We start from the raw sequence: 70723 nt of genomic DNA, 5'->3' as shown, positions 1-70723 counted from the left end.
GTTGTTGTTGAGGCCATACACTTTGATTAATGGGTTCCTTTCATTTTGACTGGACAGAAATTTCACTTTTGGTCTGCAAAACATTTAAGAAACCATTTGAGAAACCCTACACTACATGCAAATGCATAAAATATGCATAAAAACCGACATGTAGATTGTAAATAAATTAGATAAATAGAAACAAATGATTGTGAAACAAGATATTGATAGTAGTTCAATTATTATGCAGCATGCTTATGTGATATAACATTTACATTTACGCCATTCAGCAGACGCCCTGATCCAGAGCAACGTACAAAAGTGCTTTGAAGTCTCTATCAATGAATACAATAGTGGTTCATTAGGTCAGAGACTAAGGATAGCATCAGTAACAATATTAACAACACCAACAATAATAACAATGTTACTGTCCCTACACAATATTACACAGTTTCATTGTTTACTTGCATTACTGCAGAATCACTGTTCATCAACCAGTTTCACTAACTGCTATAAGGTCCCTCACTGGACAGGTCATCATATTTTTGTGAACTCTTGTACTATCGTCAGACCAGATTGATGGAAATGCTTTTATTTGGGTTATCACTTATAGATGATTACGTTGTTTATTTGAAAATAAAAAATATGCCCATTTTATGACCTCTACCATAGGCATCCTGTATACATTTAATGAAAAATGGAGTAACGTGATTGAACTCTTTTACTATGAAGGAAACAAATGGAAAACGCAGCTCAGGTGGTAATGGAGTGTTTTTCAAGTTATACAATCACTTCATTCAACACATCCAATCACTGTACATAATCTCATGGCACTGCTGAGGTAAGGGGACACTGTAGGAAAGTTGGGCATGACCAAACTTGCAGCGCTAGACAGAGAGAGAGAGAGATGACCCTATCAGGTTCCTTCAAAAGATGTTGCCAAAACAAATCCCCACATTTCCCAGTAACTATCACTGTGTTAGTGCTAAAAAGACCAAGATGGCAAGCCATTTAGAAGGAGACCAGAGACTCAAGCTAAAGAAAAGTGCACATTCAACATGAAACTGATGATCTTCAGATATGTCAGCATTGCTACCTCACAGAGACGGAGAATAAACACAACCGTGAGAAAGAGCTGATTTTTAAAGATTTAAGTGTGCTCCAATGGTGAGTGCATTATTAGAGACAGCATGAAGTATGAAGCATGAAGTATACTGGTTGTCAAAAATCCGCCAGGGTATTTTAAAAATCTAAAGAAATTAACCATTTTGTTTCATGCGAACACTGAACCTCACAGATCTATAGCAAAGTCAAAGCACATGCACCAGAAATGATGCACTCTTTTAAACATACTCTTGAACTGGGTAAAAATGTCAGCTCATAGCCTCCTGTTAACTGTAAAGTCCCCAGAGCACAGAATTTCAGACTGAGTTTAAGAGTAACTGAATTTCTAGCATTTTATGCCAACAATGTACCATATGGTTATCATGAGTTATAATTTCTTATTAAGAATATCACAACTTCATTTGCTTCACGTCTGAACAAAACAAGGAAAGCTAAAATCTGAAGGAAAAAAAAATTTTTTCAAGCTCTGAAAAAACAAACGCTTCAAATGTTTAAGGTCTGAAAAATAAAAAGTTAAAGTCTGGAAAATCTGCTGAAAATCTCCTGTGTAGAGCTGAACAAACTGAACATAATTCATCCTGCACAGAGTAGCAAACCCCTGGCATTTCAACTCCGAGTGAATCTTCTGAATCAATAACCAGGCCAACCTGTAACTCTTACCCAAAACATCACATAGAGCATTAAATAAGCACAAAACTCCAGGGATGAATCGGATCCCTCCAGAACTACTTCTACATTCCTGGGATATTCTCCAATCAGTCTAACAACAGCTGTAGTAGTAAAGGATTGTTTCTGAAAAACACATGAGTGCCTTTCTTTCTCTCTAATACCAAAGAAGGATAAAGACAATGCCCAATGTTCAAATTCAATTGATTTCCCTCATTAAGTCAATACTCAAAGTGTCTCAGAGGTAAAGCATTGACCACATAATAAATAAATAAACATCTTGTCAACATGAAACTTTTCAACATTTTTGGGATAGTCTTTATTATAACTATGAATTTCTTCCCAATTTAGACAGTGGTGTCAAATCAACATGGCTGCTCACAACATCAGAAATAAACAAAGGAGTAGTTCTTACAAATATTTACGTAGTCAGTCAACATACAGACAGTTCAACCAGTGGAACACTCTCAATCATTTGACATGCTCAGAGGAACCAGACTTAGGGTCAGACTAGGGTACCCTCTCTAACCTGTGTCGTATGCTTTGTTCCTTGAAGCTGCAACATATTAATTATTTAAAGCACACAACATCTCTCTATGCTCAGGACTTACAATAATAAGTCTCAGACTTATTGAAAATCTCGAGGTTCACAGGCTGTATGATATTTGGTGTAAGTCGTCCCTCCTGCCTCTCAGCATGAAAGCTGTGTAGATGCTGTCCTCAAATCAAGACTTAAGTTGGAATTCAAAATACAAGCCTTGTTGCAAGATATCATTGTGAACTATGCAACAAAAAAAGGACATTTTGGCAACTTCACTACAATCCAGAATTTCAACAGCAAAAATGAATATAATCTCTTTCTAAATTTTCTGTAATGGTGGAAAACATTGGATAATGTGAGCCATAGATTTGAGTAAGATGAAGTATCTCATCACACTACAGTGGACTAAAATGTGTGTGGTGTCAGCATTATGGAGGGTCAGAGAAATGTCGTTAATCGTTTTGTTCTGTAAGCAAACTAAGATAAGTTTCTCAGTGCACTGAGTAATCATGGATGGCGTTCCCAGTCACCGGCTCTGAATCCAGTAGAACACCACAGGGATGTATAGAACAGGAGATTTGGGAAATGAACAAGAATCTCAAAGGAATATTTCCAACATCACATGGAGTCCATTCCATGATTAGGCCTGTAATTTAATTGGCAAATGATATTTTGTCATGGCTAGAGCCAAAAGTTCCAAGTGAAATCAGATTTGTTTCTTGTTTTGTTTTTCATTGATGGCTATAGCAAATGTGTGTGTTACCTGTCAAGAGACTGTTCTAATTCAGGAAATTATTATGAAGAAGCCTTATAAAAGAATGTATGGGCATTAAATCCATAGTCATGGGTTGAGAGGACTTTTTGACCCTGAGCAAGAGCCGGACTTTTTATCAGTTCAAGAGTTACCAAGAGTAGTTGTGGTAATTATAAAGTGGTGATATTAATTGCTGGTGGTCAGTGTAATTTGTCCTGAAAAAGCACAAATCAGTCTTGCCTATAGGAAGCGTAGAGAATCAGCAGAGTATCATCAGACCTCAAGAGACAACTAGACAAGAGTATGCATGATTTGGGCTTTTTTTTTTTGTCTTTTGGAGACTATATGGAAAATATAGACAGCAGCCCAACACAAATCAATAAATTAAGACAAATAACATCAATCAACTACAGTGGTACCTCAGTCCTCGACCACCCCTGTGTTTGAATTTTTTACGTATACAGTGGTACCTCAGTCCTCGACCACCCCTGTGTTTGAATTTTTTACGTATACAGTGGTACTTCTGTCCTTGACCACCCCTGTGTTTGAATTTTTTACGTATACAGTGGTACTTCTGTCCTCGACCACCCCTGTGTTTGAATTTTTTACGTATACAGTGGTACTTCTGTCCTCGACCACCCCTGTGTTTGAATTTTTTACGTATACAGTGGTACCTCTGTCCTCGACCACCCCTGTGTTTGAATTTTTTACGTATACAGTGGTACTTCTGTCCTCGACCACCGCTGTGTTCGAATTTTTCGGTATTTGTTTTGAATTTTCAAGTCAATTTGACCTCGGTGTACGAAAATATTTTCGGTGTACAACTCAACAGTCAGGAACGCCGGTTCTTGTTTCATACAGGATTGCAACGAATATCAACATTTTGAACAATTGTTAATGTGAACTGTATTTTCGACACAAATTTTTCAGTTTTAGAAAATATTTTTCTGTGTTCGACTCGACCAGAAAAGAACTATTGTGACCGCACACTAGAATTTTGGAACAAATTAAGATTGAACACCGAGGTACCACTGTATAACAAAAAAATTGACTGTGCATAAGCTATAAACAATGCCTCAGATTTATACGATTTATAGATGCTGTTAAGTATTTTTTTTTTTTGGCAGAAAAGTGAGTCAAAATAACTTTGACTTCTGCCTTTCTGCTATCGTATATGTGAGTACGAAGAAACCTTCTGCCACATATATGACAGAAAAAAATGAAGTTCAGTGTTGCTGTCAAATATTGATTGGTTGATTAAAAGAGTCCCAGTGTATGACTTTATATCATCTGATACATTTACACTTTCAGCAACCTGATTTGTGTTCTCCGTGCATTTTCTTATGGAATATGAGTATTTTGTTCTCTATTCTGTCCAAAACATCCACACAGCTGAGACTCGCAGTAATACATATACACCGAACATGTTAAACTACTTATTCACACAATTCTCTGTTGCAAATAACACGCACTTCCTGTTAGTCATTAGCTGGTTATCACAGGTTTGCTGGTTACAATGACTGGGTAATGATGCACATTCCACAGTGAGGAGAAATCATGCAATAATTTCAATAATCTATACAAATCATCCTTGTACCACATCTATAATAAGAAAAACAAATGAAACTTGAGTGTCATAAGGACTAATAAGGGAACAGTGTTGATCATTTGAATTGTTTTACCTTTTTCATATTAATCTGAATATTTAGACACATGACAGTAAAAACACACTGATTCTCAAACACACCACCATCAGTAATCAGTGTATTTATATATATATATATATATATATATATAATGGTTATACTTTAGAACTGTCATATACACTATATGGTGTATTTATCTTTAGCTTAAGCATTTTAGCCTAAATATTAAAATATACAGTGAGTACAGACATTCTTTATTTAACTCTTTTATTTTAATCTAATATCATGTTATCACTCACACACTTTTTTTTCTATTTCAGGAACAATTTCATCTATGGGTCACATTTAAGCAAAGATGAGATTGCTTTCTCAGACCCGACGCCCGACGGCAAGCTTTTTGCTACACATTACTGCGGAACCTCACAGTTTCTGGTGTACAACTTCATCAGTGGGACACGTTTAAAGTGACAACGCTGAGAAACGGACCCTTTTACAAAGTCCATGTGTCTCAAATATTACCACAGTATAAGAACAGTTACAAGTGTTGCATACGGACCCCAAAAAACATGGAGCTACACCTGGGAAGATTTCAACGACTTTTACTATTAAGAGACTTCTTGTTAGCACGGTTCTTTAAAAAAAAAAAAAAGAAAACAAGAAAAAAAAAGAATGTTGATTATGTTGGATAATTTTTTTTTTAAAAATTTACATATTCTAATACAATTTCATTTCAGATCCCAAAGTGGTATGGACAGGGAAAACTAATCCCAGATCAATTAAAGGACATGTTATTATATAAGTAAGGTTTTTTAACCAGTGGAGATTTCTGACCTGCCTTATGCAATTACGATGTCTGCTCCATCAAGGTCATCTCATACGGAAATCTGCATCGGGTAACACTCCACAGTAGCATATAGCTATTGTTAAGTTTGGTGAAAAGCGTGTGCAGTTCTTCTCAGGTTTAGTTTAAAGACTTCCCATATCTTGTAGAAGCCATTTTGTCTAGAGCACAGTTGCAAAAGCAGTGTTTCCTCTCAACACAGAGCAAAATATCTGAAATATACTACTGCAAACAATGTGTCTCTCCTGAGGCTACCTTACAATAACAAAACACTTCTTTTTCATCTCAGGTAGTATCATCCAGCTAGTCTTTTGCGGCTAGATTCAACCAAGCATTTAGGTATACACTGTATGGCCAAAAGTATGTGCCCCCCTGACCATCACACACCAATGTGTGCTCATTCCAAACCCGTTAATTATTAGGAATGACACAGAGGTGGAGGCCCCCATTGCTTTAGACTAGATTTTGGAACGCAGCCAAAGGGATTTGTGTAGATTCAGCCACAAAAGCATGTCAGGTGAGAAGGCCTCCTGTGCAGCAGACTTTCCAATTCAATCCACTGGTGTTTAATGGGATTGAGGTTAGAACTTGGGAACACTCGAGTTACTCCAGTTTTCACCAATCTACGCCTTTATGGTCTTTTGCTTTGTGAACAGTGGCACTGACATGCTGAAACAGGTCCAGGCCCTAGAGGTCTAGTGGAAAGACTTTAAATAAGAGTAAAGGCTATTATAATAGCAATGTGGGGCTGACTCTGTGTTAATTCTAATAATGTAATGAGGTGTGATGGTCAGGGGAGACCATACAGTGTATACCTAAAGGCTTGGTTGAATCTAGTCCCTTTAGTTACAGAATACAAAGACATTCTAGACAAGCGTGTGCTTTCAACTTTTGGTGTGATGGCCAAGGTGTCCAAAAACCTTTGGCCATGATGTGCAAGCAATATGTCTGTTTGCACCTGCAGTTTTCAGTGTTCACATTACACAAGGGTAAAGTGGAAAAAGACAAATGTCTGAAAATAATAAATGACTTGTTTTTTTTGCACCAGCAAAACTATTTCCACATTCTAAACATTTTAATTCATCTGGTTCTCTAAATTCAGGTTTTCCTTCTCACAAATTTTCACTATTTCCAAAGCCATATTTATGGTATGTGTTGTGCTCTGTTTAGACTATACTGAGATTTACACTGATCAGCCATAACATTATGACCACTGACGTGAAGTGAATAACACTGATTATCTCCCCATCATGGCACCTGTTGGTGGGATATATTAGGTAGCAAGTGAACATTTTGTCCTCAAAGTTCATGTGATGGAAAAATGGGCAAGAGTAAGGATTTGAGCGTCGAGTTTGACGAAGGGCCAAATTGTGATGGCTAGACGACTGAATCAGAGCATCTCCAAAACTACAGCTCTTGTGGGGTGTTCCCGGTCTGCAGTGGTCAGTATCTATCAAAACTGTTCTTTAAGTCCTGTAAGTTGTGAAGTGGGGCCTCCCTGGGGCCTGAAACTTAGAGGACTTAAAGGATCTGCTGCTAACAACTTGGTGCCAGATACCACAGCACACCTTCAGGGATCTAGTGGAGTCCATGCCTCGATGGATCAGGGCAGCAAATGGGGAACCAGCACAATGTTAGGCAGGAGGTCATAATGTTATTCCTGATAAGTGTATATCCATGGCAGTGACAGCAATAGAGATCATTTTCATCAGTTCAACATTCAGAATATCACAGAGTTTTAAGTTCATTTCAGAAATGTGGTTTTGTCAGTATATTTTAATCTAATTTTCGTTTCTAATATTAGTTGTGTAGAAATAACTGATCATATTTATTTTTGTTAACTAAAAAGCTTTCTCCAGGCTATAACCAGAAAGAACTGAACATTTGAAATGAGCCTCAGGCCCTCAGTGCCACATTTTCAGCAGCACTGGAGCTGAACTGCTTTGTGTAAGGCCAGGACTTGTCACAGTGACTGGTCACCCTGTATTCTCACTGCCCTACACTCAACAGTATGCTTGAAACAATCTGTTCTTTATACACTACCAAACACATCACTTGATAAGCTAACTGCCTGAATATCCGTCCTGTGAATCAGAGTGAATGTCCTGACTGGGATCTCAGCTACAGATAATAATATCACTGAAAATAACTTCATCACTGGCAGAAATTGTGCCTTAGCAGGTTAAGTTCCTCAGGAGCCCGGGTTTCCTTTCCACTGAGGATCAGCATCCGCTAAAATATGCCACAAGTCAAGGTTCGTGTGATTAAAGAGAAATTAGAGTCCAATTTTTTCATCTAATAGGAAAATATTACTATTATACTCCTTTATTATTGGACTTTTTTGATGCACAGCAAAATGATACGTGCCCTCGAGAATGATTGAAATAAACAAATAAAATTTAAAAAAGTATTGGCACCCTTATATATTATTATTTTGTATAAACTCTTAATAAAATTAACTGAACTGTTTTTGAAAGATGGCCAACCATTAGTAGACCACAAAGGGGGGAAAAAACATTCATCAAGCCATAGCTATGGTTCTGGGATCAGTTAAATGTCTTCTTGTAGAACTTTTTCATATTATGACATCAGACCAAACTAGTGTTTTATAGCTGTGTGTGTTTTATAATGACCCACGTTGTTGGGATTGTTCGCATTACAGATTAGTTCTGTGGCATTAATAACTGTTATACTCCTAATCAGAGAAAACTGGATTCTGTTTCAGCGCTCTTATGCAGCAAGGGTAATGTATAATACCTGAATAATCCCTTGTGCATCTGTGCCCCTTGAATTATTCACAAAAAATCTAGCATGTAGTGACACGATGCAGTATTTATTTCTTTTTTTCTTCTTGCGAGTGCAGAGGAACACAATATGGAGCTGATTAATGGAGATTTTTAATGGAGCTGTAGGAGGAAATCATTCTTCTTATTATTTCTATTCCATTGATAGGCATTGTCTCCTTCTCCATGATATTGTGATCTATGTGGATATTATTTACTTGATGCTTTCACACAGTGGGTTCTCTCTATATACACTAACACGTTTTTCAAAGTGGTCCTCGGCTTAGCACATTACCACCTCTACCACACACCTTTTTTCCTGTGATTTATTTCTTTTGTTACGGCAGTGGATTTACAGAAATCAATTCAGAAATGAATCCAAACCTCAGTAGCTCAAAAACAAATAAATTGGTCTATAAATAATAACCTATCATGTAGCGAGACACTTATTAAACCCTGATTAAAATGTATGACATTGCATCACGTGATACACTTTTCTGTTGCTAGCTTTAGAGCAAATCTACAGATGCTGACTCATCTTAAAGGGAGCTTATTTCTGAAGATGAGGTGTGTGTGACAGGATATATCAACTTCCTGTACTTGACTTTAGGTCCTGTTGCAATTAACCCTGCTTCAGTACGCATTTCAGACAGATCCGTTACCCTAACACTATCTTAAGCCAGGAAGTTGATGTTATATCGATGGGCACTGTCAATAAATTTTTATAAACAAAAAATAAAACTCCATTACTGCTATTTCAAGATTGACATGCTTACAAAGCAGCAATATAAAACATATATAGTTTTAAAAGGCAGTTTGCCACAACACATCGCAAAGTTAACGTCAGAAACTCTAGAGTAATTAAAGCCACAAAAGAGTGTGATTATAAATCATTTCCTGAGGCTGGACAGTCCCTTAACAACATGTTCTAGTCTATCAAATAGCATACAATAGTCAGTGGTGTCAAAAGCTGCTCTAAGATCGAGTAACACCAGACACAATCCTGACCAGAGGTCAGTAACAGGTCATTCACCACTTTAACCAGTGCTGTCTCTGTGACGAGGCCTAAATCCTGTCTGATACATTTCATGAATGTTATTCCTATGTAGGTCTGAAGATAACTGCTGTGCTACAGCCTTTTCTAGGATCTTGGAGATAAACGAGAGGTTTGATATTGGCCTCAGAAGCTGAGGTCGGGTTTTTTAATCAGGGGTTTGATAACCGCTAGTTTAAAGGATTTAGCCACATAGCCAGTGCTAAGGGAAAAAGTGGTTATTTTTTGAAGAGATCCAGAAACATGTAGGATCTAGTACACAAGATGATTTTGAAGAAGAAATTAGTGAAATTAAATCAGTCTCTTCAAGTGGAGCCAAACGTTCTCTACACTCACCTGATACAGTGATATGATTATCTACAGGATTCTCTAATTGTCTGGTTTTAAATTTATAGTCTGATTTTGTTTGCCTAATATTCTCAAATTTGCCACTGAAATAATTCATAATCATTGCTGCTGCTTATTGAAGGTGTATGTTTTTCTACAGTTGTTTATTCTTAGTTAATTTTGCTACAGTATTAAATAAAAAAGGATTATTTTTGTTATCTTCACTTAGGGTGGAAAGATACACTGATCTAGCAGCACTGAGAGATTTCCTGTAGCTCAGGAGGCTTTCCTTTTACTTTCTAATTTGCTTGCCATCTGCTTTAAGGTGTGTGTGTGTGTGTGTGTGTGTGATCATTATACCCAGGAGCTAGATTTTTCTCTCTAATTATTTTTCTGAAGTGGAGCTACATTGTCTAGGGTGTAGTAAAACATTAGCTCTAAGTAATATATCATTATATTTCTATAATCTAATAATTCTAAGGTTTCATCTGATTCTTTCTCATGGGTACTATATAAGCTTTACAAAGAAAAATAAGGCCTGAGAAGAACTACCAATAACTGTAATACCGTTAGTGTTAAAAGCTCTATAGCGTTAGCATTGCTAAGATTGAACACATGGTTACATAACTGACTCAAATAAATCAGGTATTTAACTCGAAATAAATATTTGTTTATTTTAATTACCCATCTTTCCACCATTTGGATTTCATCGTCTTTTGCTTATAGTCAGTATTTACCTGGCCTAACCTTAATTATTTTCCAATGCTACACAACTTGTTCTTTTGTGATTGCACTGAACTCTTAAGCAGTTCATTAGTACAGTGTAGGGACACTTTTTGCAGCATCAGTTCATCTCAGGAGTGACAGACACAAGTCCAGTCCTGTGGCCAGAAGGATTTTCAGGCATTTCTCATGCAGAACTGGTCTGGTCATTACTTGATGCTGGTGGAGGAAAAGGTTTCCAAATGACCGTAAGTGATTTGAGTGTAAAAGTGAAAAATAATTAACATTACAACTCACCACACCTAAACTGTGAGTTTTTTTTAAAAATCAAATACCTTTTAGACAAAAGCATTGTTTAGAAAAGTTTCTTTATTTAAATCAAGCAGGAACAAGTTAATAAAAACAGGTTTTTCTGTGCTGTGTTGTTTCAGGGAACTTTTCAATATGAAAAGGCCACAGGAAGCAACACAAGGACTGTTACAGCGCACTCTATAGTTACGGCTCCTTAAAGACCCACAGACGTTCACTTCAGCATTTTTTTTCATTTGCCCTTCTTGAATTTGCCTGGTGTTGCCCCCATCTTCTGTTTCTTCTTGGCTGAGCCCTTCGTCTCAGGCTCCTGTAGGTACATTAAATAGAAATCAAAATTAATTGGAACGAAACAAATCAGTTAGATCAGCTGTGGCTGTAAACTATAAATATTCCTCATCCAGCTGCAGTCTTCAAAAATTCTAGTGAAACTGAAGGTCATAGTCAGCAGTACACACCTTGCGTTTAGAAGAGATGGACCCTGTGATGGTAAAGAACGTGTCCAGTCTCCCCTGAGTGCTCCCCTGTCTGCTCTTCATTATTTTCTTAGAGCCGTTACGGATGCGCTCCTCACTGGACGTGAAAATAAAACAAACAAAAATAAAAAAAAAAGTGGACGTGAACACTACACCTGAAAGCCGCTACTTTTCATTATCCTGCCATATTGGTATATCTCTGTAAGAGGGTTGTTATGGCTAATACACACAGTCTTTTGTCTGAAATGTTCACTAGGAAGAACTGCATTTAGACTAGACGGTTTTGTTCTAGCTTCAACTGTAAAATCAGAAGCATGTAGCTGAAGTGTCTGTGCTTACCTGAACTGTTTCTCATTGCACATAAACTGGACCAGTGCCTCCTCATCAGGCTCATTCCACTTGAGCTCCACGGTGGAACAGTCCACCACCTCAGGCTCCAGGAACAGGGCTCGAGCCTCCTTATAAAGCCAGTCTTCTGGGGAAGGGTGTTTCTGTAGGGACCACCACACATAAAGCAGGATACTCAAATACTCTGCATGTATAAAAGTAATTTATTATTAATATTAATTATATATTAGCAAAAGTCAGTGTAACTAGGTGTTTTCATAGAGACATTTAACCATTTTTTAATAAATGAAAACCATATGATTTAAAATTTAAATAGGTTATATATGGCTTGACTTGACCCGTCGTCTCTCAGGATACAAACATGCTCTCCTCTTCACTGCCACTCAGATGGTGGAATGAATTTCCCCTGGCCATCATCAAACAGATTAACAAAAAAGATCTAAACAAATTAATTTTAAAAACTCCATCAGCTTGTATTGTTTTTCTTGCTGTTTTCTCCCACAGGCTTTAGACTTGTTAGTAGTCTTAGACCCTGACCTATTTGCCTATACAGGAAGCATGAAGTCTACAAAGCACTTCTGTAAGTAGCTCTGGATAAGGACCTCTGCTAAATCCTGTAAATGTAACGGAAACAATATCTAAAACGTCTAAAACAGTCACTTTTATCTATGCTCTTTTGCACACACAGGATTCATCGTCAACATGTTTCCATATGGCATGACTTGTATGCTACAGTCTTTTTGATTCAAACTCATAAAAACTAAATTACAGTAATCCCCCTCTGTATCACGGTTCTAGTATATCGTGGATTTTTATATGGAACATAACTAATTTTTTTTTGTGGATTTTCCTGGTATATTGTGGTATCCGCAAACCTTACAGTGAATTGTTTTTATGTTGAAATAAGGTAATTTATTAATAAAAATATAATTATTAATTACAAAATATAAACATTAATTTAAATAAAGTAAAATGTTAAATGATATATAAAATACTATTCAGTGTATTTACTCAAGTGATAAAGAACACGTAGCATTGTTTAGGAAAGCATGGTGTGGGGATGCTGAAAATCAAAATACAGTACGGCTGGAGGAACGAGTCCGGCCAATCGGAATGCCCCATTCATTTAAACACGGTTGTGATTGGCTGCTGGCTATGCGTGCAGTTGGGGAAAGGGAAGCATTTTCTCCAATAATGTACAAACTACTGTACCATTATCACCTAATTACAATCCTTGTGTGCAATATTACAGTTCTACACTAGTATTTGTACAGTATTTGTGTAGTATTTGTATTTATTTATTCTTTTTTACAGTTTATAAAACAGTGTATATATTTTTCTTTTTCTCATATTTTATTTTCATATTTTTATATTTCTTTCTTTTTCTCTTATATTTTTATTTTCATTAGAGCAACTGTAACATGGCAAAGGAATTTCCCCCTGGGATTAATAAAGTTCTTTGAATCTTGAATTCTCCAGCAGCCCAGTTCTTGTCGCGTCACTGTCCCGAGTGTTTGGTTTTGTTCTGTGTATGCTGTATTTGTACGTTTTTTTTCTGCGAGCTCTATTATGTCGCCCAAACGCTCTGCACCTTCTAAGACTTCTGGCAAGAAACATACATACATACAGTACTCACTATAAATGTGATATTTCTACAAATTTACCCAGAATTCGCTCGCTATATGCTTGCAAATGTTTTCTGTGTGTGTTTAAAGAGTGTAGGAGGGTCATTTATGGCTTAAACGATTAAAAAAAAACAAAAAAACATTTGGGGGTGGAGTCCGTGTATCGCAGATTTTCGTTTATCGTGGGTGGTTTTAGAACGGGGGAGTACTGTAATTGACTTCTTGCAATGGGATCCATGCAACCTCAAATGTGGTCGTGTTTGTGATTGTACGTGAAGTGGGTAGCGTTTGTGATTGTACGTGAAGTGGGTAGCGTTTGTGATTGTACGTGAAGTGGGTAGCGTTTGTGATTGTACGTGAAGTGGGTAGCGTTTGTGATTGTACGTGAAGTGGGTAGCGTTTGTGATTGTACGTGAAGTGGGTAGCGTTTGTGAATGTACGTGAAGTGGGTAGCGTTTGTGAATGTACGTGAAGTGGGTAGCGTTTGTGAATGTACGTGAAGTGGGTAGCGTTTGTGAATGTACGTGAAGTGGGTAGCGTTTGTGAATGTACGTGAAGTGGGTAGCGTTTGTGATTGTACGTGAAGTGGGTAGCGTTTGTGATTGTACGTGAAGTGGGTAGCGTTTGTGATTGTACGTGAAGTGGGTAGCGTTTGTGATTGTACGTGAAGTGGGTAGCGTTTGTGATTGTACGTGAAGTGGGTAGCGTTTGTGATTGTACGTGAAGTGGGTAGCGTTTGTGATTGTACGTGAAGTGGGTAGCGTTTGTGATTGTACGTGAAGTGGGTAGCGTTTGTGATTGTACGTGAAGTGGGTAGCGTTTGTGATTGTACGTGAAGTGGGTAGCGTTTGTGATTGTACGTGAAGTGGGTAGCGTTTGTGATTGTACGTGCACTGGGTAGTGTTTGTGATTGTACGTGAAGTGGGTAGTGTTTGTGATTGTACGTGAACTGGGTAGTGTTTGTGATTGTACGTGCACTGGGTAGTGTTTGTGAATGTACGTGAACTGGGTAGTGTTTGTGAATGTACGTGAACTGGGTAGTGTTTGTGACTGTACGTGAACTGGGCAGTGTTTGTGAATGTACGTGAACTGGGCAGTGTTTGTGAATGTACGTGAATTGGGTAGTGTTTGTGATTGTACGTGAACTGGGTAGTGTTTGTGAATGTACGTGAAGTGGGTAGTGTTTGTGATTGTACGTGAACTGGGTAGTGTTTGTGATTGTACGTGAACTGGGTAGTGTTTGTGATTGTACGTGAACTGGGTAGTGTTTGTGATTGTACGTGAACTGGGTAGTGTTTGTGATTGTACGTGAACTGGGTAGTGTTTGTGATTGTACGTGAACTGGGTAGTGTTTGTGATTGTACGTGCACTGGGTAGTGTTTGTGATTGTACGTGAACTCACAGACTGGTCAATGTTGTCAAGGATTTCTTCAATTGAACCATGTTGTTTGATGAGGTCAATTGCTCTCTTGGGTCCAATTCCTTTGATTGTGCCGCAGTAGTCGCAGCCCAGTAGAATACATAAATCGATGAACTGTTGATGTGACAAGTTCATTTCCTGCAGAATGCGGCTGAAATGAAACTCCTGGATGGGAAGCTTCCTACAAGAGAGGGGAAGAAAAGATTTTGGGTCACTAGGTCAAAAATATAACTATCAAAATGTCTGTTGTAAAATATGACTACTCTTTCTGTACAATGCTGTAATGCTGAATCTTGGCACACATGGCTGTTGACTGTAGCTGATTGTGTAGTAATAACAGCTACTGCCAGGAAACCAAGTGTGTAATGATGCACTTTATTCTATTCTACTGTGCTGTGCCATTTGTACAAGGCTCTTGATATGTCTATGGTGTATTTTTTTTGTAACTCCTGAATTTTAAAAGTCTGGTTGTAAAAAATGAGGTTATTTAAGGTGCAAATGCTTAGAATAAAAGAAAGAAGTCTATCCTTTTTCCAATAGCAAAAATAAAGATGATTTTTTTGCCCTGCACACCAATAAAAGTGTCTGAAAGCTACGAATCTGAATGAATCACACAAACACTGACGTTTCAGTGATTGTGCTTTTATAATGAATGCTATAACAAGAAGTAAATGGAAACTTAAAGTGCACATGCAGGCAATGCTTACTTTTGCTGCATCAAGAAAGGTATCGTATCAAGACCCCACAATATCACCTCATTCAATGTACACTATATTGCCAAAGGTTTTGGGACACCCCTCCAAATTATTGAATTCAGGTGTTGTTTTTCAGAGGTTGGGTGTGGCCCCTTAGTTCCAGTTACAATGAACTCTTAATGCTTCAGCTTCATACCAAGACATTTTGGACAATTTCACGCTCCCAACTTTGGGGATGACCCCTTCCTGTTCCAACATGACTGCAAACCAGTGGACAAAGCAAGGTCCATAAAGACATGGATGAGCGAGTTTGGTGTGGAGGAGCTTGACTGGCCTGCACAGAGTCCTGACCTCAACCCCACAGAACACCTTTGGGATGAATTAGAGCGGAGACTGCGAGCCAGGCCAAAACTGAGACGTCTGCCTTTACATACACATGAATGTAATATGGAGTTGTCCCGCCCTTTGCAGCTATAACAGCTTCAACTCTTCTGGGAAGGCTTTCCACAAGGTTTAGGAGTGTGTTTATGGAGATTTTTGACGATTCATCTAGAAGAGCATTTGTGAGGTCGACTGAAACTGATGAACCTATACACACAGTGTTACTTGCTGGATTGGAAGCTTGCTGGATTTTAGCTTTTTGAGAGATCTTAGTTTACAACATAAATAATGATATCTGTAGAAGTGAAGAAAACAGGTAAATATTGGTAAAGGTAAATAGTTTAAAATAAAAATGTGCAGTAAAGCCTTATACAGTGCATGTTAGACAGTCACTTATGCACATATGTGTTTGAGTATGAATATATGATGTTGCATGAAATAACAGATTTATAAACATACTTAGCCTCACTAGCGGTTAAGTGTCTCAGCAGGACGTTTGTGCCAAACGTTAATCCATCCATATCTTCAGTTGCTGTGGCGAACACTTTCCCCGCCTTCACCAGAGCTGCACAGCTGGCTTCGGCCTCACACGGAGCCTGGACGGGAGTTTTTCATGAGGGTTTCAGTGTGTAGTGAAACCTAAGACCTCTCTATAATACATCACAATCAAATGTAACTGGGCTTTAAGATGAACTAAGGAAAAAACAATACCTCTATATAAGGCACCCCCATTAAGGTGAGGAGTTTTTTACACTCCTCATTATGCTGCTTGGTGACTTTCACAAGACGTTTGCTGAACTTGTCGATGTTCTCCTGTTCACCTATGGACCAAAAATAATGAAAGGTTATGGCCATTAAACCAAGCTCTGTACAGAACAATGCTAAAGCAGAGGCGTCTAAGCTCATTACTGGAGATTTTAACTTTAGATCATTTCTGTCATACCCATTTCCTGTGCTTGTGCTAGCAGCTTTTCAGCTTCGGCTCTTCTCTCTCCTCTCTTCTCTAACTGCAAAGAGAAAGTGAAGATCAGAGAAAAGCACATCCTGAAAAAGTTACAGGTTCCAGTGGCATTAAGGATGCTTTAAAAAACGTTTTAAATTAACTACTACTATTTAGACATATGTTGCAGTGTTACTTTCTGCTTGCCAATATTTCTCACAATTAAAATACAGCTGTGTTTTAACATGCCATCTTTGCCATACACCAATCAGCCATAACAATAAAACCATTTGCCTAATATTGTCTAGGTCACCAAAACAGCCCTTACATACTGAGGGAGGGACATGATGCTGCTTTGTTGTTGTTGATCTTTCGGCTGCTCCCTATGTGTTTTTGGGGGGGGTCGCCACAGCAGACCAACTGGTCCACACAACAACTTGGCACAGGTTTTATGCCGGATGCCCTTCTTTACGCAACCCTCCCATTTTTATCCGGGCTTGGGACTGGCACTGCATCCAGTGGAATCGAACCCGGGCCTTCCACATGGTAGGTGAGAAACCTACCACTGAGCCACCAGGGCCCTTAGCGGTAGATGCTTTATATTCTAATAAAAAATATTGAGATGGGGCCTCCGTTGATAAGACTAGTTTGTCCAACACATCCTCAAACTATTCCTGAACAAATGTTTGCAGTGTATCAGGGCTCACTATCCTGCTGAAAGAGGCCACTTCAAATAGAGAATACTGTTGTCATGAAGAGGTGTAACTTAGTCTGAAACAATGTTTCAATGTAGGTAGGTAGTGTGTGTCAAAGTAACAACCACATCCAACACCACCCAACGTTTCCCAGCAATACATTGCTCAGAGCATCTGTAATGGCATCAGTCAAAGGTATCAGAACTATGAGTAAAAATGTAGAGTATTTACTAAATTAAGCCTTATGTAAATGATTCACAAAAGTGGTATATACACATAGGATATAACACTCCGCAAATGAGGCATAAATTGTATTTGTGTCACAATCTGGCTTTGAATCTACTTTATTAACAATCTACAATCTACTTTATTAACAATCTACAATCTACTTTATTAACAATCTACAATCTACTTTATTAACAATCTACTTCATTAACATTTATTAATTGTTGAAAGTAATGAGAGATGCACTGTAAACCTGGAACACTTCTTATTTACTGACTAAGAGGACTCTCCGGCTGTTGGTTGTTTATTACCTCTCCAGACTTGAGCTGCGGAGGTTTCCCATCAAACACATACACAGGCTTGATGCCGTTGTCCAGCATTCGGATAGTCCTGTAGAACATGCCCATGAGGTGGCTGGCAGGCAGAAGGACAATTCAGTTAATGTAATAATGTCAACAAGATAGACTTCATTTTAAAGCTAAAATAAATTTCATGGACAAACAATTGCACTAGTTTACCATATAGTACAGTTCCAAAAGCAACATTATTTCTAATCACACACTCCAGTGTCACCCAGATGAGGATGAGGTTCCCTTTTTGAGACTCAAGTCTCTCAAGGTTTCTTCCTCTTATCACAGTTTTGCAGCACAGTTTTCAACTCCATCACCTCTGGCTTGCTCATTATGAATAATTTTAATATTTAAAATTTATGTTCTTAATTTGGCCCTGTGATGGACTGGTGACCTGTCCAGGGTGTACCCCTGCCTTTCGCCCAATGTGTGCTGGGATAGGCTCCAGCAGATCCCTGTGACCCTAATTAGGAATAAAGTGGGTATAGAAGATGGATGGATGGATGGATGGATGGATGAATGGATGGATGGATGTTCTTAATTTGCAGCATACATTTCTGTAAAACTGCTTTGTGAAAATGTCTGTTGTTAAAAGCGGCGTACAAATAAATCTGAACTGAATTGAATAGTGTAAAATGTATGGAGTTTTATAGTAATCACCAGACACATCCAGCTCACTCCAGTGTAACTCATAGGAATTGACCGCACTGTTTAAAGTGTTTGCGCTGACCGGTGCAACAAAGCACTCAACACGTTTAACCACTTTCTAATCGCCGTTACCAATTTAATACAGTTAAGTTTTATTAAGCTTTAACATCGTTGTGTAATGTTCTGCATATTTCTGAGTTTTGTAGGTATGATAAGGTACGATACCTTGTCGTCTCGCCATCTTCGTTCTGTAAAACGTTTCCATCTTGTCTCACTGCGATCAGAAACTGGTAAATGCACATGGAGGCATCTATAGCGATCTTGCGGCCTAAATGTTTATCACAGTAGAGCAGAGACAAGCATAAAACACAGAGCTGTGCAGTTCACACAAATAATACATAAAACAGTGAAATAGAACAGTGCACTACCTTCATTAATGGAGATGTTTATTTACTGTGATCGATATCTTCCTGGAATAAATCTAATTTCTAGGGAAATACTGATGTTTTTAAGGAGTTATAGTAATAAATAAGTAGAAACAGCAGGCATCAGACTACAAGGAAAGGAATGATTGGAGTGATGAATGTGATACATGAAGATCTAAATAAACAATGTTCTCTGGGTTCCACTCTAATGTATGATTCAGCAAATTTGGCCAGTTAAGGCCATTGCTGTCCACTGATGTCATGGATATAGATGATGTTTGTTGTGGTTATGTACTACGGCAAAAATGATTATTAAAAAAGACAGAGACCAATAACCATATTAATAAATATATAAATAGTTATTATTTATTAATAGTTATGTTAACCTTTATCAGAAACAACACAAATATATGTCTTTTTTTTTTTTTTTTTACATATTTATATTGAAAGCATTCTTAGTTTGAACTCTTTAAAATGGACAGACGTTTTCAAACTGTATGAGTGCTCTTTAGCTTTATTCCATTTGTTTACATTTTCTTCATAATTTCTTTTTGCAACGTACACCGATCAGCCATAACATTATGAGCAGTGAGAGGTGAAGTAAATAAGACTGATGATCTCCTCATCATGGCACCTGTTAGTGGGCGGGATATATTAGGCAGCAAGTCAACATTTTGTCCTCAAAGTTGATGTGTTAGAAGCAGGAAAAATGGACAAGAATAAGGATTTGAGCTTTGAGTTTGACGAAGGGCCAGATTGTGATGGCTAGACCACTGGATCAGAGCATCTCCAAAACTGCAGCTCTTGTGGGGTGTTCCCGGTCTGCAGTGGTCAGTATCTATCAAAAGTATCCTTAAAGTCCTGTAAGCTGTGAGGTGGGGCCTCCATGGGGCCTGCAACTTACAGGACTTAAAGGATCTGCTGCTAACATCGTGGTGCCAGATACCACAGCACACCTTCAGGGATCTAGTGGAGTCCATGTCTCAATGGGTCAGGGCTGTTTTGGCAGTAAAAGGTGGACCAACACAACATTAGGCAGGTGGTCATAATGTTATGCCTGATCAGTGTATATCCTGACAATGTTTTCGCTCTCAGTCTTTAGATGTAATCCTGTTTATTGAATACTTTGTTGTTAATATAAAAAGGGGGTTAAAAAATAATAATAATACACACAATGTATTTTAAGTGTAGCAATAATGCTTTCAGCATGAAAAACAGCCCATGTGATGTTTATTGGACACATAACCCCTCACGATACGGCTGAAGCTGATGATGATGGTAGGAAAACTTACCAAAATAATTTTTAATGTCCTGCTCCTTGATGGCTGCCGGCGCCTGATCAGCTATTAACTTTGCAAGGCCGTGAATTCCCATGTTGATCAACTGGAGGACTGCGAATTAATCAGGAGCAAAGATATTAGGTTTTTTAAAGATATTAACAAATGGCTGTCACAGATATTCTAATATTATAGAGCTTTTAAATAAAAAATGTGGATATATACTGAGAATTGAAAGATAATTATAGAATAACAATTAAGAAGGAAATGGAAAATGTAGCTAAGGTTATACCAGCAGGGCTTGTAAGGCTTTTACGTGGCTAAATTCCTCTTGATACTTATGTCAGTGTTTAATGAAACTCTTACAGCTGACTAAATATTCAGAAAAACACTAACACATGTCACACATGGCTCGGTCATCTTCCACTGGACAAACACTGAATGTGGATATAGTGACTGGAAAAGTGTTTGCAATTACAGCAAGGTCTGTGTAAAACAATAACATTAACGATGCTGGGTTTTAAAGATTATTCACTATAAGAGTCAGTAATAAGCAGGATGTTAGAGTACTGGTTGCGTTATGTTCCTCTATTGTGGAAATGATGATACAGTTTGTTTTGAACACAATCTCTATAAATGTAAATGCGATAAAGATGCAAGAATGATAAATATTAGAAATGTTGTTTTATATTAAACTCTGTATGCACGGAGACAGAAACCTAAGACTTCTGTTGTAATTTATACAAATCCTCCCTGACTGCACGCGCACACGTTCTCGCTTCTCTTATTTATTATGCTGTAATGTTCCCTCTATTAAAGTGCATTCGCCCTTATTATAAGCCTTAAAGATTTTTAAAACAAAGGTCTCTGTTATCTTAAAACACAGAGTTGTGTGTAATTTAAAACATATTACTGTGTATAAATAACCTCACGCGCTGCATCGCGAGACAACAGACGGCTCGCGCGCAACTGCTATAAGGATATTATAGATTGTGTATAAACGCTTTTGAGGTGTTTACTCATTCATACCGCATATGTCCTCTAGAAAATGTGACAGGGTGTAAAAAATGCAATCAACGGAAATATAAACAAATCATAACTCACCCAAAAGTGATATATTCCACACTAGTCTGCGCTCTCAAACGCGGGATTAGCACAGCTTTTTCGCGCGCTGAGAAGACTTACGTAAACAGACATTACGAGTCGATCATACAGGCAACTTTGCCTAGAAGCAGTACATCGATTGCTCAAGATTGATTCACTCGGGCTTGTGCGCGGCAATGCCTTAGGCTTTGGTTGCAGGTTGTGTCGCCGTGTTCGTGACCAGGTGGGAACTGGGAACTGGGAAGGTTCCGCCTGGTTTGATCAGCTCTCCAAGTCGTAATTCCTACTCAGAAAGTCAGAGAGTCCGACTCGCGATTCAGTGACGTCACTTCAACATGGTGACGCGCATAGAAAAAAGTAAGAACATGAAATAAGAGTGTGATTAAAGAGTTTTATTCTTTTGAGTTTATTTTCTATTTGAAATCGTGATACTTGGATAATTAAAATAGTCTTTTTTTCTTCTTATGCAATCAAACTGCTCTTTCGTGTAATTCCTTGTTGCTATTAACAGAGTGATCACATCCACGTCAATAATAAATTAGGCACTAACCAAAAGAACTCTTTAATTTCATTTTATCGCCAGTTTACTGGGAGTATTCGGCTTTATTTCCGATTGAGATCCCGTGGACTCTCTAATGTCGGAAGTAGGAGGTTCCGTGCTGGAAAATTCCGAGTTCCCGGTTATCGCAGATACAGCATATGATCTACATATAATGCTCGGGAAGAATTCCGGGTGAGTGATTATTTCGAGATCAGCGGATGTAACGCGCCTGCGTCAAATCAGAGTTACCGAAATACTCGCCGATCAGTGAGACTTGTCGGAAGTGGACACAAATGAATACAGCACACAGACAGGATAATTGCTGCCTTCTTATGTTTTTGTGGCGATTTTTAGGAGAACATTTTACTGGTGGAAAGTAAAAGTCTCCAAACAGGTGAGGCGTTTCTCTTGGCCACGCCCATCCCGGAAAATTGTCTATATTTTTATTTTAAGGTGACGTGGATACGGCAGCAGCTAGTCGCCTCCTCTCGAGTCATCTGGAGGTGTTAAAGAAGTAAACCGACCTGTTTTTTCTTTATATTTGGGGCCGTTTCTGTCCCTGTGTTCAGAGATACTCACAGATATGAGGCTGTATGTGTTCCTTCAGCACTGACCATAAAGAAATAAAGAGAGGAGAGCGCGGCTTGATCCCGAGCCTGGGCTCGGAGCAGGAGGATTTCTGGACTTCAGGCAGAGGAAACAGGTTTTTGTTGCATTTCGCTTTTGTACGGAAGCGTTTAATACAGGCCAGCTATCAGCTCTTAACCAAAAACAGTGCGGAATTTAGTACGGATATACATCCAGTTTGGGGGAAATAGCATCTTTTTCAGCTTGGCTACCTGAAGATATATGGTATTAAGAGGTTTTCAGGGATACTATAAACTAAGAAAGTAGAAATGTTGAACTCTGTGGTCAGTCTTCCTCTCCGAGATGCTGCTGTTCTAATAAATCGTATTTCTTTACCTTTAAACTGTTTGTTTATGTCTCCTAGTAAAAAACAACACCGCGAGTATTGTGTGCTGTTTTTTGTCTACTTTAGTGCAGAAACCTGTGTTCTGCCCCAAGCAGAAAACTACAGGTAGTATATTTTGACAGGTTATCCATCTTCCCTTGTGTGTTCAGGGGAAAGTAACTGCTGCACGCTTGAAGTCGCCAGATGACGTCATTTGGAGCGTCACGATGATTTGAATATCTGTTTCCCAAATGAACATTATGGATTTTATACAGCCCGAAGCCTTAACCTTTTCTAAATTCCCAGATTATAGCACTGCTGTACTATTCCAACATGTATTATGTCAGAAGCAAAGTGTATATATGTATATAAATGAATATTCTGCTCAGTGACAGGTGTAGTTGTTAGTGTCTTGTCCATCTATAATCTATGTGTACAGTGTAAATGTTGCGTAACAGACCGCAGATGCTGGGTTTTGCATATGCGACATGTAAAGTCTTCAGAAGAGCTGTGGCATGTTCCCCAAAATGCTCAGTCAACCGTAGCAGTGGATGTCCTTATAAAACTGGTTGCCGAAAGGGATGCCATGTCAAATATTGACCTTGTTTGGTGCATTACTATTTAGTGCTCTTTATAGCAGATTGTTTTAATGTAGAAACAGTTCATTTCATTATATTTGTAGAGCATTTCTTTGCCTGCACTTTCAAGATCTTTACACAGTACTGAAGTTGGAGCGGGTCTTGCTCTTCAGTAGTAGCTTGCTGGCAGCAGACATAGTTTGTGTGTGGGTTTTTTGGGTGTGTGTCTTCCTGCAATCCATTCACTTTTCTAACCATCGCTTGGTTGTGGAGGGGAAAATAATTTTGAAGTGGTTTGTGGATTATTTCTCAAGACCTTTAATGTTTAAATGGATACACTTTATTTCTAACACAATTTCATTAAGTAATTCAATGTTGGCAAAGTCTAAGCATTAGTCATGAATGTGTTATTAAAAGAATTTCTCTCACATAGGGACTAAGATGGCGACTCTTGGCTGGATCGCAGGCTCTCGGCTGTTTCTCCTGTGCCTGTTTCCACAAGTTGCCTGGACAGCCACTTACAAGGAAGGCGATCCGGTCATGCTTTATGTGAATAAAGTCGGGCCTTATCATAACCCCCAGGAAACCTATCATTATTATACTCTCCCTGTCTGCAGACCCAAAGAGGTGATTGTGGCTTTTGATTTCAGCTACATTTGACATCATTGCACTGTTGTCTTTACAGTTGATTTATTCACTGCACAGGTGCGCCATAAAGCCTTAAGCCTGGGAGAGGTTTTGGATGGTGACAGGATGGCAGAGTCTTTATACAACATTCACTTCAGGGAGAACACCGAAAGACAGACACTATGTCAGCTCACACTGTCGGAGAAAGAGGTATTGTTTACATAAGACTGTTTACTTTCATGCCAAGAATTATTCCTCATGACGTATCCTTGTTTATATTAAGGTTTGCTCTTTGTTTAGACATTTCTGAGGCTGATGCTACAATATAATCCTCTTCCCTACAAATTATTTGTACTATATATTTGATCTTAGAAAGAAATGTCTATCAAAATGTGACTGTATTGTTTTAATAGGTGGATCAGTTGAGAGAAGCAATCGAAGAGCTGTATTACTTTGAATTTGTCCTGGATGATATTCCAATCTGGGGCTTTGTGGGATATATGGAGGAAAGTGGATTCCTGCCTCACAGTCACAAGGTCAGCCTGTGTGAATGTCTTTTGAATCTGCTTCCCTCTCTTATTCTATATCACATGCAGAGGGATATTCTGGCTTGGCTCATTGCTGCCTAGTAACACTTTATTCCATGCACTTACTGTACGCAGAGCCAGAACAAAGCCAGGAGAAAGACTCTCTATTGTAATGACCTTTCATTTGATATGTTTGTTTATGCCACAGTGCAACGGAATCCTGAAGTAGTTTTGACTGTAAGATTAACAATATTTCATTTTAATGTGTTGTTTGTATATGGAAAGCTTATACACAGAAACTTGTATGGCAGAAGCTCCACATAATCTAAGACTAATACTAGATGGGTTTTTATAAGACATGTTTAACAAAATAAAAATTCTAATGGTTGATGTTTTGCTAGGTGACATTTATTTATTAATTGCCAGCAACTTGTAGGTATTCAGGGAATAAGGCACTCCAGACCATACTGTTTCATGGAATTTTTTTCAGTCTGTATTATTTCATATAATAAGCTCCTCACACCTGGGATATCCACTGAGTTTATGATTTTGTACAACCCTGGTGTAATGAATGTTCCTGGCTTTTGTTTTTCCTCAGGTCGGGTTGTGGACCCACTTGGACTTTAATATCGAATATAATGGCAACTCTGTGATCTTTGCCAATGTGTCTGTGAAAGATGTGAAGCCGGTGCCTTTGGACGAGGGAGGAGGTGACGGGGCAAACGTCAATAATGGAGGTCTCTCAGTGACCCACACCTACAGCGTACACTGGTTTGAGAGCCACTTGCCTTACACACGCAGGGCTGAGCGTCTCCGAGACTACTCCTTCTTCCCAAAGACTCTGGAGATCCACTGGCTGTCAATCATCAACTCGCTGGTGCTGGTGGTGCTGCTGCTAGGCTTCGTTATCATCATCCTTATGAGGGTGTTAAAGAATGACTTTGCCAGGTGAGGAAAGATGAATATATCAAAGACACAAGAAGATAATCTGGACAAGAGAAACATTCAACTGTCTGTAATGTTTATATAACATCAAGGAGGAGTTAATTGTATGTTTTATAACACTAATTACTAATAATTGTGGATAATTTAGAGCTCAGTCATTGCAAGGTATGGTTGACTGGTGATTTAGGGAGCCTTGTATTGAAGAATATACAGCATTCTAGTCATGTCTGCAGCTCTGACACTGATTCAGTACTATTACAATGTGTAACTGTTTCAGATATAATGTAGAAGAAGATGGGACCTGTGATGATCTGGATCAGGGTGATAACGGCTGGAAGATCATTCACACGGATGTCTTTCGTTTTCCACCATATAAGAGCTTGATGTGTGCTGTGCTTGGAGTAGGAGCTCAGTTTCTCACTTTGGCCACCGGTAAGAATCTGTGCATGACAGAATGCAGCATGGACACACACTGGCTTTTGTGAATGTAAGAGCACTGTATCTTTATTGGAACAATAAAGATTTTATGTTTATCGTTGACTCAAATGCTCCCTCGGTAAGATCTGATGAAATCCACTGGCCTGCTCTTTCTACTGTTAGGAATTATCATCATGGCATTGCTAGGGATGTTTAACGTGCATCGCCACGGAGCTATAAATTCTGCAGCGATCGTACTGTATGCGCTGACCAGCTGTGTGTCGGGATACTGCTCGTGTAGCTTCTACACCCAGATCCATGGTCACCGCTGGGTTTGGAACATCATCCTCACCTCTACCCTCTTCTCTGGTGAGATATTGTCTTTTAGCATTGTTAGAATAGTTCTGTTTTTTTCTCTATTGACTGATGCCTTAATGTTCACAGTATAATTAATGCAAACCATTAGCATAGCAATTTTGTTGTACTTAATCTCTCTCTCTCTGTCTCTCAATCTCTCTCTCTAAGCCCCTCTCTTTCTGACCTGGAGTGTAGTAAACTCCATACACTGGTGGAGTGGCTCCACACAGGCACTTCCTGCGTCTACGGTGCTCCTGTTGCTAGGTGCTTGGGTACTAGTGGGTTTTCCCCTTACAGTCATTGGGGGAATTGTGGGTAAGAACCGGGCCGGCAGTTTTCAGGCTCCATGTCGTACACGCAACATTCCACGCCAGATCCCAGAGCAACCCTGGTACAAACACACAGCTGTGCACATGGCCATTGGAGGATTCCTGCCTTTCAGGTGAGTGGATGAGTATAAAATCATGTCTTAATCTTTACTTTCATCGTGTGACTTTAAACAACAATGTGTGCTGTACACCAAAATGACAAATTTCTGTTTAATTTCCATTTGTCTGTGTGTCTCCACCTTGTTATTTCACAGTGCCATCTCAGTGGAGCTCTACTACATATTTGCCACCGTTTGGGGTCGGGAGCAGTACACGCTTTACGGTATCCTGCTCTGTGTCTTTGCAATCCTGCTGTCTGTGGGAGCCTGCATCTCTGTGGCTCTCACCTACTTCCTGCTTTCAGGTGAAGATTATCGCTGGTGGTGGCGAAGCATCCTGAGCACGGGCTCCACCGGCATATTCATATTCGTCTATTCACTTTTCTACTATTGGAATCGGTCAAGCATGAGTGGTCTGGTGCAGAGCATGGAGTTCTTTGGCTATTCCTTACTCACTGCATTCGTGTTCTCACTCATGCTCGGGACCGTTTCATTCTGGGCCTCTCTGGCATTTATCCGTTACATCTACCGTAGCCTGAAGATGGATTGAAGAACACTTGTGCACTAGCCTGTTTTCTTTTTTTTTCTGGACACTTCATTGTGAAACTGTTTCTGACATCAAACTGGAGGATAGTTGTTTTTTCGGAAAATGGACTATAAACTCTTTCAAACATTTGAGATGTTCTCAAAGAGAGACTGATGTTTAAAATTCCTAAGATGCATAGTTAATTTAAATTATATGGTCAGCAAATTATTTGCTTCACAATATTTGTATCTGAATGACATTGAAAGCAGAGTGGAAAACTACTGCATGTTCATTTATTGCAACAAAAGTTGAATCTGACTTGTTTAGTCACGGTATTTGGTTCGTCCAGTGCATAGTGCATTCAGTGATCCAGATAAACAGTTTAAAGTTAAATCACAGAACTAGTACTTCATATGGGCTCTGAAATCCGAAAATGTTTTAATGTATAGCTTTTGGGATATGTGTCATAGATAAGGTGTGTGTGTGTGTGTGTGTGTGTATGTATGTATGTACACATACACATATAAATGTGTGAATATATACATTTATAAAGGGACAGGTTTTTTAAACATGGCATCGACAATAAGGTTAATTATAACATTAAAGGCGCAGGGAAACTGGGTGACAGTGACCTCTCACTGAGCATTGAATATTCATGAAGGGAAAAGTTTATGATTATAAAGTGGAAACAATCAGACCAAACTAGCAAAAGTAAAAAACTATTTATGCTATATTCCATCTGTAGCAGTATTAAGAAGCCAAACTAAATATACAGAACAGGAAGTGTCTAGTTTAAGGTCTGTTAGTTTTGTGTGTGTCTTTGGTGTGAAGCAGGACAGATTTTTGTGAGATTCAGGTTTTATCAGATATGAGTAAGGTGGGACATTGGAGCAATATGTTCTACTAATAGTCACCATTTACTGTGATCTCATTTCTGATGTACATATACACAATCTTTTCAATAAAAGCTACCTTTTTCCTACAAAAAAAAGAATCTCTAATGTTTGTGTAGAAAGAAGGCTGTTTTTTTCTAATGTTAATAAATACAGTGTTACCTCGGTCCTTGACCACCCCTGTGTTCGAATAATTTGGTATTCGGTCAGAAATTTCGAGTCAATTTGACCTCGGTGTACAAAAATATTTTTGGTGTACGACTCGACTCGGGAACGCCAGTTCTTGTTTCATACTGGATTGCAACAAATATCACTGTTTCGACCCGACCTGAAAAGAACCCTGGCAATGTTGCCAATGAGGGAAGTTATGAGATCAACCATCGAGTTGAAACAGATTAATTTGTTTTACATTATTTCCTATGGGGAAAAATAATTCAGTTTTCGACCAAATCGGGATTCAACCAGACTTTTGGAACAAATTAGGGTTGAAGACCGAGGTACCACTGTAAAAAAAAAAAACAGCATTCCTCAGAAAATACATTGCTGGGTGTTTTCTTTTGATTAATATACAAACTATACATTGTACTTTTTTAATGAATAACTCTGTACAGAGTAAACCATCAGCCCAACCCACAAGGCACATCAAGAAGAAACCCAGTTCAGAGATTCAAATAACCTGAATGTACAGTGGAGTGATTAGTGAGGTATGGTTTTATTGGGTGTGATAGTTTCTAGTAATTATGTTAATTACACATGGGGGTGTTTAGAATTCCATTAACTGAATGAATCTCAGGGCTTGTTGCCACAGTAAAGCAACGCCTTTGAAGATCAACCTAATTATAAATGAATCCTCTGGCATAGTGTAAACAACTGCAAAATAATACAGTATTATACAGTAATTCTATAACAACAGATTTTTTTTCATTATTTACTTTTTAAAAAAATGTATAAACATTATTATAATCACATTATATTAGCATAATCATTGTAATCATTAGCCTGTTTCTACAGCTATTCTCATCAGTCTGAGTGACCAGAGGCTCTGGTGGTCTTCCACTATTCAAAGAACCATGTTTACACCATTAACCAGTGTTCTAGTTCTTAGTTCCAGAGACAGTTAAATGTTGTGGAAGGTATACCACGAGGGAAAAGTCATGATGACTGAAGACTAAATATTGTCCATAAATACAGCAGAGCTAACTTAGGCAATAGGGAGGCTGCAGAATCTCGTAAATGTGGAAGGTGATGACCATGTGGTTACTGCACATATGTACGTCTGTGTTGATAGCACCTTGGGATGAAAAGCTGGGTTTGTCCAAGGCATAAGGTGATTATCCTCCCATCATAAGGTATTGTGGGCTCATTAAGAGGGCCTGCAACTCACTTGGTTGACAGTATGGCCAAGACGAAGGCAGTCTTCATAGAAAGATACTTAATATGAGCTTGTTTGAGGGGCTCATAAGGCACTAGACACAAGCTATTACCTGCAATTCCCACTAGTAACAGGTTAAGACCTTTAGTGTGACTGGGGTATGGCCTGTATCTAACAAGTGTTGTAAATATTCCAATATTGATTTTATAAGGAAATCAAATGGATTAAGAGCTTGATCTTTACACCAGGAAGTAAATTGCTTCTATTTATTAGCATATGCAATACATGTTGAAGGGGTCCTGTCTTCTTGACACCAGCTGAACATATTGAAAGCATGTACTCTGCCCTTAGTGGCCAAACACACTAACTTCAACCTCACTGGGAACGAGCGCCATAGCTTCCCATCCAACTAAGACAGTAGGTCTCTCTGTCACATTAATGGTTGTGGTGGGGCACAGGAGGAGTCTGTCTGCCCATAGCATTAACACACGTGTCAGTTGGAGACATGAACAAGACCGTGTTCCACTTTGGTGATTGATGAGAAACACTACGGGTATACATATTGGTGTGAACTGTCTGTTCACACCAATATGTGTCTGTCTAACCGTTACTACCTGAAATGTTTCAAGGTAAGAAATACTGCCCAAAGTTCCAACAGGTTGATATAGCATCCCCTTAGCTGTGGGCTCCACCTCCCCTGAATGCAACAACGCTGCCACAGGCCTCCTCACCCTCATAGAGAAGCATCTGTGCATGCAGGAGGGGGCCCTAACCATACCCCTCTCTGGAGAAACCGCTCCTACTGCCAGAGTGGCAGTGAGGCAAAACAGCTGGCTGTGACACAAACCATCTGGCTATTAGCCAGTGTTCAAATGGGCAAAGATCTAACAGCTGTAGATAAAGTTGAGGCTGTGGCGAGTATCCCATCCAGAAGTAGACAGCTTATGTAGGGTAGTTTGCGTTGAAATTTGAACCTTGCTAGTATCCTGTGCACAGCCTGCCTTCTGCACACTGTGATGGTAGCCCTCACTAATCCAGGTGCATGCATAGAAAACAGACTGGCTGAGTAAGCAGACAGCTCTTCTGCAGATTCCTAAGGCTGCAACATGCTCCAGTATGTGTTGTGTGTCTCTAGCTACCTGCATAGTTGTCATGGCACACAGCAGAGTCATCTATTTATGGTAGAATCAACGGCCATCCCACTGCAAGGGTTCCACTGCCATCCCTTTTCCAAACAAGGAAGTGTTTTGAATAGCCATTGGGGTGGATCTGTGTATCCACTGGTTCTATTGCCCTCTTCTTCAGCTTCTTTGAGACATCTACAGCAAGGGAAAAATTCTGGCAAGTGTCCTGAGCTACTTTCGGTACATGATGAGAGTCTGTGATGTGATTTAAGATGATAGCTGTTCTCCACTTGTTTGTATAGCCCTCCACAGTTCTAACTGAGGCACTAAGAAACGTCACAAACCCTGGGCTGTCAATGGCAGTGAGTGATGGTTTTCCTATCCTTGGGGGGCCAGCCATACCTGACATCTGCCCTGCCTCAGTATCGCATGGCCTTTTCCAATTATCCCTAAAACATGCAGGAAAGCATCAAACAGTTCTGAAGCTGTGCCATTTGGGGCCTTAGTCATAGATTTTGTCATATTTAACCATCTCTGGTGGTACAATCATGGGAAAAAGAAAGGCTCAATTATGTTTTCATTTCTCAGCAAGAGAGTAATTACCAGCCAGGTGTTAATTTGTTAATCATCAAGATGCCTGACAACCTCTATAAAAGGCAGTTTAGTGTGTCTACATCAGGTCAAGAAGAAAAGACTTCAGTCATGACCTTAGAGAAGTAATCGCTGCTGCTCATCAGCCAGCCTTGCCTGATGTGTGGCTAATGCAGTTAGTGACTGTTGAACAGGAAGCTTTCATAGGAATTTGTGTAGAAACCATGGTTCATGGTACAAACACTGCAGCACAAATGCTGTCCTGGTAGCAAATGGACAAACGTGTGGAAATGTCTGTAAACAGGTAAAGAGGAGCCCTCAGTTCCAGCTGGTTCTTGAGCTCACACTGGAGTTCAATAGGATCAACAGTTCAACATTGCAGCAACAAAATAAGAGAGACAGCCATGCTATCTCTTTTTAAAATATCCAGATTGCCTGAGAGCACACAAAAGTATGACAAGTATCCCACTGTTAATATTGAGAATTTGGCTAGCTTCCCTGCAGTGGGATCGTATGCAGGTTAAAGCAATTCAGTGGTGACCGTCACCTGGAATGACATTCTGGCAGCAAAGGATCCTATCCTTATCCTTATACTTGTTTCATGCGTCTTTAAAAGGCATTGTCTGCTGTGAGAACAATGTCTATGCAACAATTTCCACTAGAGATTTTATCTTTTCTGTTAGAAAAGACAAAAAGAAAAATTTACAAGTAGTATAGTGATGGTAGTACTGACAGTAGTCAGCAGTACTGACAGGAAAGTGATGGTAACTCAAATAAATGCACTTTACGATCACTGTGAGTAAGAATGTGTCAGAAAAAAGGCAGCATGTGAGGCAAATGGGCGACAGCTCTATTAGCCAAGAACAGGAATCTAAAGAAAGACTACACTGGGAGAGGAGAAAGCACAAGCTCACCAAACTTGTAAAATATTCCCAGATGAATTTCGATTTCTGCTGACATATGCAGATGATCAGAATTTGGTGTCAGTACCATGAATCCATACACTCAACCTGCTTTAGGTGAACAGACAGGTGGTGGTTGATCTAGTATAGGGAATGTTCTCTTCACACAAAAAGTTCTATGCATTTCCCATTATTTCTGATATTTAAATCCAAACAAGCATTTCCGGGTTAGAATATTCAATACCTCTGAACCCAACCAACCACCCTGAGGATAGGGTGGAGAGGTTTGTAGCCTGAATGTGTGACTGAAAAACCTGCAGCAACTACTGTATATGAATCATTCATATGAACATAGAAATTAATCACAAAAGGTGGTGTACAATGCCACAGAAAATTGAAGATCTGGGTGATTCTACACTATTAGGATGTTTTTTCAGAATGGGTTTTATAACAAATTGGGAGAATAACTATGTGGTTCATTTTATCTAATGCTTCTATATCATGGTAATTAACAAACATTAAAAAAAATGTTCACATAATTAACTCATTAATTATAATGTTCATAATTAATTTCTTATTCCTTCTATAATATATAGATAGACTTGATAATGCAAGTCATCCAGCATGCTGAGGTATGTGACCATGTACAATCTAAAACTAAAAAAAATATAAATTTCCACTAACCCTAACCCCAAAGTCTAATTAGAAAGAAACCCCCCCCCCAGTGTTACATTAACATTTGTACTAAATAATAAAGGAATTTTCCCTTCTTTGAGAGAGTACCTTTAAGGGTAAACAAACAAAAAGTTAAAAGCCAGATCAAATTACAACAAAACATGTTTTGATAGGAAATTACAGTAGATAAAGGCATATTTAAATTAGATGGTGCATCATGTTACGTTTAAAAAAAAAATAAATAAAAAAAATGGACCAAAAATAAATCACAATAGCTATTGTTTTTAGAAGGAGGGTGAAAGATGCTGGCTTGTTACTTCATGACCGTTAGGTACAAAATGCATCCCTCCTGGATTACTTACAAACAGAAGGCACAAGTTACAGGCTTCACAATGCAAATGTACCAGAAGCTCATGGAGCACATTTCTTCTTTGGTCACTGCTGTCCAGCAAGCTTCAGATAACCATACACCAGGTTATGCTACAAGTTCTGACAAAAACAAATGGCTTTGGATTCTTGTTTGAAGAGCTATGGCTACATAAAAAGTTTGTTTTGAGGCAAGTGAATGTTAAGAAATTTTCAGGAACACCAGATAAAAACATTTATTCCTTAACACCCCATGATAACATGCAAGTGTAGTATAGGCAAGAGTGGTTCTGAAAGCACAGTTTGAAAGACAGGGGCTAAAGAACAACTTTAGCATTGAAGGGATTAAAAAGAACAAGAATTCCTGATAAGACATTAAATACTCTGGAAGGTTCATTGAAGTTATAAAAATAGATCTTCCATATAAAAGTAAAAGACAAAAAATTTCCATGCTCAAAGCATTTACAGATTTGTACATGACCGTTTGAAGCAAATTTTAAAATCTAACAGCTCCTTACAGCAAAGTTATTCACCGAGTCTACAAAAGGGTTTCCCCATTCCAGTCTTGGAGGGTCAAGGTTCACAAACAATCCTGCTCAAACACTCAATAAAGAGAGCAAAGAAAATCAAATTCCATCAGACCTGGGCCCCTCATGAGTGGATAAACCCCCATAAAGCCTGGGCTATAATCAAAAGCAAACTATTTACACACAATCTCACAAAACCACAGGCAGCCAAGTGCAGTTGATCACGATGACCACTGTGTGGCATTGTGCACTGTGGCCATCTGCGTAGGGCTGCTGCCTGGATCAACAGTGCCAACATCACCAGTACCAGCATTCCCACCAACTGGCACATAGCTGGAAGGATTGAGGAATTCATAGTGCTGCACAGCTGGGGGCAGACGCCAACTTCCCTGAGGCCTAGGTGAGACCTGGGAAGGGGACAGGGGCCGAGAGTAGTTAAGGTAACAGGAGGGAGTCTGTGGAGGGCTGCTCTTGAATACCACATCTCTAAACTGGGATGTATTGTAAAGGTCTTGGCTCAGTATTGGTGCATCTACCTGGAACTGAGAAAGACAAGAAAATGTCAACTTTCGGATGGCATTACATGCAACTTGTATTGTTTTCATCCTGCCTTTAATAAATCAGCTGTAGGGTCACTTTTGGATGACGGGATTTAACGAGTGGAGAAAGAGACGCAAAAAATATAAAAAGCACAGTAAATGATAGCTACCTGAGAATGTGTAGTCTGTGTGGTAGGAATCCCAGCAGTGATGTACCTCTCGGACACCCAGCTGTTATCTTTCTGGTGCCTCTTTAGTTTCATTCTGCGATTTTGAAACCAGGTTTTCACCTTTAAACGAAGACAGTTCAAGTTCAGAGTCCATTCTAATGTGAAAACTTAACAAGTCAGTATGGCTTAAGGTATACCTGTTTGTAAGTGAGCCCGGTGAGTCCTGCTAGAGTCTTCATCTCGGCAGGGGTGAGGTATCTCTGCACGTTGAAGCGGTCGTTTAACGCGCTCATCTGTTTCTCAGAGAAAGCGGTGCGAGCTTTGGCCTTGCGCGGCTGCTGCGCCGCCACCGGATCAGAGGACGGAGCTGATGCGGACAACGCTGGTACTTCATAATCTCCATCCACATTCATACAATTCGGGCCTTCTGAGGCCGCTGACAGAGAGCTGGACACAACCTCGCTACCATCGGGACTGCCGCTGTCGGGCTTGTTTGCGCCCTCTTTTTTAGCCCAGTCAGGGAGATCTACATCCACCTGAGCTGCACTGCCTTCACGACTGCTACCCGAACTCCAAGAATCTAATGAAACAGGAGAGCACAATTATAAACAAAGTAGGTGTAAGGAACTGATTAATGCACGTGCTGGGGCTCATTAGGGCGCACTCTGCCAGTAACAAGCGTACGGTTAATTATGATGTTCATTCAATTAATTTAAGTTCAAGTTAATGAACTTGAAGTTGAAGAACCTGGTGTATGGGCCTCGGAGTCGCTCGGTGTGTCACTGCCTGCTCGCTCCTGCTCCTTACTCGTTTGGTCAAACTCAACCCGGTTGTGTGAGAGGAAAAGGCGACCGGTCTGCGCGTGCGCCTTCGAGTCAGTGTAGTAAACCATCGAGCCCGGGTAAGGACCTTCAGAGCTCGGGTTGTTGTATTCCGGACTCCCGGGAGGAGTTTGAGAAGACGGCGGCTGAGCGGTGTAGTATCCTCCCGTCACCCCTACAGAAGAGCCATAAGCGGCCTCGGCCCAGTTCATGTTAGCGTGGGTTTGCTCAGGTGCTTGCGGATACATCAACCCGTACGCATAAGCATGGTATGACGGACTGTAGTTGTAGCTCACCGGTACCTTCCAATCCGCCATCTCTGCAGGGTCGAAAACCTAAATAACCAGATTAAAAAATACTAGCACACAATTTAAACTCCCGCAAACACAGTTTCCAGAAACCCCGCTACGAGCTAAGCCCCATCCACACACCTATTACCAGTAACCCCTCACATCATCTACCTGAGGGTTTCAGCGTCCTGCTGGGATTTATAAGCCAGGTGTGTGTGGGTGGGTCCAGTGAAGGCGGAAGATTAATGGAAGACCAATCAGAAATGTGAAGGAGACTTACCTTAGTTACCTGGAAACCACGCCCTAAAAATTAAAATCCCAAAAATGGCATTAATCTTTTCGCCATAATAGAAGAATATCATTTAAGTAAGAAGCCCTAGCTCTTAGAATGTGTTCCTATTTTATTTAATTTTAATGTAATTTGATTTAAATTTTAATATTATTTTATATCCAATATTTAATTTCATCCTATTTTTATTTCATTCTCCCTCTGTTTTATTTGTTTTATGCGCCTGTTCCTTGCATTGCAATGTAAAGGTGTACTGTATTGTTCCCATGTTGTTTGTACAAAACAAATTGTTAATAAAAAGGGAAAAAATGTATATTGTACACCAGAATCGTTTAAAGACAAATGATGCAGCTGTGTAAAACTATTGTGATGAAACATTTCCTCCTTTACACATTGAGTACATCTCTAATAAAAAAAGTGCTGAGCAGGAAAAAGAGTTTAATGATCAAATTTTTAGATAGTTAAATAGTTTTAAATCTGAATTTACCTGGTCACATTGTTTCTTGGGGAGGGACAGATATTCTGTAATAATGTTTTATTTTTATTCATTCTATTCATTTTAAAGCCAAATAAGTCAAATACAACTCATATAAAAGCCATGTCTTGTGTATAGTTTTAAAAGTATAGTATCAGTATTGTATAATTTTAATAGACGTCTAAATTAGTAAAAAAAAAAAGGTGTAAGATTTGTAAAGTAAAATGTGAAATTACTGAATTGATCACAGGTAAACAAAAACAAAAAACAGGCCTGGATTACTTATCTTCTTATCTGATATTGAGAGTGTATATCTTTAATGATATTGATATCGAAATTGTAATTTTTTTTGTTTTTTTTTGTTTTTTTGTTTTTTTTTACTTTTTTCCTGAAGTCAATTGTTAATTTAAAATCCAAGCATTCTGTAATCCACTGTCTTTAGATCTAGTTATTCTGTAACTTTATTCTATTTTATTTTATTTTAAGAGTACTTGTTTTGATAAAGCACACTGATGAGGCTGACATGAATGCATGAATGAGGAAAGTTTGCTTTTGTATTATCATGAATATAAATGTTTGTTGGGAATGTACTCTTTTGTGTTGTTAATACTCCGATTAAAGGTAAAAGTATGTGTTAATGATGATCCTGTACATGATTAGCATTTCAGAAGCAGCTGTAGGGAAAGATTGGAAAAAGATAAGGTGTCCTTGAGAGTTCCTATAGCATTTTTCTGTTTTGGGATATTTTATTTGGAGATGCAATACATCTGACTTATTATTTATTATTATTATTGTTGTGAGATTAGATTAGAAGACACTGATACATATATAAAACGTACCATACAATACATATCCTTGTCCTCCTCCATGTAGCCTTCACTTTGACCTTTTCTACCTTTCTCTCTTTGTAATCTGGTTGTTTTCTCGTTTGTAAACGAGCCTATTGTCTCCATCAGTGTGGTTTTAATGGTTTTATTCTGATTGTAAATTCATGTACAAATAGCCGATCATCAGCACATTATCTCAGTGTGTTTACTCATCGAGGAGATTCACTTCAAAGCAAGGTGAGATGTTGTTCTGGAAAGTTCTCTCCTTTTTCTGTTAAACTAAAATATACTACTGTAAATAACACGTTTCCCTACAGTGTATAAGAGTATTATTAGTGAGCCCTCCCTGTCTGTAAGCGGCGCTGGTAGTTGTCCCAGGGTCCTGAGTGTAAACGCTGCTGTCTCTTTAACAGCCCGGCTCCACACTTCTTCCCTTCAGCCCGCGTGCTGATTGAGTTCGGACCCAACTTTGCTATCTGGGCGTTTTTTCAACTTTCAGCCTCTGTTTTAACTCTCTGTCAGCTCGGGGTGAAGCCGATAGAAAAGTCGTTCAGTAAACAGGAAGTTACCGTTTTATACCTGTGGGAATTTAGCTTTGACTCAATTTTCTGCGCGGTAATTCGGCCACATTTCTCACCCTGTCTCTGTCTCTTAGCCTCCTGTTCATCTGCTAGACAGACTGCTAACGTGGTGGAGTCGGTGCTTTTCCGAGTCGTGTTCTTATTAAACACAGTACATTTATTTCTCCAGCTAATAACATGTCTGAGGAACTAGAGCAGATTCTGTCTCAGCTGACCCTCCCTGATAATGCCGCTATTCAAAAGGTATCGTGATTTTAACTGTTCTTACTTTATAAACAGCTGTGTTATCTCAGATATTATATACTGTCAATATTCAATATGTTTCACACTGATTTGATTTGATTTCCATTTCAGGCCACATCTCAGCTGAAACAGGCTTTCAAAGACCCGGCTATAATCCCAGCATTATGTGCAGTTATGACCAGCTCCACAAATTCACAGGTGGAAATCTTTTTTTTAACTTGCACTAAATACATCACAGATCACATCCACATCACATCCACATCACATCCCATGATCACATCCACATCACATCCCATGATCACATCCACATCACATCCCATGATCACATCCACATCACATCCCATGATCACATCCACATCACATCCCATGATCACATCCACATCACATCCCATGATCACATCCACATCACAGTCCACATCACAGTCCACATCACATCCCATGATCACATCCACATCACATCCCATGATCACATCCCATGATCACATCCCATGATCACATCCCATGATCACATCCACATCACAGTCCACATCACATCCCATGATCACATCCACATCACATCCCATGATCACATCCCATGATCACATCCCATGATCACATCCACATCACAGTCCACATCACATCCCATGATCACATCCACATCACATCCACATCACATCCCATGATCACATCCACATCACATCCCATGATCACATCACATCCACATCACATCCCACGATCACGTCCACATCACATCCCACGATCACATCCACATCACATCCCACGATCACATCCACATCACATCCCACGATCACATCCACATCACATCCCACGATCACATCCACATCACATCCCATGATCACATCCACATCACATCCCATGATCACATCCACATCACAGTCCACATCACATCCCATGATCACATCACATCCCATGATCACTTCCACATCACAGTCCACATCACAGTCCACATCACATCCCACGATCACATCCACATCACAGTCCACATCACAGTCCACATCACATCCCACGATCACATCCACATCACATCCCATGATCACATCCACATCACAGTCCACATCACATCCCACGATCACATCCACATCACATCCCATGATCACATCCACATCACAGTCCACATCACATCCCACGATCACATCCACATCACATCCCATGATCACATCCACATCACAGTCCACATCACATCCCATGATCACATCCACATCACAGTCCACATCACATCCCACGATCACATCCACATCACAGTCCACATCACATCCCACGATCACATCCACATCACATCCCATGATCACATCCACATCACAGTCCACATCACATCCCACGATCACATCCACATCACATCCCATGATCACATCCACATCACAGTCCACATCACATCCCATGATCACATCCACATCACAGTCCACATCACATCCCACGATCACATCCACATCACAGTCCACATCACATCCCACGATCACATCCACATCACTTCCGGCTTATTCTCCCCTTTTTCTTCAGATCCGGCAGTCAGCTGTGGTGATGTTGAGAATGAGAGTCAAAAAGCACTGGAAGAAAATTTCCCCTGATCACAGAGAGAGGTTAAAAACACTTTTATGTGTTTTGACATTTACATTCTCAAGGTAATAATCAGATTAATGATTGATTTTTTTTTTTAATTTAGTCTGAAGCAAGTGGTCTTGCAGGCTTTCCAGCAAGAAACAGAGTAAGTCTCTGCATTTTTATGATAAAGTGTTTTTGCAGCAACATTTGTTTCCATGCATATTTATGTTTTTCTTTCCCCTGATTCTCTTGTTAAGGCACACAGTTCGCTACTCTCTGTCTCAGCTCAGCGCAGTGATGGTGAAACACGAAACACCTGACCGCTGGCCTGCGCTGTTCAGACTGCTGACAGAATCCACCAGCAGCAACAATCCTCAGGACAGGCAGGTAGAGATCATGTGAAAATGAATGAGTTATCCTGGAGGATCACGATGGAAGATGCTATGTAGAACAAAATTCACTTTCATATCCTGTAAAAGGGGAACATTTACTCCCTTAAGGATAGAAATGTTTCATCACTGATGAATCATATTATGATATTATGAATATGATTAGAAACTGCACTGGTTTGTAGTGACCCTTTATATCAAGGGGAAAAAAAAGTTAACATAAACCATGAGAGATCAATGTGTTGCAGGATCACAGTCCCATTGCATACAGAGTTTACTGGTAAGCTCTCTTTAAAACTGGGGAAAAGACACTGCCTATTGTACCTGTCTATGTAGCATGATGGAGTCGGGAGAAGGAAAACAGAGTAGAAGTCTTGGCATGCCACTGGGTGTCAGTATAAACCTCGAAAAAGTTTATACTGACATTTACACATGACTAAAGTTATGAAACGAAAACATATTAAATAAATATATATTGCACAGTAGTTCATTTTATAGTATATACAGCTGAGAAAGAACTTCTGTCAACCTTTTATTAGGATTAAACATTATAATGCGTCAGTTAAAAACAGCATATAATTTAGTCAGCTTGTTTCACTTTGATAAACCGACAAATAGACAATAGTAATCATTTTCATTGTGTTGAATAATTTCCACTAAGAATGAGGTTTTATGATGTATGACCCCCTTCCCTTCTCATTGTTTCTCCCAGGTGGGTCTGCTGTTGCTGAGCAAAGTTGTAGAGTCCAACCCTGAGCCCTTCAAGCCCCACTATAAGCAGCTGCTGCAGTTGTTTAACAGTGTGCTCCAGGACGTAACCAACACCACCGCCTTGTACTATTGCATTCTCACCCTCACTGCCATCACTGCTTACACTGGCACAGAGGAGATGGTTAGTTATGTTATTTTCTACAATCCAATTCTGTTTAGACTGGATTTGAGCAAAACCATACTTATGAAATGAATTCACAAAGTAGTATATTTTATATCCTATTCTGTTATGTTTTTTTAATACTGTTAATACATTTAGGTTACAGATACTATGTACAGACATGTTCAGACATTTACAGAAAAAAAACACAGGAAAGCTTTACACTTTTGTGTGTGTTTCTCTGACCGCCACAGCATTTCATTTGCTTTTGTTCTCTGTTTTTCAGAACCTGATGCGATCGTTAATCCCGAAACTGTTAATAGCTCTAAAACACCTCATTCAGGCTGACCAGGTTAGTGTTTACAATGCATTCATCATCTGATCTATTCACTTAAAGCATGTGTTAACTGCTCGGTGGAGCACTCATCAGGTTGCCGTTTGTTCCACGTTTTCAGCATTCTTAAACCTGTTTAATGTCTTTCGATTTATTCCTTGGGTTTGTTTGACAGGGTCAGGCCAGTGAGGCTATGGAGGTGTTTGATGAGTTGATGGAGAGTGAGGTGTCTATTGTGGTGCCACACATTACTGAAATTGTTCGCTTCTGTTTGGAGGTGGGTTTTAAGAATCTTTATTTCGCTCCATTTATTTAATTCTTGTTGTGGAAGCAATATCTCTTTTGTAGACTTCACAGAACATTAGGACAACTTCATGTATCAGTAGTAAAGTGGTGTGGTACAGTGAGCTCGAGCTGCTGTTTGTGAAGAGCTTCACTTGTTCTCTTGTTCTCTTCATGATTGTGAAAGCTTTCTAGAGGATTTCTATTTTATTTAACCACCCCCAATCACCCCAATGCCTAAACGTCCTGGTGGGTGGAATGTTGCCTGTAAATTGCCCCCAGGTGTGACTGTGTGTGTGAATATTTGGTTCTTTACATGGGACAGTCGCTCCCTCCAGAGTGTATAGCTTGTGTTCCCATTAAAGGTTTCAGATGAAGGTCAACAAATGAATGAATTATCAGTATGTAAACAGATTTTTTTCTCTTTCAAGGTGAGCGCAGATGTTTCACTCAACAATTCTCTGCGTGTCAAGGCCCTGTCCTGTATTGCCCTCCTCATTAGACTCAAGAGCAAGGTCAGTTATTACATTTAGAAACTAGTGTAACGTCAGTAAGAAACATGAAGTCATTCTCTTTGAAAATAGTGTATATGAAGAGACATAACTGTTTTCTCTTCCTAAAGGCCGTGTTAAAGCAGAAGCTCTTGGCACCTATCTTGCAAGTGGTGTTTCCTATCTTGAGTGCAACACCTCCACCTGGAGAGGAAGACCCAGAGGATAAGGAGAATGCTGAAGGTGATACTGACAGTGAGAGTCCCAAACACTTTGCTGCTCAGGTAACCTTACAACATTTAACACTGATATTTGTTGCTTTTCAGCCTTGGTTAGAGGGAAATGTCATGCAGGTACATTGCTTGCAGAAAAATAATAACATGTTATGGGGTCTAATTTCATAATAAACCACCTACCCAGTCCCTACATCCCTTTCTGAAACCCCTTTAGGTGAAAGTAAGTGAGGAAGAAAAGTAGACAGTGTGGTCCTAAGAATTTAAGTGTGTGTCTGGTGATTTTTGTGTAGTTCAGTGTTTGTGTCATTTCATCCAGTCAAATATTGATTTAGTATTTTAAAAGATGTAGGAATGAAAAGAGGGATAGCCTGAAATAAGTGTTAAAAAACAATAAATTCACTTGACAGATGAAGAGAAGATTTTTAAGTGCTTTTTGTCTCAAATTTGCAGGTGATCGACACCATGGCTCTTCATATGCCACCTGAAAAACTTTTCAACCAAGTGGTAAGTGCATCAATATACAGGATATGACATAAGCCCATCATTAAAGTTAATTAATTAATTAATTAATTAATTAATTTATTTATTATTATCACATTATTTCAAATGCACTGGTGAATTCTTGATTCTGATTGTTTAGACAGTTCTGATTAATTTCAGTAACAGCAACTCAAGTGTGATTGCTGCACAGAAAAATCTAGAATCAGTGCAGGACACTGACTGTTTAGAGCTGCTGTAACTGAGAGTAATGGCCCGCTTGTTTCTTGCATTTATCGTGATCACAAATCTATATAATTTTAATATCTGCTAATCTCCAAAAGGTGAAAGGGAAAAACTTGCATTTAAATATTTCACTCCAGTTCCACTGAGACTTACCAAGTTTAATGATTGTCTAAGCAACAAAAAAGCAACATGAGAAAATAATCGCGTATGGGTTGGTGTGATTCTGTTACTACCCTTAAGTTGATTATTTCCCCAAACGAGCATGTTTCTAATTGTTCCTCTTAAATCAGAACAAATTGCAGTTATAGTAAGTTACATATTATATTTTCACTCATTCGATAGTGTTCACTAAATGTCCATTTTAACCACAGATGGTTACCTTTACTTACATTTACATTTCTGATGTTTTACAGACCAGAGCGACTTACATTTTATCCCATTTTTGTTTTCTATACAACTGAGCAATTGAGGGTTAAGGGCCTTGCTCAGGGGCCCAGCAGTGGCAGCTTGGTGCATTTGAACTCGCAACCTTCCAATCAGTAGTCTAACGTCTTAACCCACGAAACTACCACATCCTCCCTTAACATTAAACAATTTAGTTTCTATAATCAGTTGCACCAGTCACCATTTCTGAGCTTGTGATGCTACAGAGAAACCTTAACATGCAAAGGCTTCTGTCTCGATAGCAGAAAGTTCTGTATCAACTGTTACAGATCACTGACATTGACAATCATGAATAAAGATAAATACTTAATTCCAGCATAATTGTTTTGGTCAAAATGTTTTCTTAAAGCCTACTTGTTATGATATGGTTTCCTAAGCCTCCACATAAATATGTAATTTGTGGCAAAATCAAATTTTACAGCATGCTGCTATTAGAAAATAATCAGTAACAGGACATGTTGCTTAAATACATCTCACAGCTTATATTAAATTCCTTAATATCTTGCTTCTGTAGATGCCCCTGACTCAGGCATGCCTAGCGAGCGAGAATGCTTATGAGAGAAAAGGAGGTCTCATGTGCCTAGCAGTGCTCGCTGAGGGATGTGCTGATCACATTCGCACTAAGTAGGCCCTGTTTCGTGTCTTCATGTCAATGCTTTTCTCCTCACAAGAGAAAAAACGTCTGCTAAACTGTGTGTTTCTGTATCAGGTTGTTGTCGTCCATGCTGGAGACAGTGTGCCGCAGTCTGTCCGACAGTAACCAGGTGGTGCGCAGCGCAGGCCTGTTTGCTCTGGGTCAGTTCTCCGAGTACCTGCAGGTAAAAACTCACCTATTTTAATGTATTTGAAACCACAGAAGATATATAGATCATCTTCAGTGTGTAATTTATAGTGCAGTCTTTTTTAATGTGGGACTTGCTTTGTCACAGCCTGAAGTCAGTAAATATCACGCAGAGCTGATGCCACTGTTACTAGGATACCTGTCTTCTCTAAATGAGGCCCGAATTGGCCATGTCACCAAGGCTTTCTATGCCCTGGAGAACTTCATAGAGAACCTCGGTAAGAATGTGTTACATTCAGTGAACACAACAAAATGCACACAGTTAATCACAGTGTTCAAATTATTAGAGGGGGAAGAAAGGTGAGATCAGTATTTAAGTAAGTAAATGTCATATAAGTCATATAAATGTTCTAGCTCTATATTTGTTGACCTACTGTAGAACAATTTTAAAACAGTACTTATACATATAATATGGATTCAACTATAGTCTAAAGCTATGGAATAAAACCATGTGTTCAGCTTTGATTTAATACTGGACCTAGACCTAGTATGTATACAAAGCGTGTCTACAGTGTAAGAGGGTTCAATCAGGACTTTAAAAGCAAATAGTAACCTTAGAATGAATATTAAATGTAACTGGAAGCCAATGAAGGGAAGTTATGATCCGTATTAGTTGTATCAGAAAGTTAGCTGGGTGGTATACTAGTTGTAGACGTGCGACAGATGACTGTCTGATCCCATCACACAATGCACTACAGTAGTCCAGCTGAGATTAAATAAAATCCCTGCCTTGTCTACTGCATTGTTGTGCTAATCTGTAAGTGTATTTTGCTGATGATGACCATGCGTTTTAAGGCAGTCGTCATTCTAGTCAGCTTTCAGCTGGTATTTCACGTGGACAGCACTGAGCTATCAAAAAAAACATGAAGCTTGCTCATCAGTGGTCTCATTATCATTCTATTTAAGTAACTGGTCACAGGGTTGTATTAGTAAAGGGTGTTTGAGGCAATATTTTTCTGTTACAGTCCTATCTATGTTCTGTTAAAGTTCTCATAATTAACTTTTGAGAAATGTGTTGCTTTTCATGTTCAACTCAGCTGACCGGTGTTGATAAAAAGGTTACTATTTGCTTTTAAAGTCCTGAATGAACTGGTGATCTTACACTGTAGACATGCTTTGTATACATACTAGGTCTAGATCCAGTATTAAATCAAAGCGCAACACATGGTTTTATTCCATAGATTTAGACTATGATTGAATGTGTAAGTACTGTTTTAAAATTGTTCTTCAGTAGATCAACAGATATAGAGCTATAACATTATATATATATATATATATATATATATATATATATTATATATATATATTATATATATATATATATATATATATATAATGTATGTATGTATATGACATTTACTTATTTAAATGCAGATCTTACCTTTCTTGCCCTCTAAAGATTTGAACACTGTGATTAACTGTGATCAATTTTGTCTTGTTTAGTGTATTTGTTGTTTTAAGTGGCTAACATTTACCATTTCTTTAAAACAACTACTCTAATGGTGTGTGGATGCTTCCTTCCTCTATCCATCAGATGATGATATTCAGTCCTACTTGCCCATGCTTATGGAGACCATGCTGTCAGCCCTGAACAACACGGTCAACCTGAAGCTTAAGGAGCTTGCTGTCAGTGCTATCGGAGCCATCGGTAATCAACGTTGAAGGATGAATTGTTTTAAATGAATGACAGAGATACACTAAAACTGTAAAGCTAACCTACACTTTTCACATTCCTTTCTCTTAGCTAATGCTGCCAAAGAGATGCTGGTGCCCTATTTCCCTCCTGTAATAGAGAGCTTGAAGGGCTTCCTGACAGACATGCAAGATGAAATGAGATCACTGCAAAACCAGGCCTTAGGTAGGGATTATACTTCCTTCTTCCTCTGTATACTCTATATAAAATTGTTGCACCCATTCTTGTTCCTTCTCTTTCTCTCTTATCAAAGTAGTTTGACATTTCCAGCATTTCGTCTCTCTCTCTGTCTCCCCCCACTCTTCTCTCCCATCAGATACACTGTCTGTGTTGGCCCGCACCGTGGGTAAGGACGTCTTTGGTCCATTGGCTGCAGAGTGTGTGCAGCTGGGTCTGAAACTTACTGATGCTGTGGATGATCCAGACCTGCGCCGCTGCACGTATGCACTTTTCTCGGTCTATAGTCAGATGTAAACCACAGAGTTCTGGCATGGTATAGATTTTTTCTGAGTATATGTAAGTAGCACTGTGTGAAAGAGTAAATGATGGCTGATTCACTGAGCTTTTGGACATTTTGAAAATGTCATCAGATATTATTGAGTGAAGCAGTCTGATGACAACAGCATCTAATGACCAACTAAGGGAAAAGTTTCTTAAATCTCCCAGGAAGTGGAAGCAGCACTAATCAGACAGTGATTCCTCCTTATCCCTGTTTCAGCCTCTAATTTTCATTTGATGTGTTTGTATATAATTGCACAAACTGAGCACTGTCTGCTTTAAGACTGGTAATTGGTGGCATTACTGGTATATGGCACAGCTGTGCGTGTGCAGTGCGTGTGCAGTGCGTGTGCGTGTGCAGTGCGTGTGTGTGTGTGTGCTGTGAGTGTGTGCACCTCTCTATCATAAAGTGAAAGCACCTCCATGATGCAACTTTCACTGTTGCTTTTGACAGATTGAGTCATGTAGTTGTTTGACAGATTGAGTCAGTAGGGATGTTACAATTTGACATTTCCAGCATGTAAGGGTCTAAAAATATCATGGCTAGCACAGTATTAACTGACCAAATGCCCACACAAGCTATTGGTGAAAAATAAAAGTTAACAATATCTTTTGGATTAAAGTTTCTTTGCACATGCTTGTGTGTGTGTGTGTATGTAATAAAAATAGTTTTAAATTATGCTCATTGCTGTTCTTTCTTGATGAGCTTTCTGGACATGTCTGTTGATTTAATGTTGCTGGAGGATAATTAATGATCAGTTTGTACAGGATAAGAGATCCGTGTATTCCACGTTCCTCATTAATACACCTAATTTTAATACAAAGGGATTGCTTTGACCTTGATTATAATCTCTTGCTGTAGGGTGTGTGGCCGTCTTCTACACAAGTAGAAGAAACTTAATCTCTCTGTGTATTTAACCTGCCAGTTAATGTGTTTTGTTCAGCATGAATTTTGCAGTTAAACATCTTTGAACAATGACATTTTTGTCTGTATGTTCAGGTATAGCCTCTTCTCAGCGGTGTCCACAATCAGTCCAGAAAGTGTTGATCCTCATCTTTCTGCAATCACCACATTGATGCTCTTGTCTCTAAAATCTACCGAGGGTGTTACGGTTAGTGCGTTCGCTCTATCTGACAATGTTTACACAAACGCTGGAGCCAGTACACTATTTATATTCATTAAATATAGATTTTTGTGGAAATTGCTTGTGTTCTTTGAAAGCAATTAGTTTTAGCTCCAAAGTGTGATTTAATACAGTAGCAGAAAATGACACCTTCTGAATTGCTTACTGTTTATGTGGAGAACCGAGATCTTTAGTTTTGAGAAGTTTTAGAATGAAAGAAACAAAGATAAGCCAAGACAATCACTAAAGTAACAGATATTATACATGTACCAATTACTTCTTATGAAATGCATACAGTACTAATGTTCCTCTCATCACAGACTCATCTAGAGGAGGACAAGCAGTTTGTTCTCTTGGATGAAGATGATGAAGATGAAGGTGACGTCATATTGGAGGAAGATGGAGAGAATGAGGTGGAGGATGTTGCTGGGTATGATCTCTTCCATCTTTTCTAGTTTTTCCCTTGTTTTATACAATACTATGAGAGCACACTGAATTAAACACTTTCCTTCTCCTATAGCTTCAGCGTGGAAAATGCTTACATTGATGAGAAGGAGGATGCTTGTGATGCCCTGGGGGAAATTGCCTTTAACACTGGGTAACAAAATTAAAATTTTACATAACATGCCTCCTTTTGCTCTTCTTTAAGATTTTGCTTTTCATATGTTAGTTGGAGGTGGTGTATGTTTGCTCTTTGCATAAAAACAGCATCAGATTATTTGAATTTTATGGATATGATAATTGACATGAATTATGTACACTGAAATCATTGCTCTCTCTCTCTCTCTCTCTCTCTCTCTCTCTCTCAGGGCTGCATTCCAGCCCTTCCTGGAGTCAAGCTTTGAGCAGGTCTATGGGCTCTGTGATGTAAGTTGCTGACAGAACATGCCTCAATCCACAACCTCATGCATTAACGTTGTGGCGCTCATGCACTGATGTCTTAATGACAGTGAAGTGCAGTTAATGTATTAAAAGATGATTATAACACTGTAGGAGTAAGTTACTGACGTGTGTGTTATTTGAGTACTAACTTGTGGTGTTCATATCAGTTTCCACATGAGAATGTGAGGAGAGCAGCCTTTGGTGCCCTGGGGCAGTTCTGTCGAGCTCAGCATAAAGTGTGGCAGGAAAACCCAACTGAGGCAAATCGTCAGGGTATACCTCACACACCTCATTTTCAGCATCAGTACACACAATGATTTTTTTTAAATGACTCTTTTACTACCTTGTCCATCCATTAATGTAAGTCTTATTTTCTCTGTAGTAATTTAGAGAATCTGCTCTTCATTTCTTCCTTTAATCATTATCAATCTTCTGACTGATAGAAGTGTGTGTTTTGTATGTGTTTGTAGCACTACATAAACTGCTTGATGTGGTGATGCCCTGCTTTCTGGCAGCAGTGAAGCAGGATCGTGAGAGACAAGTAGTCATGGGAGTTTTGGAGGCCATGAACAGCGTCATCAAATCATGCAAAGGGGAGGCTTTGCAGACTCCGCAGAGACTGGCTGAGGTCAGCCATGCCATCCGAGACGTGCTGAAGAAGAAGGTATGGATGACCAGCCTGTCCTGGAGTGGCAGTAATATCTTATGGAGTTTTTTTTTTCTGGCAAAGAGACTAGAGCACTTCAAAAAATAGGCAAGGAGGATTATATAGAAATACTGAAGCAACACCAGACAAAAAGCTAGAAAGTTTAAACTGGATCACAACTTGACCACGAACCTAAGCCTAGGTATAGAGTAGCCATCACAAAGCCCAATGTCTGAATTCTGGTCTGAATTATAGTGTGCCTGAGCATTGAGGCCTGCAAAAATTTCAGCAATATTTTTGTAAAATGCTTGTGAAAGGTGACTCTGAGGATCTGACTCAAATTCATGGAATTTAAAAGGCAACGCAACCAAATAAAACAAAATGTGTGTAAATGATTACTTACTGAATATCTGATATAGTACATAAATTGGTCTCTTATTATTTTTCAATATAGTAATAAGATTGATTATTGAAATAACATTGATAGCTAATTAGCTGTATGGAAACATTTGGCTGCAACTATTTTATTTAATATTCACTCTCTAGTGTGAGATTAGCATGTGTGTTTGTCAAAGCACCTTTACGGTCATTTACCGGACACAGTGTAGGAGTCAAATGCACAGGATGATCTGTATGATGATCCCAAATTTGTCTGTATTATATGCTGCTTCAGAACATTCAGTTTGTTTACAGTCCCAAATTAACAAAATAATAGGAAATACAGTTTATTCATCCTTTATATATATATATATATATATATATATATATATATGACAACTTATTTCATGGAATTAAACTTTTCAAGAGTTAAATGCTTAAAGAAAGAAATGAAAGAAATACAGTTTTCTTTCTAAATATTGTGCACAATTTTTGTTTTTTTTGGTTATTTTTGGTTATTTTTTTGTATTTGATTGTTGGTTACTTTTAATGAACATATTTTAGATTTGTAAATGTGTTTAATGATGTCACATTCCCTGTTTTTCACAGACCGTTTGTCAGGATGGAGGAGGAGATGAGGGAGACGATGAAGAACAGCAGGTTCTTGTTTAACTTTTACAGCAGTCTTCATGTGTCTGTATAAACAAGTGAAAATGAATGTCAGAACTGTTCAGTTGCTTTGCGCTCTCGGAGATATGACACATTTGAATGATGTGTTTATTAGGCCGAGTATGATGCCATGCTGCAGGAGTTTGCTGGGGAGGGAATTCCTGTACTGGCTGCAGCTGTACCAGCAGACACCTTTTACTCTCACCTCAATGATCTGCTGCCCCTGATTATGAACAAAGCCGTGAGTCTTATTCTTCCTTTTCTTTATGAATAAAAAAAGTCCACCAGATATTTGCATTCTTTAGTGCATCACTGTTTCTTTTCCTCTGGCCTGCAGAAGTCTTCCTGCACTGTGGCTGACCGCTCCTTCTCTGTGGGCACACTTAGTGAGACACTGCACTCTCTGGTTGGTGTGTCTGGAGGCAGAGCTGTCGCGGGAAAGTTGTCCAATCGGCTCCTGCCGGTGCTGGTGGGGGGTGTTAAAGACAGTGATGCAGAGGTGCGCAATAACAGTGTGTTCGGTTTGGGAGCCCTAGCACAGGCTGCTGGACCAATCATCTCCTCGTATCCTTGACAGATGATCATATTCTTGTGCCGGCTTTACCATCTCCTGTATTTTATACATTAGGAAAATCACTCTTTGTTCTGAATCACTGTTTTTCCTCAGCATGGTTCCTCAGTGATTACCCAATGATGCTGTCTCTCTTTTCTAACCTGCTGGTCAAAGAGTCCGACAGGAGAGTGATCGATAATCTGTGTGCTGCGCTTTGCCGGATGATCATGAGCCACACAGAGGGAGTGCCGCTAGAGCAGGTACTGGAGTGTTGGCCAAATTAAAGGTGTCAGTCACAGCCCTTGTGGAGCCGTACCCGTTAAAGTTATTTTTGTTTCTTTGATTACATTTGCCCTTTGTGAGCTTGCAATGCATTGAAGGAGACTTTCTGATAGTAAAAGGAAAATATCATATTTGTAATGTATTTTAAGAGCAGTATGAGTATATAAAATGATATTGTGAGATTACATCACAATATGCTTTTCTGAATCGTTAAGCCTCAACGGTTATAGCGTATCTGGTTAATAATTTAAACACAGCATCCTGCCATTGTTCTCAAACAATATATACTGATTTTAAATGGCTTTTAAAAAAGCAGGAGAAGAACATCATGCATCTGATGATAAATTGATCTCACATGAGTATCCACTCATAAAATAACAATAGTATCAGATTTAGGTGACCTAGCTTGTCAAATATGGGGGCAGTAAATTAAATTTGACAGAGACTCCATTATAAGGATGTATTCATTAAAATGTGAATAAAGTTTGAAGAATGTGGTTTAATGGAGCAAAAATATCAAACATAAATGAATTTTAGGTTCTGGCCGGATGCACAGCCGGTCAGTGGCAGTGTGTGGTCATTTGTGTAGTCTAATCCAGATGACTAGTTTTAGAAAAATCTTTTCATGCTCTTACTTGAAGAGACAGGTGTGCTGTTAGAAGAAAATAATAAAGGATGGGTGTCTGGAGAGTTATTGCCACCATGGAGTTGATCATTTATTTAAAAAAAAGCATGTCCCAAAGATTTTATTACATTTAAAGTTTAAAAGACTTCTGTGTCCTATTCATGTAGGCTGAACTGACATTACTCCTTCATTCTCCAGGTGCTTCCTGCTCTTCTGGAACGTCTCCCTCTGAAGGAAGACCTGGAGGAAAATAAGACGGTCTACAGCTGCCTGGCTTTCCTCTATTCCCATAACCCAGCACTGGTAAAGTCCTGTTCAAGCCTGTGAGGTTTTCTCCAGTAATGCTGTTTCAGTGTAGTGAGCTCTGGTGTATTTATCACTCTAGGTTGTTAGCCATCTGAAGCAGATCTTGTCAGCAACAGCACAAGTAATAGGAACAAAGGATATTGATGCAGGTGAGAGAGCTGACTTTCCTTTTTCTTTCAAGGGATGCTTTAATGTTGTTATTGTGTGCACATCTAATAAGCATGCTTTATTTCATTATCCATACTGCATGTTTTGTTTTTTAGACACCCAGAACACTCTGGTGGTGCTGCTCAGGGACATCAGCCAACGATACTCCCAGGAATTCGAGAGTGCTGCGATGTCCCTTCCAGCTGAGCAAAGAACGAAGATGACCGCTTCTGTTGCTCAATCCTAGTCAAAGAATCCACTCAATATTCAAATAGGATTTGTTTTGTGGTACAGCTTACATTAAACCATCAAGTAGTCACTTCTATACACTTCAGCACTTCCATTTACTAAATTGTTTTGCAGTGTTATTATTTATTTTTTTTCTTGTTTGTAAAAATGTGATATTTCTTTTAGCTCTTATTGTGGCTTGATCTGCATCCATCATAGAGGCTTAGTATTTTTCTGTAAAGGGTCACATTGCATATCATCACTACTGCAACTTAAGATGGTTAAATAAAGAAAAAAATATATTTATGAAAGCATTCAAATGTATAATAGATCTCTTGCTGAGATCATCATTGTCACAAAGCATGGGAAGTTTATATTCCTGCATTATCACCGTGTGCACTGGAGCACTTCAGTAAAAGCCACTACTATAGTTTTCTATACAAAGAAAAAATCAGGTGTTTAGTCTTTAAAATACATTTATCCTGAAGTAATCATAATCTTTCATATCTTTCCATGCAGTTATTAGTGGTCAAGTGTAACCACGTTCTGGGGAATGTATAAGGATTTTACACGTAAACAAGAATGTAATAAAATCCCTGGAATATGAGCATCGTTGTATTTACCCAGTGGTGCAGTAAGCAGCATGATCCAGACAATAGCATAGACTGAATGAATCTAAAAAGCAGGTGAAATAACAGTGTAATGTTGATGTGTTATGACGTGACATTTGATATTTGTCTCTGTTCATTCCAATGCACTCTGCTCTTCTGACTTTGTGGTGTGAGATTGTGAATCCAAAGCCAGGGTCATTTCAACCGGCTCATTGTCATCTGCCAAATAAAAAAAGTTTACATCTGGTTATGAATAAAACTGCACAACCACACTGAGAAATTGTACCTCCTGGTCTTCTATTGGGTGAATATCAAAAAGGTAAAACAAATTTGTGACTAAACTTCTGGACTGATCTTAGTATTAACCTTTAGCTTAGCTTGCTTCAAGCTTTCCTAACCTGTTTGAGCGAGAGTCCATGGCAGGAAGGCAATGCCGCTGCGGCAGTACGAGCGGTCCGTGTGCGACTCGGTGCTGTAGAGAACCTCCTGGCATTTGGTTTGACCCGGCAGTTGTGCTTTCACTCGTACCTCCAGCACAGACACTTCCTTCTCCTTAAATTTCCCTGATTTGCTCCTCACCCGTGTGCGCTTGGTGTCCACCCACACCACATGCTCTTTCACTGCTGATCTACATACCAACACAATACAAGTTACCACAAGTTATTCGCACTAACATTAAACACAGAAATGACATAACCTCTGACCATCACAGACACCAGATGATCGATAAACAAGCAGACGAGGATTTCATGTTGGAATCATCGTGAATATTTCATACACTGCTAAATTCAATTCAATTTTTATTTATTTGTATAGCACCTTTTACAATGCACACTGTCTCAAAGCAGCTTTACAAAGTAGAGAAACAGAGAAAGAAGAAAAAAAAAATTTAATTATTAAACTCTTTTATCCCTGTGGCGGCGGTGGCAAGGAAAACTCCCTATGATGATGAAACCTTGAGAGGAACCAGGCTCAGAAGGGAACCTCATCCACAACACCAACCAAGGGCCCATGAGAAACTATTAGGTCAGTATAGTTTCTGAGTTCATTATAGACACTAATTCCTTGCTGTTAGAAGCTGACAATGGCAGATCTAAATCTATCTTAATAATCCATACAGCCTTCACTTACAAGATATCAACATATACATTTATTTTATCTGTTAACATTAACATTATCCAAAACATAGTGACAAACTAGTAAGATACTGGCTGTAATTTAAGGACTCACTCGTCAATACCCAGATCTGCCAGAGTGGTGTTCAGGAAAGGAAAGGTCTGTTCAGGACTCATCACCTCAATGGGCAGAGACACACACAGAGGAATCTCCTTCTCCATTTCACTCAGAATCATTGCCATGTCTCCGGGGGATTCAGAGGTTTTTTTTCTGCACTGTTTTCCTGTATGTCCTGTATACCGTCCTCTTCACAGGAGTCTAGTTTCCTGTCGTCCTTTCAGAGCTTGTGTTCTCTCTACCATCAACTGAATGTAAAATCTGTGCATCAGTGTCTCAAAAAATATACAAATAAAGAAATACAAATGAAGAAACTGAACTTTCTCTCTCCTCCTCTGGTTTTCCCTGGAGCGTGGCAGGGCGTGTGCCAATTTAAATGGCCTGTGTGAATGTGTGCAATGTCGAACTGGTGTGTGAAGTCTACTGAGCTGTCAGACACAGATAACTGAATGCTCTGAATGTTTTTGTTGATGTACGTTGTCGGGCACTTCTAGTTGACACTGGGCTTGTGTTTATTCCAGGAGGCTTGGAATTACATAATAAAAATAGATCATTTACAGAATAACATTATGAAGAAAATAGGTTTATTTCATGATTACATCAGTAATATAAACTAAAATAAAGGCTTCATCTTTCATTCATAAACAAACTACAGTCTGGTCCTGAAACACTGGATGCTTCAATGATAGAACACCTTAAAAATGTGTCTTGAGCTCTAGAATGAGTGCTGTTCTCCTAACACGCTGGAATTTGAACTGAATTTCTGATTCCCTATTGAATGTATCTCTGTGTATTCTAAGTGACAGGTAGCTAATGCTGCATCCAGTAACTCTGCCCTTCGTGTAACATATCATGGTCATGTATGAAATGCGTACAGTCCGTCCATCTTGTTTTCATTATTTATTTATTTTTTTTCCATTTTTCATTAAAGAGCTGCTTGTCATGTCATGTGCCATGAGAGACATGGGAGAGAGTGATTATAAATGATTTCCCTTCTATAACTCTGTGCAATTATGCAACTAAGAAATTCATTCTAGTTTTAACATGAAGTCGTGGTGTCGTGGAGGTTTTGCTAAAGGTGTTCACAGATGGATTTGTGACTTGAGTGTAGCAATCTGTAAGACAAAAAGAAAGGTTTGGTTGGACAAACACAACTGAGAAGGTAAGATGGTCTGATACATAACATCCCAGAGGTTCTCAACTGGATTCAGATCTGGGGAATGTGAAGGCCAGTCAGTGGCATCAGTGCCTTTGTTGTCATCCAGAAACTGCCTACAAACTCTGACCAGAAGCGGCCGGGAATTATCATGCACCAGGAGGAACCCAGGGCTCACTGCACCAGCGTAAAGTCTGACAATGTCTCTGAGGATTTCATCCTGGTACCTAACAGCAGTAAAGGTTAGCATGTGGAGGTCTGTGTGTCCCTTCATCACAGTCAGAGGAGTAGTGGTAGCTCAGTGGTTAAGGTGCTGGGCTATTGAATGGTAGGTTGTGAGGCCAAATCCTAGGACTGCCAATCTTGAGCAAAACACCTTGTAGAATCTGCAAAAATATTAATAAAAAAAACAAGCAACCATATAACTTGCATTTTGTTCTTATTTAGTGCTGCAGGAAAGATGGACAAGAGTAAGGATTTGAGCGAGTTTGACGAAGGGCCAAATTGTGATGGCTAGATGACTGGATCAGAGTGGTAGGGTGTTCCTGGTCTGCAGTGGTCAGTATCTATCAAAAGTGGTCCAAGGAAGGAACAGTGGTGAACTAGTGATAAGGTCATGGGCACGTTGGGCTCACTGATGCACGTGGGGAGAGAAGGCTGGCCCGTGTGATCCGATCCAACAGACGAGCTACTGTTGCTCAAATTGCTGAAGAAGTTAATGCTGGTTCTGATAGAAAGGTGTCAGAATACACAGTGCAGGACGGGTCAGGGCTGTTTTGGCAGCAAAAGGGGGACTAACACAATATTAGGCAGGTGGTCATAATGTTATGTCTGATTGGTGTATATAAACATGCAATATATGGAGAATGTTTTTGCAGAACATCGGTCAGTAATCCTGGAAAATGAATGAAGTCCTATTTGTGCTTAATTGCCATTTTCAGCTGCTTATGTGCATTTTTTATCCAGGTAATGGATACATGGGACACAATGGGACACATTTCTTAAATACTATTATTTAATAAGTATTTATAATAATATTCTTTTGAGTGGAAAATTAATTAATTATAATTATTTTAATGGGCATAATTATAATAAATATAATTATTGTGTTAATGAAATTTTTTTTGCAATTGTTATTGCTTGGTTTTGTTAAGGGTCCCAGTAATTTTAGACGATGCTTCAAATATTAAAGATTATTTGAGAAGTTTTTTTTTTTTTCAGGTAACAGATTGAAAAACTGTTTTTAATTGTACAGGCTTGTATTTTACAGTCTGCAGTTTCCAGTAGATGTGCTGACGTGATGCTGACAAAGAGCATTATTGTAGAGAGGTGTTACATTTCTGCAGCATTGTTCATACTCCGTCATTTCGCTGTGCCCTGAGATCAGACACTCAGTTCTGACAGCAAGTCACAGCTCCATCAGAAAAGGCTGTGTGTGGAAAATGAGGTCACTCTCCATTCTGCTCTTTAATTTAACTGCAATCCTCATACCAGTTTCTCCATACTTGACAAGAAAGGAGTAAAAATGATAAATTAACCAAAATTAACAGGCAAAGCAAAGCATACACCTGGGGCTGGATCTATGTGGACCCCTGACCATCACACCCATATCTGGTTCTTCCCCAAACTGTTGCAAGAAGCATAGAACTGTCTAGAATGTCTTTATATGTGAGCTCCATGAAGATGGTATGTCAAGGTTGGTGTGGGAGAACTCGAGTGTCCTGCACAGAGCCCTGACCTCAACCACACTGACCATCTTAGTGATAAACTGGAACGCTGACTGTACCCCAGACCTACCAATAACAATAGTGATATCTAGTGTGTGTGTGTGTGTGTGTGTGTGTGTCCTGTTCAACTCTATCTTCCTTTCTTTTGCTGTACTACTGATCTCCAAGTACATGAATACAGGAGTCAAGCTGACCAAATAAAATACATTTTCTGCTATATATCATGCTTCAAGAAACCGCACTCATGAAATGATGTGCAACAGTTTCCACTGGTAGTTGATCTCTGTGAATATTTAATGTTCATACACCTGTCTTTCTCAGGAATTACACCAACCACTAAATGATGACATCCTTATCCAGATGCATTATCCTTATACATTTTATATCATTTTACAGAATTGAGGGCAGCTTGTTAGACCTGGGATTCAGACGCACAACCTTCTGATCCTGTAGACCGAGACCTTTACCACTAAGCTACCACATACCACAAAGCTACTAAGCATCCCCATTTAGTGTCATGAACCACCTTTGGCTTATTTGTCTGGGACTTGATATATAATACAGCTGAAAATGGTGAGAGAACAACCATCCAACCATCCTGAGGTCCAAAACGTCTTTAGGGATTTCTCCTGTGCAAAAAGTTTACTCATACCTGTTAAAACTTCTCTATCAGTTATGAAGGCAATGGGAGCTGAAATCAAGAAATCAATGCTGTATACCTACTGGTCAGTGCATTTGACAAATCAAAGCCTTAAAGAGTCGTTTATTAAGAAGTTCTGCTGTAAAATGAGACAGCACTGAAAAAGATCATTTTCTGAGGCTGATGTTTGAGATACACCATATCTTCCAAGCACATCATTCATTGCATCCTTACAGACTCTAAAGAAAGTGAAAACTTTTAAATCTTCATCAGCAGATGATGTGCTCCTCGTACACACTACAGTTACTGGACATTCTTATAACAGCCGAGCAAAATAACATTAAGTAATAATGGCCAGAATTTAGAACTGAGATTAGTTTTTATAAATTGCTGATCTTCCAAATTTTCATCATAACATTGCTTCACAAAATATTAGTTTGCTTTATTAGGAAACTTCAACCAAGGAGTTATAGAGGAAAACCTATAATACCTAGCAATTGCCTTGCACTGGAAGAGTATTATATCCTCCTCAAGCTCTGATTAAGAGGACAAGCGATGACCCGCCCAAGGAGATTTTTCACAGTGTGCTTTCACAGTCCACTATATTTACTGGTGATTATTTTCCAAGGCTCCAGAGCTATTAGAGCACTGGAGCATGAAATAGTCAAATGCCAGCAATGAAAAGTATTACAAAAGTATTTGGAATGCTACTTTCCTAGATTCCAGATGTGAATGGAGATACAAAAAATGGACAATTGTTCCACTCTGGATCATGTAAACTTTTTCCCAAGCATCCAAACATAACCCATTTCATAATCTCCACTTTCTCATGATCAGATTTGTACTTAAACATTAACTCCTGTGGCATTGCCCTGTCTTTTGTGAGGAGTCAGCTCCCTCTTGTGGTGGGTTAGTAGTTTCACTGCAATTTGTCTACTGAGATTTGGGTTAGTGTTAGGGTTAGAAAGATTCACCAGATATTAAAATGTCAGTTTGGTTTATAAAGAACATCAGGCTTTTTTTTTCAAAGGAGGTTTTCAAAGCTTACTCATAATTCTCACTCACTGCTGAATAATTTGGACCCAGTGATCCTAGTTCTTCCATGTAGTCAGCATTGTGTATTGTGTTGTAACAGGTTTTCAAGCTCAGCTTCTGTACTTTGCTGATGCACAAGGGAAGAAATGTTAGTGCTATAGTAACAGATGACAATGAAGAGCAAGATAAAAGTATAGCATCCATCATATATTAACATTACAGTGATGACCTCAGTAATTGTGTTTAATATTTTTGTCTATACCACCTTCACAAGGGCAAAATCTCTCTCTCTCTCTCTCTCTCTCTCTCACATACACACACACACACACACACACCAATCAAGTAGGTAGCCTGGGGGATTGGCAGTCTGGGGTAGGGAGTAACAACCTATAGGAATCCCTTGAAGCACACAGTAATAACGTATACTCTGCACATAACAGGGCAAGTTATGTTTTCCTGGCAGGACAACAGTCTGCTGTTAATTATTCCTCATTCTGTTTATATCAGCTGTAAAGTACTTCTCAGGTATTGAAAAGGTGTAGAGGTGTCAATTCCCAGCCCTAAGTAGATGACGATGCTCTGCCCTGACTGATAGACAGTGCCTGTTAGACAGCGCCTCAGCATCATTTCTTGTCAGGCTCTCAAAATGTGAGTGATTCTGTTGTGTAAGGTTTTACCAATTTACCAATTTTTTCAATTGAGGTACAGTAGATTATTTCTCAATAAGGACCCTCCTTTATCCTTGATGGAGTGATCTTTACATTTTCTCACTGATCTCACTACCCAATCTTCTCATTCAACAATTTTCGGTCTTCTATGGAAGTAGGATCTAGTGCTACTGGATGACTGACTATGCCTACAATAGAGGGGCATTCTTAGTTTCTGTCCTTGATAACCTAAAGGGTTTAATCTTAAATAGCTGACGTTCTAGTTACCTTTCATGTAACACATTAGCTAAGGGCTCAATTTCGATTATTTATGATTTAATGACCAATCAGGCATCCTCCTTCTTAGACAACATTAACAGAGTGTGGGAGGAAGACCACTCTCAGATGACACATGGAACTGTGTTCTGAAGCAGGTCCACTCATCGTCTGTGTGTGCTCGACATTCTCATCCAGTTCAAAATAGTACACAGAGCTCATATAACAAGTTAAATTAGTCCAAATGTTACCTGGTACTAGCTCTTTGTGCAGTAGATGTCAGTGTGCTGAGGGCACTTTAATTCACATGTTCACATGTACCAAATTAGAGCATTACTGGCGATGGATATTTAACACCCTTTCAGTGATTCTTCAGCACAGATTAGAGTCAGAACCTCTTATGGTATTATTTGGAGTTGTTCTAGAGGAGTGGTTGTCATGGTTGTCAGCATTAATGTGCAAAATCCTTGCCTTCTCTTCTCTGTTAGCGTGTAGAGCCATCCTATTAAAGTGGAAGGATCCGATCCTACCCACACATATTCAGTGGATTAGAGAAATGACGTTTCGTCTCTACCTGGAAAACTCATTAAGAGGATCAGAAAACCTCTTTAAGATGTTAAGATATATTGCTTTGATCCAATATATAGAGCGCTACTCTGGGGATTTGTTGGTAAGGGTTGGGTTTTGTTAAATGTGATAACTAAAAAAAAGTTAAAATTATTTAAAATTATTAAAACCACCTAACGACATTTTGTGCTTTAGTGTATGTTCTTTTCCTTACTATTTTCTCCTTTTCCATATCTCCAGCTTTTCCATTTATCACAGTAGGGATTTCATCTTGATGAAGGAAACTGCTTACAAATGAGCTCATTAATTTTTATAGCTTTCATTGCACAATCTGTTCTGGGCAATTCTCTGATGGTTTTCTTCTTTTGGATTCGACTTTTTCTTCGGTGGTCGATGCTGGTACAGAACCAGGGACATGTTTTTTGAGGTGATGACAGAGACATTGCCTGTGGAAATGATTTGGTAAATTGTCTCTTGTTAAAAGCTCTGAAAGCCTTCATTTGCTTCATGAGCATGTTGAGCTGCAGCGTCTCCACTGGGAGTGTTTTATCACTGTTTCCTGTCATACAAAAAAGGTCAAGGTCTCAGAAAGGTCAATTAGCTTTAGAATAGAAATAAATGAAGAAATAAAGCATTCAGCATATTTTAAGTAAATTTGAAGGATATGTCATACATACAAATAGCAAAGAGTTGCTTGATGGTGTTTAAACTGACATACGTCATATTTATCTAATAATTTTAACCTTACAGTAGACTTACAGTCTTTGAGAATGAATGTGATATTCTTAGTATGATTAGTCTAATTTGCACTGAACTGATTAAACCTAGTTATACGGCTGAATATAGAGCTGATATGGTTAGACTGATGTTAACTAACTGTTTACACCATGTGATATTTAGCCTAATGTTAGCGAGCTTGACAGTGCCTTAGTCTTCTTCTTCTTCTTCTTCTTTTGGCATTTCCCTTCAGGGAATCATCTCTCTCCACCTATCCCTATCTTCTGCATCCTCAACACTTGCACCCACTAGCTTCATATCCTCATTTATTACATCCATATACCTCCTCTTTGGCCTTCCTCTTTTCCTCCTGCTTGGCAGCTCCATGTCCAACATTCTCCTACCAATATACTCACTCTCCCTCCTCTGGACATGTCCAAACCATCTTAACCTGGCCTCTCTAACTTTGTCCCCCAAACGTCCAACATGAGCTGTCCCTCTGATGTACTCATTCCTAATCCTGTCCAACCTTGTCACTCCCAAAGAGAACCTCGACATCTTCAGCTCTGCTACCTCCAGCTCTGACTCCTGTCTCTGTCTCAGTGCTACTGTCTCTAAACCATACAGCATGGCTGGTCTCACCACTGTCCTGTACACCTTCCCCTTGATTCTCGCTGAAATTTTTCTATCACACAGAACTCCCGACACCTTTCTCTACCCATTCCAACCTGCCTGCACTCGCTTCTTTACCTCTTTTCCACACTCTCCATTACTCTGGACTGTAGGAGTACTTAAACTCCTGTGCCTTCTTCACCTCTTCACCCTGTAATCTTTCTGTTCCACTTCCCTCCCTGTCATTCACACACATGTACTCAGTCTTACTACCACTGACTTTCATTCCTCTTCTCTCCAGCACAAACCTCCACCTCTCCAGGTTTTACTCCACCTGCTCCCTACTCTCACTACAGATCACAACGTCATCTGCAAATATTGTTGTCCAAGGAGACTCCTATCTGACCTCCTCAGACAACTGGTCCATCACCATAGCAAACAGGAAGGGGCTCAGAGCCGATCCCTGATGCAGTCCCACCTCCACTCTGAACTCCTCTGTCTGACCTACAGCACACCTCACCACTGTCCTGCTCCTCTCATACATGTCCTGCACCACTCTGACATACTTCTCTGCTACTCCTGACTTCCTCATACAGTACCACAGCTCTTTTCTTGGCTCCCTGTCATACGCTTTCTCCAAGTCTACAAACACACAGTGCAACTCTCTCTGACCATCCCTATACTTCTCCATCAACATTCTCAGAGCAAAAATTGCATCTGTTGTGCTCTTTCTGGGCATGAAGCCATATTGCTGCTCACAAATTTCCACTACCTTCCTTAACCTAGCTTCCACTACTATTTCCCATAGCTTCATTGTATGGCTCATCAACTTTATCCTTCTATAGTTGCTGCTTATCCCTCTATAGTTGCTGACAGTGCCTTAGTGACTGTCTCAATATTTTATTCAGTATGATTCTGTATTATAAGGGACAGCTGGCAGCTGTAGGTTTTTCATTGGAGAACCCACGTTTCCCATGCAGACACGGGACAATTAAACATTTTTCATTTTTAATTGTAAAAGCAAGAGCTATGACAAAAGTCAGTTTAGTTTTAGTTATTTTTGTTATCATAAACTACACTAAGCTAATATTTTCTTCCAGCACATACCTACACGATCGCATATGCAAGATGGCTGCCGCTCATGTCCTGTGCCAGACATCAAAAAATGGAGGAAAATGGAGATGGAGGATTTTGTTTCCATAGTAGAAGAATACACCATCTAGCTTATAATGTTAAAAAAGCAAATGCGTTTGCAAAACATCTGGGCAAACCTGTGACATTTGGAGGAAGTCCAAAAAGTGCATCCAAAGGACAAGGCTTGATCTGTTTCTTTGTCACAGATGAAAACATTTAAAAACTGATAGCCAAAAAGAAGTTATGGATGGACATAACCAAAAAGTGTATTAAGTCTGCAGGGGCCAGATAGAGATCACATATAGGATCAAGGTCATGCCAAATTTTTTGCCAACCTCACTTTTGTCCAATAAATTAGATGAATAAATTTTAATTGGATGAGACTATGTCATGAACAAACAGAAGAGGTTTGGACACGGGACAAGACCTGGCTCTAGATCTCATCTTCACATGTAAGGCAAAGGTCTGACTCCCACTGTTGCTTAATAAGAGTGAGAAATAGAGGCGCTCAGCCTGTATAGAGTAGACAATACACCCTTTTGATCTAAGGGTACTTCAAGAATTTGATCTAGATGGGATTTTTGTGGAAGATTCGGAAAGTTGGGAAATGAGTTTTTAACAAAGTTTCGGAACTGCAAATATCTTTAAAAAAAAATGAACACTTGGAAGAGTGAATTTTTGTGTTAACACAGAAAAGCTAAGAAAAATATTATCAATGTAGATATCATTGACAACTGCTATACCTGCTCTCTGCCAAATATTAGATTCACAAAAACAATAAATCCCTTTAGTTGGACAGGTTTGCCACAGAAAGTTATTTAGTTAGTGAGTTAGTAGTTAGTGCTTGCATGTCAATACAATTCTAAATAAATCATGTATCATATTGTGTCTATATCTTATCCTTTCAGTCCTGCGTATTCTGGTATTTGTGATTTAAGACACAAGGACATTTACCCAAGTAGAACTCAACCCCCACCACCTCGCTGGTTCCTCTATTCTCTGTACTCCAGCCAGCAATAATGCAGTGTAATGGAGTTTTGTGCTTAACTAGCAAAGCATTCTGTTCTCCCTTGAAATAATGCACAGGCTGTGCACAGGGGAAGAACACCACAGGTGCCAAAGCTCTGACATAATGAGTAAAGACAGGAACACAGGCATGTGACAGTAACAGATTTATTATAGCCGAGGGAGAATTATATAATACGGCCATCAGTGAGGAGATTTTTAATAATGTAAGTAGTTTGGATAATGTAAAAATCTTGCTTAGTTTCATCCGCAATCTTGCTCTCTCAGACACAAGTGTGAAATTCACTGTATGAGCAAATATATAGACACCTGACCACCATACCAATATGTCCCTGTTCCATTCCATCCCATTCCAAAGCTGGTCTCTTCTATGCTGCTTAAATAGCATTCTTTAAAAGGCTTTCCACCAGAAAAGGTTTTTTTTTTGCTTATTCGGCCACAAAGGCATTAGGTCAGGTGTCCCGCCATAAGGTCATCCACATTAGCCGTGGCAAATTGTGTCTTCATATCTTGTGCACAGGGGCATTGCTAAACTGGATCAAGTTTGGGCCTCTTAATTCCAAATAAAGGGAAATCTTAAAGCTACAGCATACAAAGACATTAGAGACAGACAGTTTTGTGCTTTCATTAGTTTGTAGAAGGCCCACATTTGGATGTACTGGTCAGGTGTCCACATACTTGTGACTATACAGTGTAGGATGTGTGTAAAAGGTGATCTGATGTGGTGTGTGCCGGGGCAGATATAAAGGAACACCTTATAGATTACATGGCCCTTAGAAACTCAATTCAATTCAATTTATTTTGTATAGCACCTTTTACAATGAACATTATCTCAAAGCAGCTTTACAAAAGAAGAGAAACAGAGAAAGGGGAGGGGAAGAAATGAAAAAAAAAGAAAAAAAAACCTAAATAACTAGAAATAAGAATGAATTATTTAATTTGATTATTAAACTATTTTATCCCTATTTTATCCTTAATGAGCAAGCTTGTGGCTACGGTGGCAAGGAAAAACTCCCTGGGATGATATGAGGAAGAAACCTTGAGAGGAACCAGGCTCAGAAGGGAACCCATCCTCATTTGGGTGACACTAAACAGTAAATAATGTAAATGTAACTGATTAATGTCCTTTCTACAACAGCAATCAATGGCCCATGAGGAGCTATTAGGTCAGTGCAGTTTCTGAGGTCATTATAGACACTAGTTCTTTGCTGTCAGAAGCTGACAGATGAAATGGCAGATCTGTGATGGTGTGAAAGTTCCCAAGTGGCTCTGTCCATGGCTGTCTCCTGGTCCACACAGATCCATCCACAGCATCAGTGGGCACCACCAAGCGACGAGACTCCGATCAGGGGTAGATATTAAGTATGATTCTGATCATGTGACACTCTATGCCCATGAACCTTCCAGATCTGCTCCTTTACCTAAGAAAACTATATATTAAAAGCTTGACTAAACAAATGTGTCTTCAGCCTAGAGTTAAACATTGAGACTGTGTCTGAATCCCGAACACTAATTGGAAGGCTGTTCCATAACTTTGGGGCTTTGAAAGAGAAAGCTCTGCCCCCTGCTGTAGCCTTTGCTACTTGAGGTACTACCAGATAACCAGCACCCTTTGATTGGAGTAGGCGTGGCGGATCATAAAAGACTAAAAGATCGCTCAGGTACTGTGGCGCGAGACCATTTGGTGCTTTATAGGTCAGTAACAGTATTTTATAATCAATGTGAAATTTGACTGGGAGCCAATGTACTGTGGCTAAAATAGGAGTGATGTGTTCATATCTTCTGGTTCTAGTTAGGACTCTAGCTGCTGTGTTCTGGACTAACTGGAGCTTGTTTATGCTCCTACTGGAACATCCAGACAGTAAGGCATTACAATAATCCAACCTAGAGATAACAAAAGCATGAATTAGTTTTTCTGCATCATGACGTGACATCATATTTCTTGGCAATATTTCTAAGATGGAAGAAGGCTACCCTAGTGATATTATCTACATGAGCTTCAAACGAAAGACCAGAGTCAATAATCACACCAAGATCTTTTACAGCTGGACAAGATGAAACAGAAGGACCATCCACCATTACTCTGTAATCAGAAAGCTTACTTCTAGCTGCATGTGGTCCTAGTACTAGCACCTCTGTCTTGTCCGAATTAAGCAGGAGGAAGTCAGTGGCCATCCAGTGTCTAATGTCCTTTACACATTGTTCTATCTTAATAAGCTGGTGTCTCTCATCTGATTTAGCTGAAACATAGCTGTGTGTCGTCGGCATAACAGTGGAAACTAATAGCATGTTTATGAATAATTACACCAAGGGGTAACATGTATAGGGAGAAAAGCAGTGGGCCTAAAACAGAACCTTTTGGAACACCGAACATAACCATAGTATGCATAAAGAAGTCACCATCTAGATCTACAAACTGATGTCGGTCAGTCAAATAAGACCTGAGCCAGGAGAGGGCTGTTTCTTTAACACCAACAACACGTTCTAGTCTATCAAGTAGAACAGTGTGGTCAATGGTGTCAAAAGCTGCACTAAGATCGAGTAACACCAGTAAGGAGACACAACCCTGATCAGAAGCCAGTAACAGGTCATTGACCACTTTAACCAGTGCGGTATCTGTGCTATGATGAGGTCTAAATCCTGACTGATACATTTCATAAATGTTATTTCTATGCAGGTTTGAACATAACTGCTGTGCTACAGCCTTTTCTAGGATCTTGGAGATAAAGGGCAGGTTTGATATCGGTCTATAGGTAGACAGCTGACAGGGGTCGAGGTCTGTTTTTTAATCAAGGGTTTGATAACTGCTAGCTTAAAAGATTTAGGCACATAGCCAGTGCTTAGGGAAGAATTAATGATTTTTAGAAGGGGTTCAGTAAGTAAAATTGTGATACACATGAATAACAAATTTTTAGAGTAAGTCACTACAGAATGACTACACTACAGAATCACTACATTTAAGGTAACAATTTGAGGTTTTGCACAATTTTGATTTGATATTTGGTACAACCAAAGAGTTTGCTAGGATTTAATTATTTTTATCATGAATAACTGCGACACCTCCTCCCCTGCCTGTTAGACGCGGCTGATGCATATAGCTAAAAGCAGGAGGACAAGCTTCATTTAATGCTACATACTCGTTTTGTTTAATCCATGTTTCTGTTAAACAAAGAACACTGAACTCCTGATCAGTAATCAGTTCATTAATAATAAGTGCTTTAGTTGACAGAGATCTTATATTTAACAGTCCTAGCTTCAGATCAGAGGTGCACGCTGTGCATTCACTATCATCTAGTTTTATGTTAATCAGGTTACTAAAACAAATTTTCTGATTTCTGTTATAACATTTTTGTTTGGTTTGGGGAACAGACACAGTCTCAATGTTATGAACCCTGAGTGATGACTCTTTGCAGCCAGCAGATGGTCGGATTAGCCTGCTTGTCTGCTCCCTGGCCCTGGATTGTCACCGATTAACTAGATCTGCTCTAAGACTATGTGCTATGCTGCAAGAAATGAGATCAGCACCCTCCTGAGTGAGATGGACACCGTCCCGTCCTAACAGGCCAGCCTTGCCCTCAAAAGAGCTCCAATTATCTATGAAGCCCACATTGTTTTCGGAGCACCACCTGGACATCCAATAAAAGAAATATGATAACAATCCCTAGATTTAGACATAAAGTTTAATCAGACACTCAATGAAAAACAAAGGTGGAATTTCTTTCTCTCAATTTTATGCCAAAATAATGTTTCATAACATATTATAATCAATAATAAGTCTAAATCTTTCATCAGCTGATGGACAGACCAGCATCCAGACAGCATTTCTGTCATCATCATTGATTTAGTTTTTGTCTTTATTTATGGGTTTGATTCTTGGCTTTCTCTCTTATGTTATTTTAAAAAGTTCAATGCCAGAATTGGTGCCTGGCTATATTACCCATGAGGCCATGTGGCCCACTAACATGGCCACTAAGGACTCCAATTCCCACCACATATGGTCCCTCTCTCCTGATTACTGATCACGATCAGTCTCCTGATCTCAATCCCATGTACACGTTATAAGGACTCACATTTCCACTTAACATTTAATTATACTGCATTTATACTCCATTCCAGTTGCTGCCAAGCATTGTATTACTGGTCTCTTGGTATCTGCTTGTTTTTATCATAGTCTGTGGTAAAATATAATAATAATTCAGTTCAAAGTGAGACTCTCCTGAAGCTAATTTATCTGACTCCAAATCAAGACATTGACCAGACTAGCTCAGTCTGATGAGGAGACTTTAACTAACTAAGAAAATGCCAAATACAGACTGGATGATGGCAGAGAGGAGGTTTATTATAGTCAGCGCTGAGTACAAATGACAAGGTATTCACATGGAACATCTCATCAACCCCACACACTTCACTTTCCAAGCTCACTTTTCAAAGCTTTCAATATGTTTCAGCTTTGACCTGAGGGTGAACTTGATTTTCTCCATCAGTGTGCTTCAACAATGTACCGATTCTCCCAGACTCCAGCAGCAGGTGTCCCACAAATCTAACACTGCTCTGAGCAGAGCATCTGACCTTGACTCTAACTTCAACTTTAGAGGAGTTACAGTGGATGCTGTTGTGCAGACTCTATCAGTTTCTGATAAGACTTGCAATACTAAGGATATTTCTGTTAATTCAATATCTACACAAAGACTATTCATGCTTAACAGACACACTTTGTCTTGACTTGTTAAAACTTTATTTCATTAAACCAAAAACAGAAATGGTGTTCAGAACCACTCATGATGTCACCTCATCCTTTTACAATGACACACATTCATATAGGCCTAAAAAATACTGATTTTTTTTCAGTTGTGATTTTTGCCTTGCCTTGACTGTGATGTTTGCACTGATCTCTGTCTGTTCTATGACTTTCTGTTATTTCTGTCTGTTAATTTCTTGCATCTTGACAAAATTTTCTCAGCTGTATTCTTAGTCCCTGCCCTAGCATGAGGATGTTTTAATAGTATAATAAAATTAGCGAACTCAACAGAATATTCCATATAAAAAATATAGTTCTAGTCACACAGTGGATCATTCAGTCCACACATTTTGACTTTGTCAGATGTTTTACTCCAGATTATTGCTGTTTTAACTCTCCCACTTTATCCGGGCTTGGGACCGGCACTAAGAGTTAACCATGTATATAAACATTTAATGTGCTTACAGGGGTCAGTGGGTCACAATGTTGCTCTTGGGATTTTCCTTCGTATCTCTGAGCATTAAATGGTCTGGTGCTGAGACACCCACTCCTGTAAAGATCAGTAACTGGCTCTCCATCCTCTTCCATCCTTCTCACAATTTGAAATTGATTGGAGATGGCTTTATAATCCTTAACCAATAAACTGAGCACCAACAAGTACAACAATTGCTGTATTTCATTAGTAAGACTCCTGATTATTCTCTTAAAGCCTGTGGATGTCTGAAGGGTGTACATGTTTTTCTCACCTGGTTTCTGAGTGTTGGTTTACATTTTGGGAAAAAAATGACTACATATTGAAATCTGCTGTATTTTTGTTGACACCTGAAGTTATATGTTTAATCATAGCAGTAGTTCAGGACCACACACAGTGGGTATAGTGGGTATCAACCCCTTAAAATAATCACATTTAGTGACACAATTTTTTGTTTTATCCAGCTGTATTTACTCAGTGCAGTTTATAACATCCAAGTGAAAGATAGAACAGCAAAATAAAAAAACAGAATCACAGAGTTGGATAAAGTATAACCCCCATCTCCTAAAAAAGGCTTGTAAACTTAATGATATAGCTAATCACCGTCTCAAAGGCACACCAAGCCAATTGACTTCCACCTGTGATCACTTGTGGTCAGTTTGATTGGCTCAGCATTAAAAGAGCTGCTCCTGGAGTGTTTCAGTCCTTGGTAGTGCAAAAGAAGCAAACAACCAGCTATGGGTGGCACAATACTGTCAAAAGGTCTCTGGGATAAACTTGTGGACAGACACAGGTCAGAAGATGGATATAAAAAATGTAAAAGGCTTCATCAATCCCTAGAAGCACAGTGAAGTCTTATATTAAGAAGTGGAAGGTGTTTACTACAACTGAGACACTCCCTGGATCAGGATGGCCCATTCAACTGGACAGAGGAAACTGGTCAGAGAAATGCCAAGAGTGCATGTGACAAAAATATCACAACCATACCCGCACGTGTGTGTATATATAACAATATTTATGTTCTGCATGTCTAGTTATGATTAGGAGCTGAAGCTGAAGCTGCTGTATTTTTTTCAGTATATCAATTTAAATGAACACACCAAGGTCAGAGGTGATAACACTCCCGGACACAGATGGCAATAGACCTCCTTCCTGTTTATCTTCTTCTTCTCCTCCTCCTCCTCCTCCTGGTCAGTCTGTAGAGGAGCCAGTGAAGCAGAGATTCTTTGAGAAATCCAGTCTGAACTGGTTGAGCATGAAATGTACTCTTGTCTTTGCCATTTGAAGCATGGGATGGAAATTTATGGGATTTACTGAGAAATCTGTGTAACCATTATATATTACACAGATGGACACATGTTCAGAAATTTACTCTTAACTTTTATTACATAAAATGTTTGTTCATGTACATTTTAATAGAACAGCTGATTTTCTTGAACAAGTTACTTAAGTAACCTTGATCTTGCTATTGTGAGAGTTGAGTAAAATAAATATTTCAGTCTGAAAATAGATTTTATATTGTAATATTTATTTGAGGTTTTGTGTCCTTAAGAACAAGATGTCATTTAATCTTTGTTTATAAGTAATATTAGCCCAAGCATTGTTCTGTGTCTTTAATCAATATCGGGGATATCGGGCTACAGCCAGCAGGCTCTTTTTATTCCAGGACCATTTAACACCAATACTTCTGTAGCATGCTATATAACCTGAGGAGACACTGACTGTTTCAAACAGCAGATCATGGAGAACATCTGCTGCCTAATAAACTGCCTGTATTTATAGACTGGATTCTTGTAGCTGCTCATCACATCAGGTTTCTCAGGAGGTTTCTGCTTTGTGTTTTCGTTATCCTTTACTTCACTGTGGATTCCTCATGACCAGTCCCATAACATTTACTGAATCGATCTAATCCAGGGAAAGCCCTGCTATACACCTGATATTGATATAAATCTAATGATACAAATGTAATAAGTGTTTTTAACCTTCTTTCTCCATCACTTCCTATTGACATG

At 39.1% G+C, this 70723-nt stretch overlaps 6 protein-coding genes across 9 annotated transcripts in view; 3 read left to right on the top strand and 3 right to left on the bottom strand.

Moving 5' to 3' along the window:
* esco1 (establishment of sister chromatid cohesion N-acetyltransferase 1) overlaps window positions 1-7962 on the top strand; it is a 15092-nt gene extending 7130 nt beyond the window's left edge. The window contains exon 10 of one of the 2 annotated variants that reach the window (XM_058398192.1): window positions 5032-7962. In XM_058398192.1, coding sequence (XP_058254175.1) covers window positions 5032-5179 — 148 coding nt within the window. In that variant the 3' untranslated portion in view covers window positions 5180-7962. The remainder of the gene's footprint in view (window positions 1-5031) is intronic. The other variant, XM_058398182.1, reaches the window with a different exon arrangement.
* Window positions 7963-10790: 2828 nt separating this feature from the next.
* On the bottom strand, window positions 10791-21508 carry fen1 (flap structure-specific endonuclease 1). Its single transcript, XM_058393389.1, has 11 exons — window positions 21358-21508; window positions 20269-20367; window positions 18777-18879; window positions 17865-17967; window positions 16637-16700; window positions 16405-16514; window positions 16153-16289; window positions 14600-14798; window positions 11564-11715; window positions 11207-11321; window positions 10791-11058 (listed from the first exon to the last, which is right to left on the bottom strand). Exons 2-11 carry the CDS (start codon window positions 20348-20350, stop codon window positions 10981-10983), a joined length of 1143 nt encoding a protein of 380 aa, XP_058249372.1. The 5' UTR covers window positions 20351-20367; window positions 21358-21508; the 3' UTR covers window positions 10791-10980.
* Window positions 21509-22133: 625 nt separating this feature from the next.
* Window positions 22134-28239, top strand: tm9sf1 (transmembrane 9 superfamily member 1). Of its 3 annotated transcripts, XM_058393375.1 has the most exons (10): window positions 22137-22412; window positions 22506-22601; window positions 23862-24055; window positions 24134-24265; window positions 24469-24591; window positions 25181-25530; window positions 25805-25959; window positions 26128-26313; window positions 26470-26743; window positions 26885-28239. In XM_058393375.1, exons 3-10 carry the CDS (start codon window positions 23870-23872, stop codon window positions 27276-27278), a joined length of 1800 nt encoding a protein of 599 aa, XP_058249358.1. In that variant the 5' UTR covers window positions 22137-22412; window positions 22506-22601; window positions 23862-23869; the 3' UTR covers window positions 27279-28239. The 3 variants fall into 3 exon arrangements, with proteins under 3 accessions (XP_058249352.1, XP_058249358.1, XP_058249364.1); XM_058393369.1 differs by lacking the exon at window positions 22506-22601 and having other exon boundaries at window positions 22134-22292; XM_058393381.1 differs by lacking the exon at window positions 22506-22601 and having other exon boundaries at window positions 22390-22412.
* A 5208-nt stretch (window positions 28240-33447) lies between these two features.
* Window positions 33448-35734, bottom strand: nanog (nanog homeobox). The gene is made up of 4 exons (XM_058396362.1): window positions 35161-35734; window positions 34611-34993; window positions 34414-34533; window positions 33448-34246 (listed from the first exon to the last, which is right to left on the bottom strand). The coding sequence occupies exons 1-4, from the start codon at window positions 35549-35551 to the stop codon at window positions 33926-33928; spliced, it is 1215 nt and encodes a 404-aa protein (XP_058252345.1). The 5' UTR covers window positions 35552-35734; the 3' UTR covers window positions 33448-33925.
* A 1792-nt stretch (window positions 35735-37526) lies between these two features.
* Window positions 37527-53011, top strand: ipo4 (importin 4). Its single transcript, XM_058399239.1, has 30 exons — window positions 37527-37939; window positions 38051-38137; window positions 39437-39516; window positions 39600-39641; window positions 39736-39865; window positions 40580-40759; window positions 41025-41090; window positions 41248-41349; window positions 41786-41869; window positions 41977-42129; window positions 42532-42585; window positions 43763-43872; window positions 43958-44066; window positions 44178-44307; window positions 45624-45737; window positions 45834-45947; window positions 46099-46222; window positions 47281-47392; window positions 47725-47834; window positions 47925-48002; window positions 48214-48271; window positions 48454-48559; window positions 48757-48950; window positions 49920-49970; window positions 50095-50220; window positions 50317-50543; window positions 50660-50792; window positions 51638-51742; window positions 51825-51894; window positions 52009-53011. Exons 1-30 carry the CDS (start codon window positions 37874-37876, stop codon window positions 52137-52139), a joined length of 3246 nt encoding a protein of 1081 aa, XP_058255222.1. The 5' UTR covers window positions 37527-37873; the 3' UTR covers window positions 52140-53011.
* si:ch211-196f5.2 (uncharacterized protein LOC556372 homolog) lies at window positions 52865-54242 on the bottom strand. The gene is made up of 3 exons (XM_058398430.1): window positions 53962-54242; window positions 53130-53359; window positions 52865-52950 (listed from the first exon to the last, which is right to left on the bottom strand). Exons 1-3 carry the CDS (start codon window positions 54087-54089, stop codon window positions 52865-52867), a joined length of 444 nt encoding a protein of 147 aa, XP_058254413.1. The 5' UTR covers window positions 54090-54242.
* Between the last annotated feature and the right edge of the window lie 16481 nt (window positions 54243-70723).

Source organism: Hemibagrus wyckioides, linkage group LG01 (assembly GCF_019097595.1).
Source record: "Hemibagrus wyckioides isolate EC202008001 linkage group LG01, SWU_Hwy_1.0, whole genome shotgun sequence".
NCBI lineage: Eukaryota > Metazoa > Chordata > Actinopteri > Siluriformes > Bagridae > Hemibagrus > Hemibagrus wyckioides.
The sequence above is the reverse complement of the archived record's forward strand: the minus strand, read 5'-3'. Positions and strand labels throughout refer to the sequence as shown.

Bases quoted from the DNA above. Each gene is read 5' to 3' on its own strand.
- nanog (XM_058396362.1), bottom strand. From the start codon at position 35,551: ATGGCGGATTGGAAGGTACCGGTGAGCTACAACTACAGTCCGTCATAC. The intron at 34,994-35,160 runs GTTCTTCAACTT...CTGTTTCATTAG, and splicing joins CTCCGAGGCCCATACACCAG to ATTCTTGGAGTTCGGGTAGC. The intron at 34,534-34,610 runs GTATACCTTAAG...CTTCGTTTAAAG, and splicing joins CCGGGCTCACTTACAAACAG to GTGAAAACCTGGTTTCAAAA.
- tm9sf1 (XM_058393369.1), top strand. From the start codon at position 23,870: ATGGCGACTCTTGGCTGGATCGCAGGCTCTCGGCTGTTTCTCCTGTGC. The intron at 25,531-25,804 runs GTGAGGAAAGAT...TAACTGTTTCAG, and splicing joins TTAAAGAATGACTTTGCCAG to ATATAATGTAGAAGAAGATG. The intron at 25,960-26,127 runs GTAAGAATCTGT...TTCTACTGTTAG, and splicing joins GTTTCTCACTTTGGCCACCG to GAATTATCATCATGGCATTG.
- si:ch211-196f5.2 (XM_058398430.1), bottom strand. From the start codon at position 54,089: ATGGCAATGATTCTGAGTGAAATGGAGAAGGAGATTCCTCTGTGTGTG. The intron at 53,360-53,961 runs GTGAGTCCTTAA...GTTGGTATGTAG, and splicing joins GCAGATCTGGGTATTGACGA to ATCAGCAGTGAAAGAGCATG. The intron at 52,951-53,129 runs GTTAGGAAAGCT...TTTATTTGGCAG, and splicing joins ATGGACTCTCGCTCAAACAG to ATGACAATGAGCCGGTTGAA.
- fen1 (XM_058393389.1), bottom strand. From the start codon at position 20,350: ATGGGAATTCACGGCCTTGCAAAGTTAATAGCTGATCAGGCGCCGGCA. The intron at 18,880-20,268 runs GTAAGTTTTCCT...ATAAACATTTAG, and splicing joins GGACATTAAAAATTATTTTG to GCCGCAAGATCGCTATAGAT. The intron at 11,322-11,563 runs GTAAGCACAGAC...TTTCACGTCCAG, and splicing joins TGCAATGAGAAACAGTTCAG to TGAGGAGCGCATCCGTAACG.
- ipo4 (XM_058399239.1), top strand. From the start codon at position 37,874: ATGTCTGAGGAACTAGAGCAGATTCTGTCTCAGCTGACCCTCCCTGAT. The intron at 37,940-38,050 runs GTATCGTGATTT...TTTCCATTTCAG, and splicing joins ATAATGCCGCTATTCAAAAG to GCCACATCTCAGCTGAAACA. The intron at 41,870-41,976 runs GTCAGTTATTAC...CTCTTCCTAAAG, and splicing joins TCATTAGACTCAAGAGCAAG to GCCGTGTTAAAGCAGAAGCT.